Below are 72,089 nucleotides of genomic sequence, written 5' to 3' on the forward strand. Positions count from 1 at the left end.
ATATAAAGACGAAAGCCCTCAGTGACTCACTGACTCACTGACTGACTCGCCAAAAGTTCTCCAACTTCCTGATGTCGTAGAAACATGAATTTTGGCGCAAGCATAGATTATCTCCAAAATAGGACAAGTAATTGGGTCCCAACTCAATTATTCAATTCTAGCGCAAAAGAATTAGCGTAGAAATTTAAGGTACATAATCTAAATCTCTCACTTCCCAATGTCATAGAAACTTAAAATTTGGCACAAGCATTGAATATGTCATAAATAGGAAAAGCTAATGGGTCCCAACTCGATTATTCAATTCTATGCACAAAAGAATTAGCATCCAAATTTTACGTACAGAATCTAATTCTCTCACTTCCCGGTGTCATAGAAACGTGAAATTTGGCACGAGCATTGATTATGTCATAAATAGGAAAAGCTAATGGGTCCCAACTCGATTATTCAATTCTATGCGCAAAAGAATTAGCGTCCAAATTCTATGTACGGAATGTATTTCTTCACTTTCCGGTGGCATAGAAACGTGAAATTTGGCACAAGCATTGATTATGTCATAAATAGGAAAAGCTAATGGGTCCCAACTCGATTATTCAATTCTAAGGGCAAAAAAATTAGCGTCCAAATTTTACGTACGGAATGTAATTTTCTCACTTTACTGTGTCATAGAAACATGAAATTTGGCACGAGCATTGATTGTGTCATAAATAGGAAAAGCTAATGGGTCCCAACTCCATTATTTAATTCTAGCGCAAAAGAATTAGCGTCCAAATTTTACGTACAGAATCTAATTTTCTCACTTCCCAATGTCATAGAAACATGAAATTTGGCACAAGGATTGATTGTGTCATAAATAGGAAAAGTTAATGGGTCCCAACTCGATTATTCAATTCTAAGTGCAAAAGAATTAGTGTCTAAATTTTACGTACGCAATCTAATTCTCTCACTTCCTGATGTCATTTTATATAAAGGAAACGTCGCATGGTTACCTCCCCGTGGTGTTTCCTGGGTAACGCAGAGAACTATGCAAAATGGTGAACATATGTTTTTCCGGTATCTCTAAAGTAACCACGACTTCATAAGATTTTCCGTGTGAACACCAGATAAACACCAGTACCAAATTAACTCGGGCGAAGCCGGGTATATCAACTAGTATTATATACATGTTCACATCCTTTAACTTTGTACTGCTTGAAAAAGGCTTGTTGCCGAAACGCGTAGCATTGCAATAAAGGCGGGACTTATTACGTTATTCTTGTCAAGTCCTGAACTTCTTACCTCGGATCCCGTGAGCGCTAGATCCATTTTTTATGCCTATGGTCTATATATGAAGGTCCTGTTTCATTTTGATCTGCACTTCTTTGCACAGTTGACTTTGATCTTCTCCACTATATAACACGCTGTATATACACAACGTCTCAGATATCAACAGGCCCGAGCTGTGCTTATAAACTGTGCAGTCTGATGATTTAGCTGCCAAGCCGCCTCGTTACAGCTCTCGAAATGTGATCTCGGCAGTCACCTTCAGATCTGCTATTAAGAGCGCAATTCATTCAAATTAGATTTTATCAGATCAGAATAACATGAACGCTTTCTTCCACAAACAGCGCCACTCTTGACCATGGGTTGTGTCTGGTATTGCAGCCTTGTCTCATTCACTAGAAAAGATACGTTTATTTCTGCAGGATGGCGTGAATCGTTCTTACGGATGTCCATACACATTAGATGGATGTTGGCTGATGCTTGTTGGGTCAACAGCTGTTCCTTCTGATTCCTGCATTTGTGTTTTCAATGGGGAATAAGCTACTAACTCACTCCTCCACAACAGCTCATCACCCATGGGATCCAACATGCCGCTTCGTTCCGTTCCCTGGCACCTGCCATCAGCAGACAATTTGGACACCCCTATCCCTATGAACTTTACATAACTGTCAGGGCCTACCGGTTGAACTGCCTTGTATCTAATGTGCATGGGGTAAGGCGCAGGTGGACGGCGACAGACTCAGAATGCGGATTGCATTTACTAAAAAAAATGTTAGCATATAAAGTCTCATAAGAGGCCTTCTTTTATCACTTTTGCATACACCAGGTGCCCTTTTCTGTGGATGCCTGCTGTAAGGATATGACTTGCCTGTCTCTCTGAAGAGTGCTGCCATAGCCCATCTGTCCTTGAACTCCGTTATTATCCAATTCGATCAGTGGGTCCAGCATCTGGCCAGCTCTGACACTCTGTGACCACGAGGCCACATCTTCTTCTTTTGTGGTTCCGACTTTGCACACTAGTTGCTTTGGTAGCTCTTCTCTGGATCACATTACTTGTTCTGCTCACATGTGCACTGACTGCCGCTACTCCACGTTTCTCCTTCCTGTTTGGGCCAGACCTCCTTCCTTGGCCGTCCTGATTAGGACTCTAGTGGCCTTCACTGTGGGATACGGGTGCACTTGATTGAAATACTGCAACAGCGTCTCTATGTATTACATGGGCACCTATAGAGAGCATCAACAGATAGGCAGATCTAGTTGATTCTAAGTTATAAAACCAGGTCTCTACGGGCCCTTTTACGGAGGACGTGTATCGCTCAGTCAATCACAGGATTGTGCATAGCTGAATGATAATCGTTCCCTCTAAACTCTGCAAACGACTGGAGGACAAACATTAATTTGCTTATTGTCCATTGTTCTGATTATGCAGGCATAAAAACCCTCCGGCAGTTGGTCCGTGTAAACAGGCAGTCTATCATTTATGAACGACTGCCTGTTTACTCTGAATTTAGACGGGCGGCCTGAAGTGATCCCCGAGCCCCTCTGCCTGCATTCAGTGAGTGATTACCATCTTGTGTGAAAGCACAAGAGCGATTATTACTGGGACGACTGTTGGGCGCTTAAGTGCTTGATAGTCGACTCGTGTAAAAGCGCCCAAAGTTGCATCGCGATCAACATGGTTTTATAATGCCTTGCATTTATTACGTATTATTCACATGCAGTGCGGCTTTTAACGCCGGGGGAGTCCAGGGTGGCAGTACCAATGTGGGTCACTTTTTGAGGTGCATGGCAGCCCACCGAACTATTATGGCATTATTAATAGGTTGATGGTCTGCATGGTGCACTACATGTATCAGGATGGTCTGACACTTTGTATCTTCTCTGTGCAGGAGTATACACCAAGCAGCCACCCCCTTCTATATTAGGAAGCTGTGTGAGTGGCTGTCTCATCGGTGTCCTCCACAGGTGTAATTGGCTCCCTCATTTGGCAGTATGGCTGCCTGCATGCTGAGGTGGTGCACATGTTTGCCCTTCTGTGTCAGTAAGTATATGGCCGTTTTCAGTGATTGTTGGTTTTATAATGTGCAACTAAACCCAACAGCGCTGTTATAGAGTGTCCAAGAGCTCTAATGTAGAGGGATGACTCCATTGTCCTTTGTATTATATAAACTTTCTTTTGAACAGTAGTAATGGTATACTGTGCCTTTAATAGAGCCGTGCACAGAGGCAGGGAGTTACAGTTGCAGGATGAGCTCAGCCTCTTAGGCTTCTTGATTTCTGGTGAAAGAGGCCAAAGACCAGTAGAGAAAGAGATTGGAAAAGTGCAGGACACAATTCTGGACTCCCTACTTCATAAGGCCTATGCAAACTTTCTCCGCATGCAATACCTGTCTTTTTGGGTCCTGCCCTGAATCTAAAGGGGGCGTGGTTTCCTCTTCGAGGGGGGCCATTCACAAGGAGCGACACTCTGAAAGGGAACACTGCCCAAATTTCTGAGCTCTGAACGCTGGTGGAACTTCTCACGCCTTGTTTATGCTGTCCTGGCATACTCTATCGTATTCCAGGTGACGTAATCTGTAAGCTTTCTGTGACTGTTCTTCTGCTGAGCCACAAGTGAGGAAAACGTGTTGCCGTTGAGTTCAGTAAGCTGTTAGCAGGCAAGGAGCTTCGCTTCCATAATCTTATTTCTCTCTATGTTGACCCCACCAGTGCGACCTCTGACCACCTCACTACATGGCCCATATTGTGGGGATGTCTGGAGCCTGAAGGTCTTGGGGTGACAGTCACACCTGTACCCCTGTGCAGCCACCACTTGTTGCCCTCACTTCCACCCCTACCCAGCCAGCCCATCCCCAGACTTGTCTACATTTTCCATACCAGGTATGCAGAGAACGGTCTGCAATACTTGGCTCTGTATTATTTTAATCATTTTCCTCTTCTTCTGTTTTCATTCAGTTGGTGACCATTGAATCAATTGGGGTTAATGGAAAACAGTTCTACCATCGAACAAAGCGTCAACCTACACACGACACATTGTTGATGGAGGACACCAGAGGTTATGCAGAGTGCAAATGTTGGGTCAAGAGCTTCTGCACAATGACAGAAGGACTATGAGGACAATATAGGTCACCACGGGCCAATGCATTGTCTTCTCAGGACTCAACACAAAGTAAGGTGACTTATGCTAATCCAATGCAACCAATAAGATTAGACTTTTTGACACAAAATTCCTTAGAATCAATATTTGATTGGTTACTATGGGTTGACTGGAGTTGTATGTAATGATGCAATGGAATGAATTGAGGCTCAATACAAAGCAAATTTGGTTCCTCAAACCAAGAATGAATGGTGTCTTAGAGGATGTGAAAAATGGAACGGCCTTTGGCATCCATCCTCCCTTCTAGTTGGACACGCGATCTTCTTCTGCCAGATATTCTAGGATCGGATTGATGGTTTTCTACAGTAATTAAAGCATTATTCTGTTAATTGCTGAAGTTAACAATACCATAAAAACACACTGACTTTATGCCATTAGCCTGATACTGTGCAGCCAAGAGCCACAATAAAGCGTCCTGTATGATTAATTATCCCGTTAGTATCTAATTGTTTGACATTTCCTCAAAGTAACAATAAAATATCATCTGATGATAATTTAGTTTTATTGTTTCCTGTCCTCACCAGACGGGCAAAAGCCATGAAGTACTCCGAGGCCAAGTGAGCATGTTAGAAAGTTTATCTTGAAATGCAGCTTTCTCGTCTGATTACAGGAAGGAGCAATCGCTGCGATTGCTCAAGGGTGTCATTGAGAAGGTCGTCACAGAAAGGTCATCAGGAGAGGTAAACTTTTTCTTCCTTCCTCGTTAAACAATGTCACTCCTCCCTTTTGTGCTGAGTCTCTGGAAACTGTGTGGGTGGATATTTCTGCCTTGTTGTCATCAGAACTTTTTGTTTTGTTTTGTATGTTTCAAGAAAGTTCTAAAACGGAAATAATATACTGTATATCGGTCTTGTAATATGTTAGGATTCCATCATAATATGTACATGAACAGTCACTTTATTAGACCCCCATCTCGCAGCGTGTTGGACTCCTTCAGACCCGCAGCAGTTCATCACGGTGGTAAGCAGCACTTTCACTCAGGTTCGGGGATCGGATTGGTTGCTGCAGGTCCTGAGGCTCGGCTGAGGACTATGGATACCTTCCCATCCACTGTAGGCGCTTCTCCTCCACTTTTCCCGCTCTGCTCTGGGATGATGGCGGTCCCTTGTTTATTTGTTCTATGCATTTCACAGTACAGCTGAGAAATTAACCCATTAAGGACCAAGCACAGTAGATTTACTGCGCTTGGTCCTGGGCTTTAATCCCATCTGATAGCAAAACTATGGTGCAGGAATCAAGTTCCTTCTTCTGCCATTTATCAGGAGCAGGTCGCGTCTTCAGCTGTTAGTCACAGCCGAGGACCCTGAAGAGAAAGCAGAAGTAGTTTGTAACCGCTTTTGCTTTCTCTCTTGCAGGCTACATAGCTCTCAATGAGCGTTATGTAGCAAATAGAGAAAGCGGAAGTGTTACTTCCGCAATTCAACCTGAAGATCCCCAGGTGCCCCTGCCACAGCCGAGCTGCAGGTCCTTGCACACCCAGATGAGCTCTGTTAGTGACTACCGTCACTTATATGACATCATAGGGAACATACATTTTGAAAGAAAAGTTACAAAAACAAGTTTTTAAAAAATTACAGAATAAAAAAAAAATATGGACATAAAAAAAGAAAATGACCCGCCGCCGATGCCAACCCAAACCGTCTCTGTATGCCCCCTGTAATCCGAGACTATATAAATTATTTATCAGCACATCTGAAGCAAAATGAAGAACCTCTTTCTGCACTTTATTGTAGCATAAATATACTACTTTTAAAAAGAAACTATAAACTTAAAAATCTCTTTTTTTAACTTTTTTTCCCCTAATATAAAAAAAAGCCAGTGAAAAAAAGATACAAAAATAGCCCCATATGTGACGGGGGAAAATGCAACAAAAATAGGGCAGTAAGACCACGACATGGGGCAAATCCTTAAAAAGTGTCCGGTACTTTAGGACCAAAAACATCTTGGTCTTTAAGGGGTTAAACTGTGTAAATAACAATAAAAAATTAAAAAGTTGAGTTGTTCTAAAACTTTTGACAGGTAGCGTATATATAGATAACAGACTATTCACAATACATGATCGGCTGTGACTATCTACTTCATGTCCCTGCACAATGACTTCTGCACAGAACATGCCTAGAACAGTCCCCCATACAAGTCATCGGGTCCCCTCCTGTCCATTGTGTGAATGGCCCGTGAGGCTGCCATAAAGAATGCAGCTCAGGCAATTTACAGCAAGGAATTAAGGAGAGTCTACTTAGAGAGTCGGAGGAGGAGGACGTGTAGTAGGAGGTCAGCGGAGCGAGCAGCTACAACACAAGATTTTCCAGCAAGTAAGCTAGGATTCATCAGCTCCCTAGTCTGTCCGCAGTGAGGAGGAGAGAAGCTGGGCCCCGTTCCACTAAATAGTGGGTTACACAAAACCCGGTGAAGTCAAAAGATCTTCATCCCAGTAACTGCATCAACAACTTCCATCAACAACTGCATCAACAGATAACTAGGCGGGTATTATTTTACCTTGACGCCACTGGAAGCTAGGGGTTTGACAGGAGGAATACCCCCCTCACACTCCTAGCTCCCTATAGAGTAGAGGCAGGAAGGTCCTAGGAGGTGGTGGATCTATTTCTGCCTGGCGTGGAGGGTTACTATAATTCTTAGCCTTACATTATTACCTGTAAATGGTACGATATTACAGTGGGAACATGCCAGCATTTACTATAGTTTACAAGTATAGTAACCCTCAGGCTAACCCTCCACGGCACACAGAAATAGATCCACACAGTGCAGCGTTTCACCTGAGTCACGGGTGGCATTTGTGCCAGGCATCCCACCCAGCTGCCACCTCATAGCTCTGTCCCTGGCGCTGCCTCAGCCCTCTGCCTCACACGTCCATCCCTGCCGCCATCTGGGCTCCGTCCCGGCCACCGGCTGTGATCTCCGTACTGTACTGCATCTGAACTTTGTCCCGCTCAGCATTTCTGCCTTGTGTGCAACCCTGCCAGTGCCTCGGCCGTCTCTGCTACCCGGCGGCTGTTAGCTCCGTGGCAGTGGGCGCGTATGTGGTCCGTGACGGCGGCAGCACTGCCTGCGGCCGCTCCATCGCTTACTTGTCAATGTTTAGTGCCCTTCTTGGACCTGCTGCACAACAACCTGTGCAACCAATCAGGAACAAGGGGCGTCACCCCCTGTCAACCTTGCCTCCACCAGAAATTCCTGGTGGCATCAAGATACAATAATACCAACTAGGCCTGTGGGAACCGCTACTGTGTCACCTCTAGAGATAGAGAGAGTGTTGAAGAGAGAACTGTGTTTGTTCAGGATTCAACTGTATTGCATCATGTTGTCTAAGGCAAAATTCATTGCTCTGCTCAAGACTGTCATTGTTATACCCTGTTATTGATTTAAGAGCTTTAGTAAGCCGTGCACTTCCCATTTACTATTCAAAATCTACCAGGACTCGTGTCAAGTTATTTCCCGCCATTGACTCTTACAGTCCCGGATATAGTGCTGGCGTCACGTGACAGACCACCGTTCACTATAAGAATAATATTATTTTTTGTGCCACTGTGTGGTGACTGAGCGGGAAACCTTTTGCTGCACTTTGTGGGAAAGATTGCAGAGCCACTTGTGACATCCATCTTGCCATCCCCGTGGTTTCCCCTCATTTTGGCACGTCTCGCTCGGGCACTGCATATGACCACCGTCTTAAAGGTTTCAGGACATGTTGGGGATCATGTGTGCAACTACATGGGGTGCACCTGGGCCCAGGAGCCCTAGGGCGCCCATACAGTCTCTTTTCACCATTTTGCAAACCAATACTATTAATGAACTTTATAGTTGGGGGCCCAGTTCCAAATTTTGTACTGGGGCCCAGCAGCTTCAAGTTTCGCCTCTGTTGAGGATGATTGTTCTGGATTAGTGGGGGTCCCGGTGGTTGAGTCCCCACCAGCAAGCTATCCCCTGTCCTGTGGATACAGGATAACTTGTCAGGATGGGAATACCCCTTTAACTAACTGCAAAGTAGTTAAAATGACAGATGGAGTTAATTTTGGCATTAGTGTTATCCCGGATAGTGTGGTGGCTACTATACTAGTCAATCAAAATTGCATTGTGTCCCGTCGGTGCACAGCTGGATCTTCTCACTTCTAGAGGTCCATGAATTGTATAATGAAATCCAGTTCTAGGTTGAGTCTTGTGTACTTCTCCATGAACGCCTTGATCCGCCTCCTACTTTACGAGGTGTCCTCGATGTCTTTCACTCCTGACACCCACCTTACAATGACATTTCCAGCCTGCAGTCTGCCCGCTCCCAGGCGGCATTCTAGACTCTTGACGATATATCAAGAAATTCCCATTTTCTGAAGGCCCTGTGGAATTTCAGCCTGAAGGTCTTACCATTTCTTTTTGGAAGTTTGACAGGAAAAGACAAGTTATCCATTTATAATAGGAGAGCTCCCTGTCCGTAAATCAGCTCTTTGTTTCCAGCGCACCTGGCGGAGCGCGGCCAATATTATATGATTTTAATAATTTTGTTGACGCGGTTGGGAGGGATCGCTGACTATCAGCGCAGGATAATGTTGCAGAAGTTTATACATGAATGACTGCACATGAAGTTCAAAGATGGAGGAAGGCTGCAGTAAATTATCCCACCTGGGTCATAATGACCCCCATTACTTATGGAGCACGGAAAACTCATATCAGCTCATCCATACGGGGAAACCATCAGCAGAAAATGACGACTCCATTAAATCACTTTTTTATTCTTAAAGGGGTCTTACCACTATGACATTCATCTCCTATCCACAGGACCCCCCAGCGATCCTGGGATCTGTGTGCCTCGAATCCTCCCTGAGAATGGAGCGTTGGTGTGCATGTGTGACCACCGCTCCGTTCACATCTATGGGGGCCAATTAATACGGGGCCAATTTTTATCTTTGCTATGGGGCCCTCAGTCAGTAAGCGGTTGCATGGTAATGCATTGCTATGACAAATGGCGAGCATTCAGTACTCCTCTCTCCCACAGGAGTATTTCACGGCAGTTTTCTGTGCTGTCAACAAGCTGAATTCTACACCAACCAAATACCGCAGACAGAAATTTAAATTAATTTTCACACCAATGAGAGCGGCGCACAATCCAAAACACACACGAGGCGCTCGCCGAGACGACGATTCTAGGAATGACTCCCTATAAACTTCACACCATGCAGACAAATGTGCAAAGCATGTAGAAATGAATGAGTAGTGTATATATATTACCGCAGAGCCACACAACATGTCATCTGGTAAACTGAGAAAAGCGGAATCATATACAAAAGTGATACTGTGTACACTGATGGATACTATACTACCGCTGATAGGAGCAGTCACATAGGGGGCAGTGTTATAGTAGTTATATTCATGTACATAGGGGGCAGTATTATAGTGGTTATATTCTTGTACATAGGGGGCAGTATTATAGCAGTTATATTCTTGTACATAGGAGCAGTATTATAGTAGTTATATTCTTGTACATAGGGGGCAGTATTATAGTGGTTATATTCTTGTACATAGGGGGCAGTATTAGGGGCAGGAATAGGGGCGAAGGACGAGAACATCATCCTCCCACTATATAAGGCACTTGTCAGACCTCACATGGAATACTGCGTACAATTCTGGACACCGGTGCTCAGGAAAGATGTCACAGTGCTTGAGGGGGTTCAAAGAAGAGCGACTAAACTAATACATGGAATGACGGGACTGGAATACCCAGAGAGGCATCAAAACTGGGATTATTTACTCTAGAAAAAAGAAGGTTAAGAGGCGACCAAATAACCATGTATAAGTACATGAGGGGACAACACATGGATCTCTCCCGCGATCTGTTTACACCCAGGACCACGACGGTAACAAGAGGACATCCGCTACGATTAGAGGAAAGTAGGTTTCATCACCAACACAGAAAGGGGTTCTTTACTGTAAGAGCAGTTAGACTGTGGAACTCTCTACCGGAGGAAGTGGTGATGGCAAAATCCATAGAGGAGTTTAAAAGGGGACTTGATGTCTTTCTGGAGAAGAAGGATATTACAGGATATAAATATTAGGTTAAGCGTCAATCCTGGTATATAGGCAGGTAGGAACTATTAGGGGTTGATCCAGGGAACAGTCTGATTGCCATTAGGGAGTCGGGAAGGAATTTTTTCCCCAAAAGGGCTAATTGACTTCTGGCCTTGGGGTTTTTTGCCTTCCTCTGGATCAACACAGTAGGATAGACAGGCTGGACTAGATGGACAATGTCTTCATTCGGCCTTACATACTATGTTACTATGTTACTATGTTACTATGTATTATAGCAGTTATATTCTTGTACATAGGAGCAGTATTATAGCAGTTATATTCTTGTACATAGGAGCAGTATTATAGTGGTTATATTCTTGTACATAGGGGGCAGTATTATAGTGGTTATATTCTTGTACATAGGGGGCAGTACTATAGTAGTTATATTCTTGTACATAGGGGCAGTATTATAGTAGTTATATTCTTGTACATAGGAGGCAGTATTATAGTAGTTATATTCTTGTACATAGGGGCAGTATTATAGTAGTTATATTCTTGTACATAGGGGGCAGTATTATAGTAGTTATATTCTTGTACATAGGGGGCAGTATTATAGTAGTTATATTCTTGTACATAGGAGCAGTATTATAGTAGTTATATTCTTGTACATAGGAGCAGTATTATAGCAGTTATATTCTTGTACATAGGAGCAGTATTATAGTGGTTATATTCTTGTACATAGGGGGCAGTATTATAGCAGTTATATTCTTGTACATAGGAGCAGTATTATAGTAGTTATATTCTTGTACATAGGAGCAGTATTATAGTAGTTATATTCTTGTACATAGGGGCAGTATTATAGTAGTTATATTCTTGTACATAGGAGGCAGTATTATAGTAGTTATATTCTTGTACATAGGGGCAGTATTATAGTAGTTATATTCTTGTACATAGGGGGCAGTATTATAGTAGTTATATTCTTGTACATAGGGGGCAGTATTATAGTAGTTATATTCTTGTACATAGGGGGCAGTATTATAGTAGTTATATTCTTGTACATGGGAGGCAGTATTATAGTAGTTATATTCTTGTACATAGGGGCAGTATTATAGTAGTTATATTCTTGTACATAGAGGGCAGTATTATAGCAGTTATATTCTTGTACATAGGAGGCAGTATTATAGTAGTTATATTCTTGTACATAGGGGGCAGTATTATAGTAGTTATATTCTTGTACATAGGAGGCAGTATTATAGTACTTATATTCTTGTACATAGGGGGCAGTATTATAGTAGTTAAATTCTTGTACATAGGGGCAGTATTATAGTAGTTATATTCTTGTACATAGGGACAGTATTATAGTAGGTATATTCTTGTACATAGGGGGCAGTATTATAGTAGTTATATTCTTGTACATAGGGGCAGTATTATAGTAGTTATATTCTTGTACATAGGGGGCAGTATTATAGTAGTTATATTCTAGTACACAGGAGCAGTATTATAGTAGTTATAGTCTTGTACATAGGTAGCAGTATTATAGTAGTTATATTCTTGTACATACGGGGCAGTATTATAGTAGTTATATTCTTGTACATAGGGGCAGTATTATAGTAGTTATATCCTTGTACATAGGGGGCAGTATTATAGTATTTATATTCTTGTACATAGGAGGCAGTATTATAGTAGTTATATTCTTGTACATAGGGGCAGTATTATAGTAGTTATATTCTTGTACATAGGAGGCAGTATTATAGTAGTTATATTCTTGTACATAGGGGGCAGTATTATTGTAGTTATATTCTTGTACATAGGAGCAGTATTATAGTAGTTATATTATTGTACATAGGAGCAGTATTATAGTAGTTATATTCTTGTACATAGGAGGCAGTATTATAGTAGTTATATTCATGTACATAGGGGCAGTATTATAGTAGTTATATTCTTGTACACAGGGGGCAGTATTATAGTAGTTATATTCTTGTACACAGGGGGCAGTATTATAGTAGTTACCTTCTTGTACATAGGGGGCAGTATTATAGTAGTTATATTCTTGTACATAGGGGGCAGTATTATAGTAGTTATATTCTTGTACATAGGAGGCAGTATTATAGTAGTTATATTCTTGTACATAGGGGCAGTATTATAGTAGTTATATTCTTGTACATAGGGGGCAGTATTATAGTAGTTATATTCTTGTACATAGGGGGCAGTATTATAGTAGTTATATTCTTGTACATAGGAGGCAGTATTATAGTAGTTATATTCATGTACATAGGGGCAGTATTATAGTAGTTATATTCTTGTACATAGGGGGCAGTATTATAGTAGTTATATTCTTGTACACAGGGGGCAGTATTATAGTAGTTACCTTCTTGTACATAGGGGGCAGTATTATAGTAGTTATATTCTTGTACATAGGGGGCAGTATTAAAGTAGTTATATTCTTGTACATAGGAGGCAGTATTATAGTAGTTATATTCTTGTACATAGGGGGCAGTATTATAGTAGTTATATTCTTGTACTCAGAAGCAGTATTATAGTAGTTATCTTTTTGTACATAGGAGGCAGTATTATAGTAGTTATATTCTTGTACATAGGGGGCAGTATTATAGTAGTTATATTCTTGCACATAGGGGGCAGTATTATAGTAGTTATATTCTTGTACATAGGGGGAAGTATTATAGTAGTTATATTCCTGTACATAGGGGGCAGTATTATAGTAGTTATATTCTTGTACTCAGAAGCAGTATTATAGTAGTTATCTTCTTGTACATAGGAGGCAGTATTATAGTAGTTATATTCTTGTACATAGGAGCAGTATTATAGTAGTTATATTCCTGTACATAGGGGGCAGTATTATAGTAGTTATATTCTTGTACATAGGGGGTAGTATTATAGTAGTTATATTCTTGTACATAGGGGGCAGTATTATAGTAGTTATCTTCTTGTACATAGGAGGCAGTATTATAGTAGTTATATTCTTGTACATAGGGAGTAGTATTATAGCAGTTATATTCTTGTACATAGGGGGCAGTATTATAGTAGTTATCTTCTTGTACATAGGAGGCAGTATTATAATAGTTATATTCTTGTACACAGGGGGCAGTATTATAGTAGTTATATTCCTGTACATAGGAGGCAGTATTATAGTAGCTATATTCTTGTACATAGGGGGCAGTATTATAGTAGTTATCTTCTTGTACATAGGAGGCAGTATTATAGTAGTTATATTCTTGTACATAGGAGGCAGTATTATAGTAGTTATATTCATGTACATAGGGTGAAGTATTATAGTAGTTATATTCCTGTACATAGGGGGCAGTATTATAATAGTTATATTCTTGTACATAGGGGGTAGTATTATAATAGTTATATTCTTGTACACAGGGGGCAGTATTATAGTAGTTATATTCTTGTACATAAGGGGCAGTATTATAGTAGTTATATTCTTGTACATAGGGGGCAGTATTATAGTAGATATATTCTTGTACATAGGGGGTAGTATTATAGTAGTTATATTCTTGTATATAGGGGGCAGTATTATAGTAGTTATATTCTTGTACATAGGGGGCAGTATTATAGTAGTTATATTCTTGTACATAGGGGCAGTATTATAGTAGTTATATTCTGGTACATAGGGGGCAGTATTATAGTAGTTATATTCTTGTACATAGGAGGCAGTATTATAGTAGTTATATTCTTGTACATAGGGAGCAGTATTATAGTAGTTATATTCTTGTACATAGGAGCAGTATTATAGTAGTTATATTCTTGTACATAGGGGGCAGTATTATAGTAGTTATATTCTTGTACATAGGGGGCAGTATTATAGTAGTTATATTCTTGTACATAGGTGGCAGTATTATAGTAGTTATATTCTTGTACATAGGGGGCAGTATTATAGTAGTTATATTCTGGTACATAGGGGGCAGTATTATAGTAGTTATATTCTTGTACATAGGTGGCAGTATTATAGTAGTTATATTCTTGTACATAGGGGGCAGTATTATAGTAGTTATATTCTTGTACATAGGGGGCAGTATTATAGTAGTTATATTCTTGTACATAGGAACAGTATTATAGTAGTTATATACTTGTACATAGGAGGAAGTATTATAGTAGTTATATTCTTGTACATAGGGGCAGTATTATATTGGTTATATTCTTGTACATAGGAGGCAGTATTATAGTAGTTATATTCTTGGACATAGGGGGCAGTATTATAGTAGTTATATTCTTGTACATAGGGGCAGTATTATAGTAGTAATATTCTTGTACATAGGAGCAGTATTATAGTAGGTATTTTCTTGTACATAGGGGGCAGTATTTTAGTAGTTATATTCTAGTACATAGGGGGCAGTATTATAGTAGTTATATTCTTGTACATAGGGGGCAGTGTTATAGTAGTTATATTCTTGTACATAGGGGACAGTATTATAGTAGTTATATTCTTGTACTTAGGAGCAGTATTATAGTAGTTATATTCTTGTACATAGGGAGCAGTATTATAGTAGTTATATTCTTGTACATAGGGGGCAGTATTATAGTATTTATATTCTTGTACATAGGGGCAGTATTATAGTAGTTATATTCTTATACATAGGAGGCAGTATTATAGTAGTTATATTCTTGTACATAGGAGCAGTATTATAGTAGTTATATTCTTGTACATAGGAGCAGTATTATAGTAGTTATATTCTTATACATAGGGGGCAGTATTATAGTAGTTATATTCTTGTACATAGGAGGCAGTATTATAGTATTTATATTCTTGTACATAGGGGCAGTATTATAGTAGTTATATTCTTATACATAGGAGGCAGTATTATAGTAGTTATATTCTTGTACATAGGAGGCAGTATTATAGTAGTTATATTCTTGTACATAGGAGGCAGTATTATAGTAGTTATATTCTTGTACATAGGAGCAGTATTATAGTAGTTATATTCTTGTACATAGGAGGCAGTATTATAGTAGTTATATTCTTGTACATAGGGGGCAGTATTATAGTAGTTATATCAGTCTGACATTCAGACTGATATATTGACATGATATTTTGATCGCACTTACTGCATTGCTCACTTTAAGGCAGGTTAGATTGTTCTGCCTGCTAGAGGGTTCGGGTGGGCTGCTATTGTATTTCCTGCTATCTCATCACACTGTGTTACACAATGGATAATCTCAATGTCTCAAGTAAATCCAAAATCTGAAGTTGTTTTATTAATCCAGTATGTAGAGTAACTCTGATCTCCTCACTGTAAGTTAGCACTTTACCACCCGTACTACCCAGAAGGGTGAAATTGAAAACACTTGTGTTTTCCCCTCTCTCCTCTCCCCGTCAGCAGATAGCCAATCATAGTCGCTTATGTTTCAGCTTTGGAAGCCACCTCATTATTCTGGGAGATAACTTGGCTCGGCGTCACCTCACCGTGGTGCCATCTTGTCTGTAAAACACACTGCGAAGCATTCACTGAGGATTTTCTGACCTAGAGAGCAGAGGAGTCTCTATAAATTCTGATTTGGAGCCATTTCAGGCTTTTTCTGCATTTCGAAAAGCCTTTCATCCTCTGAACTGTGTTATTGTAAAAAGTTTCATTTCCAGAATTAACTAATTGTCTGATAAAATCTCACACAAAAACATGGCAAAAAAGAAAATAGTTCTGCTAAAATGTTAATAAATGTGTCATTTTTCAGGGTGGATTTTACCCCTCCGGCCAATTCCAAGTGTGTGGGATGACCTGGCCTTTACCGAAGCATTGTAATGCCGCGATAATCTTTAAGCTCTATTAATCCTGTGATACTTAATAGCGATAGAACTCCGAGCGGGGATCTAACTGAGTAATTTTCCTGTCTTCTTCACCCTTCCTTTCAGATATGTTTCATTGTTTTGGGGGTTATCATGATTTTTTTTCCCGAGGCATGTTTTATTTTATCATATTTTGAAAGGCCCACCCGGGTGTGTGGTAAAGATCCAACAACCTCCGGAGAGACGTAATTATTTGGTTTCAGAAACAGATTAATTACTCACAGCTTACATAATGTAAGATTGGGATCATTCACAGCATTCTGTGGAGAAGCGAGATACATGTGCTAGATCTTACTGTAACAGGGGTGTTCTTTTAGGTTTTGTTAAAGTTTGTACTGATATGTCTATTGTGCCTTTAAGGCGGAGGGGAGTGAGGAGGTGGAGTCTCTGCGCGGGACAGGAAGTAGTCAGCGTAAGGCTATAACAGGAAGATTAGGCTGTGTGTCTTGAGTAGTTCTTCTACTTTTGTAGCTCTCCTCACTACGATACCTGACAAGAAGACTATGACTTCGATTTTTATGCAAACTTCAATACTGACTGAGCTGAGTGCCCCCATTACTAGCTCGGTTATCCACACCTTCAAGGCAGCTATGCTTTATGCCCAGGAGCTGAGAAGACTCCCTTGAGCAGCTGAGGAGGAACAGCTAAAGCCGTACTGGCATTTTGGCTCCTGAATCGTGTTAGATAGGTTATACTTTGATTTTGGAAACATTGGAAATCCTGTACTGTCCTCATTCCTCTCCTGCTACGTAGGTGTGAGCACCTATTCCCCGGCAGACTGGGGTAGGCAGAGACAATTTATTCTATGCCCTAAGCCAAATACCAAACTCAACCGAATATACACTATATGGAAAAAAGTATTTGGACACTGCAGAAAATCAGCAAATATGCAAATACTGAGTTCTCATCATTCCCAGCCATGAGAGCCTACTGGCACCACCGTCTACCTACCTGGACCAGGAAACATTAGTCAAACTGAAAGACCTGGGCCTGGCTTTGCTTGTTCAATCCTAGGCCTCTTCCATACTTTCAGAGCCCGGGCTACTCTACTATCTGACCCCAACCACACTCCTAATATAGTATCTCAGGATTGAGTTTAGTATTCTGTTCTGCAGTGGCGGATTAAGTAGAGTACGGGCTCTGTGCTGTTTGAAGCAGAGTCGACTGGACCTTTGACTTCACTCGGGACAGGGATTGGTCCAGGTGGAGTTCTACAGGATTTGCTTACCAGTGACATTGGTGATGCAGTTTTGGCTGGTGCGTCAATAGAATGGGAATGTAGTAGGGCCAGGTATGGGCATGTACTGAGTGGGGGCCACAGAGGGCCCAGGGAGGGGGTCCCATTCTGAGTTTCGCTATGGTGCCCCATGAGTTCTCTGTACGCCCCTGCTCAGCCCCATTGACTCCAAGAATGTCTTTCTTTTGCTCATACTTCCTTCGTTCTCCCATATGAACTCTCCTTAGATTCTACTCTCAGCAGTGTGAATGTGTGTAGTGGGCGATCTCCACTGCTCACTGTCGGTCAAGTCTGATGTCACCCTGTAGCGGCGTGTTGTCTTCCTACTGATTTTACTAATGCAGTGTGTAGTATATGATGAAACATTCTTGTACCTTTAAGTGGGGTGGGGAGTTGTAGTTCTCTCTCTGGGCAGGAACTCCTAGCAATCCAGGACATCGATAGACATTATCTTCACATAAGAAAATCGGATAAATAGGAAAAAGTTATTCCAAATCAACCAGTTGGATGTATTTTATTTGTTCTGCTGTTGTTACATTTATAAAAAACTTTGTAAGCGTCAGAATGGCTTCTGGCAACAATAATGCATACAGCTGGCACCTGTGGTTGCCAATTTGCTGCAAGACCACAACCTGACCCGGTGTGGCCTGATCCCCGCCACAAAGGCCTGCTGGCTCCCTCCAGCTATATGGATCGTGAGACTTTGGTCACCCTAAGGGACTTGGGCCTGGCTTTCCCAACTCCTGTCCAAGCCTCTACTCCATCCCCAGATCCCGGGACCGCTAGCATCAGCCACATCCCTTCAACCCAGTGACAGTGAGCTTTGGGGACAACCCACTTGACACATTCACAGCACCAAGAGTCAAATCTAAGAAGATCCCATACAGGGAATGGGGGTTATATGTCACCTGTCCTGTCCAGCTATGAAGAGGAGACTGAATGCAACGATGGTCACACAAGCGCTCTATTCACTCTCAATGGGACTGCAGGCATTTCCATCAGCTGAATTGAAATGAATGGAGAGTCGGCTGCGCATGCTCAGCCAGCACTCCATTCCTTCTGACGTCACTGCGGGGCAAGAAGCGACCTCGCAGTGACAGGTAGAGGGGGACGGTGTTTAGCATGCCATTGTAAAGGGGTATGACAAAGGAATGTATACTGTTTGTGCACAGGTGTTGATGATGACACTGTTCTCTATTGCATTCAGTAACAGGCATGTGAGGCTGAGCAAACTAGAGTTTTCACTGTTTTGTAATGTTTTGCACTGTTCAAGCTATTTGCCCTGGGAGTCTGGGGGAGAGGCCGCTGCCTTGCGCTCTGCGTTGGTCCCTGTTTTCCTAGAAACCAGAGTAGATAACTAGAGGTGGTTCCACCCTGCTGCAAGAGCAGAGCAGTAGAGAAAGCTCAAGACTCGGCAGAGAAGCTGTGAAATTAGGAGAGGAGGTAAGAGTGGACTACTGGAGGACGAGTATGCTCAAGTGAGGCTCTGCCTGCAATTTGATTAATTCCTCAATGTAGTTCCTTTCTCTCTTCCACCTCCTGGCTGCAATTGCAGTTCTGCTGCAATTTTCTAATTACCTAATGAATACTATGCACTGGTTTCTAATTTGACAGCTCTGATCACAAGAGCAGCATTGACCAATCAAAGAACAGGTGTAGTGCATCGATAGTGCAGCGTGAGGTAGGGTGACCCCAGACACATGGCATACACTGAGGAGCTGGGAGGGCAAGATGCTGGCTTGTTATGGCAGCACTTACCACGCTTCCTCCCGGAGGGATGCCCACGGCCAAGGCCAGGGCAGCGCTGGGCCTCTTCCGGACACCCCCGGCAAGGGGATGCCCAATAAACATTAGGACAGGTGAAGGGGTTGTCACGGGTGACGCCACCGTTCCAGCATGAATATCGGTGGGGAAATAACTGAGCCACAGACAGTGGTAGAGTACCTCAGGTTCCTGGGAATGATCATGGCCTGGAAATAAGTTTACTTGATAACTTCAGCAATACAAAAGGCAAAAATGACAGATTTGGAAAGTGCAGGCAATAGACAGGCTAGAGTACCTTCACACGGTGACCCAGACTTCAGGGCACCTGTGTGTGATGAATTGAAGATGCGTACCTTCACCTGGCAGTCACAGACTTCAGTACGCTTGGGTGTGAAAGACAATGATGTCAGATGAGTACCTCTGCACTAGGCCTTGGGTTGAAACACTCACTTGTTGCTTACTCACTCTCTTTTGGGGGCTCACTCCTTCTTCATAGATCCAGACACTCGGGAAATCTCTCCTCCTCCTCTTCCATGAGGTGCTCCCATATAGCAGGACCTCCTGACTCTGATGCCAGAAGACATGGAACTCCTTTCCCGCTCTTAATCACTCACATTTATAGCCTCTATCATACAACGTGACAGGATAGAAATTGTTACTTTTGCTGTCAGCTCATACATTGCAGACATTAACCCATCACATGATGCAGCTGTGCAATATACATAACAGAATGACAAGACAGTTTTGCACAGAGCATCTACATAAGACATGCATGTATGACATTTATGGAGGGGGCCAGGAAAGCATGTACTAGGCCACTACAGTTTTCCCTTACTTAAAAATAAGCCGACCCCGGCGCCACTAAAACAGAGTGTATGAATCTGGAGTCGCTCTATCTTCAGTATGTTACTTCCAATGCACCTGAGAAGCCTCTGCACAGTCACGGAGTATGCAAGGCAAAACCTCTAAACACATCTCCTACCCCTGGTTACCTATGTGAAAGCTTAACCCACCCCAAGTGTACTGTGACTATAAGAAGTGTCATTTCTGAGTGTGGCTTTTTATTTATGACAGCATGTAAGGAATATTGCAAGTACATTTAGAAATTCTACTAGGCTGAACAGAATTCATGGACACTAGTATTGCTATGGAGCACATTCATAACTCTTCTCTCCAAAGACTAAAAGAACTGAGATAAGTGGAATGACCATCACTTTTTCTTTTGAGGATAAATCACGCTGTGACCAAACCAAAAATTATAAAGGGCGACTGTCAGGAAAAAGAACCAGAAACGAGTAGAATGACCATCACTCTCCCTGGAAAAAGTAGAAAATCAATGGCACAGTCAGTAGCTTAAGTCAATACCGCTATCCGTGATTAAAGAAAAAGGTGAAAGGAAGGCCCTGCCCACTGGGGCAGACTAGATGAACTGCAAACACTGAGACGAGACATCGGGAGCGCAAGAAACCTCCAGTCATACACATAAATCATACATAATATACACGTGGCTTCATGCACACGGGGGCATTTCTACTCTAAACATATTTAAATTAGCATATCCAAATTAGCATATTACATTCATGGGAAAATATATTACTTTCAATTAGACGTGAGCAAGTGAAGTACACAATAACCACTGTATTGAACATCATCCTGCACATGACTTAAACATAACATTGCATAACTTGATGAACTTTTCAAAATGAAAAACAGTAAGAGAAGACTATGCAAGGGCAATAAAACTTTTGAGTCCTTTTGGGGTATCAAGGGGCTCAACTGGGGTCAGAAACAATTGTCTCTTACGTAAAGAGTCTTTTTGCTTAAGGGAAAAGATGAGGCTGGATTGTGGTGCTCACTAGTATCTCCCCTTTTTACTCTGAGCCGGTGGTCCGTCCAGTAGGGAAAGGAGTGCTGTCCCATGAATGGATCCCCAGAGAAGTGAGTGATGAGGGACTCTACGGGTCTCGTACACACTAAGTCACAGCCCTAGGGGGAGTAGCAGCGGGGTAAAGTTCCTCAGCAGTTGCCGGACTTGAGGGTGAAGGGCACAACTCCCTCCATAGGTGCAGGTGCTCCCAGGCACTAAAATACACCTGTACCCTGGGGTCCTCAAAGTCCCAGACAAAGGGACGCAATCCCGGGGGTATAATGGCCCGGGCCACCCTGTTGGCCCGGTGGATAACAATCCAGGGGAGAAGTGGCTGCTCTCCCCATAAGGCAGCAACTGTGGCATCGGTCTTGGCCTCAGGATGTCTGTGGACGGGATCACAGGGAGAATTACTGATGAGTCTATCCATGGGGCCATTTTCTTGGGGCCTAGCCAGTTGGAAGGGTCTTAGGTATAGCCACTGCTTCTTTTCTATTACGGCCTCCTGTTCCACCGACAGCTCTGATTCCTGGAGATCCTTTGGTTCGCTCCAGAAGAATTGAGGCCATGGTGCTGGGTAGCCAGCAGCCACACCCAATATCACCTGGCTGGTGCGAGTCATGGGAGAGAACATCTTCACCCTGCAAAGTTTATTGAAGGTCTGAGGTAAGGAGTCTGCAGCCACAGGTAACTCCTCCCCTTTTGGGTTACTGAAGGTCACTTTAGTGGGGGGTCCTCCCCCTACTTTGCACCTGGCCAGGGCGCGGTCCTTTTCATGCTAAATTCTTGGTGGGAGTGAGTAAGCCAGAGAGGAGCGCTGGTGGTTGAGCACCATTTTGAATAGTCTCTGTCAGAACGTATAGCGCAAACACTTGTAAATCATTTAAACATTTTCTCTTTTTGGATAGTACCTCTGCATTACTGCAGGCATGCCTCTGTGGCACACAAGATTCAATCCTGCTCATGACGCCAAAAGCCGGGGAGCGCTGATTGAGGGAAGCCTTTGGAGGAGGTAAAGTGGAGCGCCACACAGTATGAAATCAGCTGTGGATATGCAGCTGATTTCCAATTAAAATCTGTACCAATGCTACAGCTTTTGACTGTTTTTTAGATGCGAAAATGCTGCAGACATTCTTCAGCATTACTGCGATGTGTTAACATACCATAAATCGGCTTGAGGTAGGCTGCCACATGCAGAGTGGCCACAGTAGTAATAGTGTCCGCTATATCGGTCCCAGTAGTAAAAGTGAGCCCTACAGTGGCCTCAGTAGTAATAGTGTCCCTTATATTGGCACCAGTAGTAATAGTGACCCCCACAGTGGCTTCAGTAGTAATAATGTCCCTTATATTGGCACCAGTAGTAATAGTAACCCCCACAGTGGCCTCAGTAACAATAGTGATTTCCACAGTGGCCTAAGTAGTAATAGTGTCCCCTATATCAGTCCCAGTAGTAAAAGCGATCCCCACAGTGGTCTCAGTAGTAATAGTGTCACTTATATTGGCACCAGTAGTAATAGTGACCCCCACAGTGGCCTCAGTAGTAATAGTGACCCCCACAGTGGCCTCAGTAGTAATAGTGTTTCCTATATAGACCCCAATAGTAATAGTGACCCCCACAGTGGCCTCAGTAGTAATAGTGACCCCTGTATCGGCCTCAGTAGTAATAGTAACACCCACAGTGGCCTCAGTAGTAATAGTGACCCCCCCCCCCCCACAGTGACCTCAGTAGTAATATAGCCCCCCCCCCCTGAAACCGATATACTTACCTCCTTTTGGTCTTCAGAGTGCTGCTGCTCCTTTGCTCGATGCTGCTATGGGTGGAAGTGTGTGCGCCCTAACTCCTCCTCCCTTCTCCTCTCCTCCTGCGGAACTAAGTAGGATAGGTCAGGAGAGGAGGATCCCGGGTGCACACACTGCCATTAGTGTGTGCATCCCGCAGCAGCACCACTGAGTGGTTACCAGTTGGGGAGCTGCGGCACCCCGGCTGATATTTAACTTCATGGTCGCCCTGTGTCCAAAAGTGAGACAAAAGGCTGTCCTGCTTAGGTAACCTGGGAAAAGCTGGCCTGTCCCGCCTAAATCCGGATGTCTGGTCACTTTACCTAAGGCCATTTTACACGGAGCGATCATCATTCAAAACTTTGTTAAAGCAAGCGAAAATGAATGAATCATTCAGTGTAAACGCGGCCAATGATCAAACAACGAATGATAAATCGTTTCGTGTTTCGTTCATGTTATACATAAAAGTCATGGTCGGCTCACTAATTGGTCAGTCTATATGCCGATCGTTCAGTCGCTCTCACTTATACACAATGTGATCGACTGAGCGATTTCTCCTTTGAACGAGCCAACGATATAACGTTTGGTGTAAACGGTCTCTCAGGGCGCCTCTACATGAGAGTATGTGCAATTGTGCTACCCACATACACTCCTATGGGGACCTTTGGTGCACAAATGCGCAAAAAAGTAGGACATGCAATGTTTTCTTTCACATGCGTGAAATCTGCATGCAAAAAAAAGAAATGAGAATGAACCCACGGAAATTAATGGGTTCTATTCTCTGCATATTGTGCACGCTAATACGTACACAAAAACTCTCGTTTGAAGGAACCCCTACAGATCACAGCCGATGGCTGGAGGTCTCAGCGGGGGGGGGGGGGGGGGGGGGGACACTTTGTAATCATCTTATGACCAAGGGGCCCTTCAAACAACTCAAAAAAATCTTTTATCATCAGCCCCAAAATTCATCAATTCAAAAACGTGCATTCTGAGCGGCCGTTAATGAGTTCCGCTTCTTTAAAAAGAAAAAAAAGTTAAAAAAAAAGAAGGGTTTTTCCTGTTTCACGTTCTCGAGCCAAAAGTTCAGAAGTCAAATAAATAACTTCAGAGAATTAATTTCAACTCTGACATGGTCATTAAAATATCACATCTGACACTTACCTTGGGAACGGGATATATATTTTTTTCTCTGTTACCAAAAATGTGTTTGCTAAACAATGTTTAATTGAGAACAGTGCGTGTCGCCGGCCCGCGGGTGCAGCGTGCCAATTCTGAGCTCATGGACCGGGGGCCAAGAGAGTCTTTTTGTTTCTTCTGACAATACTTCATCATTGTGCTGTAACTGTTATGAAGACATAATCTCCGAGGAATACACAATCACCCATCTGGAACACGAGATACAGGAAATTGGGACTGTCAATAGCGATATCCCAACATATACTTTGCATCTTGTAGCCATTTTAACACCCTGACCCCGTAAATACAACCATATGGCGGTGAATTGAATGCAGGCTCCACAGAGCCGCCTGCATAAAACAGCGCAGAATTACATTTACATGCTATTAATAATCGGCCGGAACATAAAATCTGCTGCATTTCAATGACTCTTTTTATGTTGCTCATTATACGACAAATAATGTTGGCGATTCGGCGGAACTTTAATACGTTTGACCGGGAATATATTTATTTTAATTAATTACATTATTTTTATAGCCACATAAAGCATTTTTATGCAGGAATTGTAACTATAGAAAGGACAAAGGGGAAAACGAACAGATATTAGATCCATAGCTGGGAGCACTGAAGACCGGACTGCTATGGCGGCCGGCGGTGCCTCTGCCCGCCAGTCTGGGCCATCGCTATTCTCTGTCCTTTCTGTGCAGCAGACACTACTCTGTTCCTCCAGCTCCCAGTTCTGTCCGTAGGGTCTGTATGATCAACCCAACCCAGTTTTTACATCACCATCCAGTTTGAATACCTCCAGGGTGTCTGAGCAATGGCTTCCACTTGGTCCAGTGAAGGCGTTCTTGTTTTATGTTTGATTCTCATTTTTGGTTAACAAGGTTTTTATTCGTTTTTTGGAAAGGTCAAAACATATTAAACATGACTTTCAACATTACATTCATTTAAATAGTCAGGGGGTTACAAAGTTGGGCAAAATGCCCAAAATTACATCTCAGGTGTTATTTCTTACAGAATAGAATAAAGTAAAAAAGTTTTATTCCTTTATTAGATAAACCCCTACTGAAACAAAATACAATCGGGCTGAAGAGAGCTGAACCAAGAGTGACATTAAGGGAGAAACAAGTATAAAGACAGTAGGGCAAACACGTAAGGAGAGGATCAAGGGGTGGGGGGTTCTGCTTGTAGCTTGTCATATCGGTGCACTTGAGTTGAAAGGGTACAAAAAACTCTTCTGTTGATTTAGCTCCGTAAATATATACCTCATATATTTATTGGGGGAGTAGAGGATATACTTGAAGGTGAGCTAGAGACCCCTGGGAGGGCTAGAGACCCCTAGAGACCTTGAGCTAGAGACCCCTGGGAGGGCTAGAGACCCCTAGAGACCTTGAGCTAGAGACCCCTGGGAGGGCTAGAGACCCCTAGAGACCTTGAGCTAGAGACCCCTGGGAGGGCTAGAGACCCCTAGAGACCTTGAGCTAGAGACCCCTGGTAGGGTCACAGATGTAACTGTTGGGTTCCATAGATGCATAGTGAGCGAGTATTGGTACCAAGGTGACCAGATTCTTTCATATACCGCTTCACGGTCCGCAAGGATAGCCGCCAGTTTCTCATTAACCGTAATCCATGACAGTTCTATTTTAACTAAATCAACACTAACTGATGTTTTTCTCCAGGAGCTGATTCTCACTTTTGATCCTTGCCTGCATACCCAGCTCTTACAAATTTTGCCTGCCCCGACTTTAACCTATACCCTGACACTAATTTTGCCTGATTGTTACCTGCCCCGACCCTCTACCTGTCTTATATCATATTGCACGAATTCTGCAAATTCCTCCTGGGCCAACTGTCACCATACTGTGCTACTTCTGGGGAAGCGACCTGGAAGAAAGGGTGGAGAATGAAGACTAAAGGAGGTCTTAGTGCGGCCCTCAGGAGTAGCTCAGTCAAACCAGTCAGTGGCAGAACCCACAGTGTTACAGTGAATCTGTAGTTGAGCGTGTAAGAGGGTCCCTGCTGAAGGTCAACTTTACTGACCAATTTACTGACAAATTAAACTGACCAGTATACTAGATATTGATGAGGAAGGCGCTTTCCTGTGGAATGACTGAGATGTTTTCGGGTTGTGCCAGTCACTAAGAAGGGATATTATCTGGCGTTACTCATAGCCTTTATGCTGATACCTTCACCAACTGACCAATAGACTCCAATATGTATGTTGCAAAATGCTCTGCACACAGAGATGTAGGGTCCCAAGCCACCAGGTGGCCAACAGAGTTGAAGTCCAACTTGTTGATATATGAGGTTCTGACTCTCTAAGGGCCACTCAATTAATTTGTCGCAGTATCAATAGCAGCAGTATAACTGCAACCACACACAGGTCAACTTGCAATTTACGGTGCAATACATTTGAGGAAGGAAGACTCTCTCGACTTATCTTCCAAAAACCCATTGGTCTTGATACTGTCCCTCTTAAAGGGGTTGTTCAGTTCTAAACTATTGATGGTCTATCCTTAGGACAGGCCATCAATAGTAGGTCAATGAAGGTCAGTCACACAGGGCTCCCACTGATCAGCTGTTCACCATGCCAGTGCGCTCATGAACTAAGCTGGTTTCTGCAGGAATCAGACAAGTATTTTCTTACTGCAGTGGCCAGGCTGGGCATTACAGTCACAGTTCCCATTGAAATAAATGGAAACTTGGCCTGCAATATCAAGCCTGGCCATTACAGTAAGAATGGAGCTGTCTGCTTGCTGGGGAAATGAGCTCAGTGCACAAGCTTCCTGGCTTTGATGAACAGCTGTTCAGTGGGGGTCCTGGCAATGGAGCCCTGCCAATCTACTATTGATAACCTATTCTGAGGCCATTAATAGTTTACAACTAGCCAACTCCTTTAACACAGTCTTTCCACTCACTCTGCTGGACTTGCATGAACAGGGAATTGCTAGGTCTCAGGACAGCTAGTCTCCCCTAGCCACCCGCCAGTCCCTTTCTTTCTAAGTCCCTCCAGCAGTAACACCACACACAGCACAGCGCATTCTCTAATGCCCTCGCATCACCCGCTTACAACAGCAGGGGGCAGAGTGTGGGAGGAGTGAAGATGTGCTGTGTGCAGTCTTGGGTCATGTCAGTCTAATCACATGACTGCCTTTACTACTGATGAAAGGAGTTACTGGGGGGTCATTTTAACCAAGAGTGGTCACTATAACTAAGTGCGGCCACAGAGTGGGGTCGGTATAACCAAAAAGCGCTGTTGGGTCACTATAACTAAGTGCGGCCACTATAAGTAAGAGGAGCCATGGGGTGGTCACTATTTACTTTAGGGGGATTACTGAGAGGGGCATTGGGGCTAGTGGAAGGATGACAGGAGTGCTGAAATGAACTGTAGCTGAAAATAGTCTGCATGGCATTCTGGGCCCAGAGAGAAGAAAAACAAAACTGGACATCACCAATTAGAGAAGACGCCACCAATGATCATTGGAGGTAACTGCGCTGCAATCACTAGAGGTAACCATTTTGAATGGCACACTTTAGACATGGGAATAGACAAGAGAAAAAGAGCTCCTGCATGTCTGAAGATTGGATTTGAAAAGTTGTTTTGAACCAAAAGCATCACTGCCTGGGGAGGCAGAGCCAAGAGAGAATTCGGGGGCTGAAGATTGGAATAAAGGCCAAGACTTCTCGCTGCTTGCCACCATGGTTGTACATATTTGGTTTTTAATAAAAGTTCTGCATCAAGAAGTGGAGTCACAAAAAGTATTTGTTAATGTCAGGCCACTTAAATCAAGAGGGCATATCCCCCGCTAAAACTATATCCCCCATACGACAAACTGATGGTAAAAATGTGAGTGCAGACTCTGTCAACTGACTCCAGCTGAAGCGTTCTGAGCCCTGTAACTTCCAGTTACGCATCTGGCTCCCGGCACCAACCGACTCCTCTCCCTCTGTCAGCTGACTCCAGCCGGAGTGCTCTGGGCACCAGCCAACTCCTTTCCCTCTATCATGTTGACGCCCACATGAGCGCTCAGGGTACCAGCCGACTCCTCTCCCTCTGTCACGCTGATGCCCACATGAGCGCTGCGGGCACCAGCCGACTCCTCTCCCTCTGTCAGCTGACTTCAGCCTGAGAGCTGTGGGCACCAGCCGACTCCTCTCCCTCTGTCATCTAACTCCAGCTGGAGCTCTGCGGGCACCAGCGAACTCCTCTCCCTCTAACATGCTGATGCCCATATGAGCACTCCAGGTACCAGCCAACTTCTCTCCCTCTGTTAGCTGACTACAGCCGGAGCGTTTTGGGCACCAACCGACTCCTCTCCCTCTGTCACACTGAAGCCCACATTGACACTCCGGGCACCAGCCGATTCCTCTCCTTCTATCACGCTTATTCCCATATAAGGGCTCTGGGCACCAGCCGACTCCTCTCCCTCTGTCAGGCTGATGCCCACATGAGCACTCTGGTCACCAGCTGACTCCTCTCCCTCTATCACACTGACGCCCACATGAGCTCTCTGGGTACCAGCCAACTCCTCTCCCTCTGTCAGCTAACTCCAGCCAGAGCTCTGCGGGCACCAGCCGACTCCTCTCCCTCTGTCACGCTGATGCCCACATGAGCGTTTCGGGCACCAGCCGACTCCTCTCCCTCTGTCATGCTGATGCCCACATGAGCACCCCGGGCACCAGCCGACTCCTCTTCCTCTATCATGCTGATGCCTACATAAGTGCTCCGGGCACCAGCCGACTCCTCTCCCTCTGTCAGCTGACTCCAGCCGGAGTGCTCTGGGCACCAGCCAACTCCTTCCCCTCTACCATACTGATGCCCACATGAGCGCTTTGGGCACCAGCCGACTCCTCTGCCTCTGTAAGCTGACTCCAGCCGGAGTGTTCTGGGCACCAGCTGACTCCTCTCCCTCTGTCATACTGATGCCCACATGAGCGCTTTTGGCAGCAGTCGACTCCTCTCCCTCTGTCAGCTGACTCCAGCCGGAGCACTTTCGGCACCAGCCGACTCCTGTCCCTCTATCATGCTGATGCCCCCTTGAGTGCTCCAGGCACCAGTGAACTCCTCTCCCTCTGTCAGCTGACTCCAGCCGGAGTGCTCTGGGCACCAGCCAACTCCTTCCCCTCTGCCATACTGATGCCCACATGAGCGCTTTGGGCAGCAGCCGACTCCTCTCCCTCTGTCAGCTGACTCCAGCCAGAGCACTTTGGGCACCAGCTGACTCCTCTCCCTCTATCATACTGATGCCCACATGAGCACTTTGAGCAACAGCCGACTCCCATGCCTCTGTCAGCTGACTCCAGCCGGAGTGCTTAGGGCACTAGCCGACTCCTCTCCCTCTGTCACGCTGACGCCCACATGAGCACTGCGGGCACCAGCCGACTCCTCTCCCTTTATCACGCTGATGCCCATATGAGCACTCCAGGCACCAGCCGACTCCTCTCCCTCAGTCAGCTGACTCCAGCCAGATCGCTTTGGGCACCAGCTGACTCCTCTCCCTCTATCATACTGATGCCCACATGAGCGCTCCGGGCACCAGCTGACTCCTCTCCCTCTGTCAGCTGACTCCAGCCAGATTGCTCCGGGCACCAGCTGACTCCTCACCCTCTATCATACTGATGCCCACATGAGCACTCTGGGCACCAGCCGACTCCTCTCCCTCTGTTACTCTGATGCCCACATGAGCGCTCCGGGCACCAGCCGACTCCTCTCCTCCCTTCCCTGCTGTCATGTGCAGGAAAGAGAAGAAAGTAGTCGACTGGTGCAGCGAGCGCTCTGGCGACATTTGCAGGCCCCATAGCAGTTGCGTGGTCTGCCTCTATTGGCAACATGCTACTGGGGCCGTGGCTGCAAAGCTATGCAGCTGACCCCTCCGACATGATGACGGGACAGGTCCCCTTTAAAAGCTCTAAAAACTGCCTAATCTCAATCTAACGTCTTGCCTGACTAAGAAGGTCAGTTTGACACAACAAATAGTTAAATCATATCTGGCAAACACTCCGACTTGGAACCTGTTCCTTGACGAGAAATCCAGAGTACAGTATCATTTGTAATGTGAGTGCCCCACACTTAATCTAGAGCTGTTTGTTTTTATAGTGAATAACAACGCCTTAAAAAAAAAAAGCCCAGGAATGTCAGTTTCCTCTCAGCGTTCGACATGGCGAATGAACGCTGTTTCTATTTACGCATATTTAAAAAAAAAAAATGCTTTTAATAAACAAACAATTGCAAAGTTTTCCTCCCATGTTTTATAGGATGTTGCTGTATTGAACTTTTTTAATTGGCTCAGAAAATCCGTGCCAAGAAACTCGGAGTGCGTGCCAAAGGAAATCTTTTGTTGGAAATAAATCCACCAATTCGGCTTTTTCCTTCCATTCTTCTAATACCTTGGAATTCAGATCAATAAATATTTTTTCGCTTTGAACAGAGTAAACTCCAGTTTGTGGAATCACTTTGAACAAGGAGAAATATGACTTCCAAGGAGAGCCTTCGCCTGCGCGCTCCGTTCCCTGCAGCTGTTAGGAAAGTAATCTGTTTTCCTGCTTATTCTCCGGTGGGTTTCCGTGTAAGAAAAACATGAAAATTCAATATGAAAGCGGCCTGTATGGGAATCGCACCTTTTGTCTGTATTGGCTCATTGTTCGTGTATTTATTGCATGTGCTTAGATTCGTGCAAGCGGAAAATGTTCTCCTACGTCATCCACTGGTACCCATCTGGGATGGTAAAAATTGGAAATGTTCTAAAAGGTTCTCAGAAATTCATTGGTGCTTGATATGATCCTCTTCACCCATTGTGCTCTTCCTTCCAGGACTGGGGCTGTCTTGTGTCAGGCTTCTATGTAGAAGACTGCAAAGGGATAGAAACCAGTATGGAATTGGGATAGAAGCATAGGGTTCAATATGGGGAACCATGTGACAGAGATGACAGGGTTTTTTGGTAGATAGAAAACCGCTGTAGGGACTCAAATCCGGGACCTTCTGTGCTCTGGGCAATGGCTCTCCCCAGTGAGCTGTCTAGCCAGTTGGACAACTCCCCTGATGAATTGTGTCCCAGTTCCTTGTTCCCGCAACCCAGTTCCTGATTGGCTCCACCCTGTTCCCTAATTGGGTTTCCTATTTAAACCTGGTCCTGTACCTCCCTTCGTTGCATGATTATTGTGCTTCAGCCCTTAGTCAAGCTCTGTTACCAACTGCTGCTCCTTTGGCTACCATTGCTGCTCCTGTGTACCAACCTCTGCCTCCACCTGACACCGCTACTGCTTGCTCCCTTAGCTGCTTGTGTGTACCGACCTCTGCCTTCACCTGATTACTTTACTGTCTGCTTCTTTGGCTTCAATCGCTGCTCCTGTGTACTGACCTCAGCCTCAACCCGACTCTGTTACCGCCTGCTCCTTTGGCTACCATCGCTACTCCTATGTACAAACCTCTGCCTCCACCTGACTCCATTACTGCCTGCTCCTTTGGCTACCATTGTTGCTCCTGCGCACCGACCTCTGCCTTCACATGACTACAATACCACTTGCCCCTACGGCTGCCATTGCTGCTCCAGTGTGCCAACCTCTGCCTTCACTTGGCTCCACTACCACTTGCTCCTTGGGCTACCATCACTGTTCCCATGTACCGACCTCTGCCTTCACCTGACTACAATACCACTTGCTCCCTTGGCTACCATCGCTGCTCCAGTGTATCGACCTCTGATTTTACCTGCCTCCGCTACCACTTGCTCCTTTGGCCACTATCGCTGCTGTGTACTGACCTCTGCTTTCACCTGACTATGTTACCGCCTGCTCCTTTGGCTACAATCGATGCTCCTGTGTACTGACCTCTGCCTCCACCTGACTATGCTACCTGTTTGCACCGGTTGCAACAAGAGACTCCGAAATGGCACTGGATTGTTACAAGTTCAGCACTTTTCTATCCAGTTTTAAAGGAAACCTGTCATCTCCCTACATCACCATAAAATAAGTTATAGTGCTACTAGGGAAGGTGACAGGGAGGCGGGTGATGTATTTTTTTCTACTCACCTGCTCTCTAGTTTCTGTGCTGTCATCTTCTGCAGATCATGCAGCAAATGAAAATTGGTCTCTTTTCTGATTGCCATGCATGCGCTCTCCCATACAAGCCTATGTGACCATCCCAAACTCCTGGCATCATGAGACCCAGTATATTAAGTGCTGATGCTAGGAGTTTGGGATGGTGATGCCTCAGCCTCTGATTGGATCAGTGGTCACCTGACTTCTGCTGGCCATATAACTGGAACCTGGCACCAGGGACATGGAAGCCACTCCCAGGGGGCTATAGAGAGGTTAGTCTGTTTTTTTATTTTTTACGCTGGGGTCAGCTCCTTAAAAGTTTTCTCTAGTAGTAATAAAACCCATTTAAGCAAGAATGAAATCAGCAGGAGATAAGTGTGCGCATCTTGTGTCACCTGTCCACTCATGTGATAATGATGGCAAAGAAAGTAAAATAGTCGTATGTGAGGCTGAAAAAAGACATATGTCCCCTAGTTCAGCCTATTGCCCACCCATGTTGAAAGTGCTGTATGATCTCATGAAGTGAGCAGGCTACAATACTTTGCAGCCAATCGCATCTTGTAAACAATGACAGCAGCAGGAGAAGATGATGTTTTTCTTGTGGGAGGAAGTGACCTGTCCACTCATGATTACACTCATACAGATATGACTTTGTCTTATGAGAGCAGATAGAACGCTTTGCAGTAAACCACATCACAAATATACAGACCACAGCAGGGCAAGAGGATGGGTTTATTATAGGAAGGGACCTGTTCAGTGATTATGAAGGATAGTAAGGGCAGAGCTGCATAAAGTAAGGAGGATAGAACATCTGTCTGTATATTATGTGGATCACCATAACAGCAGGAGAAGAGGAGGTTTTATCATGCAGTAGAAAGTGACCTGTTTTCCCATGTGATAATGAGAGTAAGGACAGGACTACATCATTTCATCATGAGAGCAGAATATGACTCTATGTAGCCAATCACATCATAAATATAGACACAGAGAAGAGTATGCTTTACTTATGATAGAAAGTTACCCGTCCACTCTTGTGATTATGACAGTAAGGGCAGATCTACATAATGTCATGAACTGAACAGGGTAGAATATTTAGTAGCAAAGCACATTATATTAATCAGAAATTAAGGCCCATTTACACGCAACGTTTATCGCTCAAAATTCATCCAAACAGTGGCTTCTGAGCGATAGCCGTTGCATGTAAATGCGTGCCCATCACGCACTTACTGTGCACTGTTCGTTCATCGCTGACTTCAGGTCAGCATGAAATCCCTTGTCCGTGATAGCAGGGACTGCATGCTGAGTTTTCCGCGGGGAGTTCTGATAACATTGTATGCAGCTGGCAGAACAATAGCAATGTATTTAGAGAACAGACTACCCGCTGTTCTCTAAATACATGCAAATGATGCTAGTAAGCTACTAATTGACTGATTAGCCGATTAGTAGCTAATGCGAAATAGTTGCTCAAAACTGTCAGAAAATAACGAACTTTCAGCGACCATCTTTGCGTGTCAATAGGGCTTAAAAAAAGCCTTCTGCGCTCATAAGAGGAATGGATAACAATGGTGTAGTTCCACTTGAAAGGAGAGGGTATGTAAAACATGTATCCCCACCTAAGGCTGCATGCCCACGAACGTATATCGGCTCGGTTTTCACGCCGAACCGATATATGTCGTCCTCGTGCAGGGGGGGGGGGGGATGGAAGAGCCAGGAGCAGGAACTGAGCTCCCGCCCCCTTTCTGCCTCCTCTCCGCCCCTCTGCACTATTTGCAATGAAAGGAGGCGGGACGGTGGCGGGGCTAAAGTCTCAAATTAGCCCCACCCCCGTTCCGCCTCTCCCAATTGCAAATAGTGCAGAGGGGCGGAGAGGAGGCAGAGAGGGAGCAAGAGCTCAGTTCCTGCTCCTGGCTCTTCCATCCCCCCCCCCCCTGCACATGAGGATGACGTATATCGGCTCAGCGTGAAAACCGAGCCGATATACGTTTGTGTAAATGCAGCCTTAGGGTGACGTCCAGCAGGTCAGGATGGAGAACTAGATTCAAAAGGCTGTTTATTAGACTCAAATATGAAATACAGGAACAAAACAAAGGCAACGCGTTTCTGTGTTCTGTTGACACCTTTTTCAAGCCCAGGTACGGCATTAACAGAGAGCGGTGTTTATAAAGAACTTAACCCACTCTAAAGTTGCCTAATGTGTGGCTTATTGGGCTTTCAGGGGTGGGTGATCCTCCCTGCATATGGGCCAGGAACGCAGGCTTGCGTTCCAGTAACCCTAGATCTGAGCGAGGGGGCGCACGCCGCAATTTCCGAAAGGACGTCAAACTGAGGCGTAATGTAATTGATGAGAGCAGTAGAAGAAGACTAAGTTTTTTCATGTGAGGGAAGTGACCCGTCCACTCACATGATTACTTTTGGGGAGTTGGGGATATGAGACAGAGTCATCACAAGTTGGGGCTTGAGGAACGTAGAAGGCTACAGACTGAGATGTTGAGGCCTTCTAGTGTCAAACCTACCCCGATGTGAAATTAAAATCACAGCATGCAACTTTCTTCAGGTCTGCTTTTGGGGATACTGTCTTTACCGATCATAAATGCCAAAAATTCTCACAACAGTTTTTGCTGAAGAGAAAAATGTGAACTTTTGCACTCCCTCTTTTAACGTTTGGTTTGGAGTTGAGTCTGTGGGGAGGCCACTTTCTGTGACCCTCTACAGATGGCTGATCTCCTGCCAGGTATTCTGTGATGTGAACAGTTTCATTGAACAAACAAATACTGTATAAGTTCCCTACATAACCCTGGAAAATGAGTGCGTTGACACTCAGCCATGAGAATATCGGCATGCCACATCCATCAGGGGTGAGACAATATGAATCACAGGACAGAGGTGCCTCCAATACCAGGTCAGATGAGTCATAAAGGAATATCTGGACCAAGTACAAACTGTTGATGCCACCAGGTTAATAGTAACGGGGGAGAGCTGGCGGTTTTGTGGTGCAAACACTTTATTTGCTTACATTTTTGAAAATAAATGACAGCATGATGGAGGTAAGTGAGGTTGCATACTCCAAAGCCTAAGCCTTACATGTATCACTCATTCAATTGGCACAACGTTTTCTCGGATTCCCAGCCAGCAAAAACACCCTGATTCCGAAGAGTAATTTTCCAGATCATGTGGCCGGTCTACAAAACTACAATTTTGTGAACAGAAGGGAAATGGAGTGTAACTGCAACATGCAACATATAAACACTGAAGTGTCACATTAAATAACTTGGAGATAAGTGCCTACGTTTATGGGGCTCTTTAAGAACTGCTCTGTACTTGCAACTCTAACAGTTTTGCCCATAAAAGTAAACATTTTAGGAAGGGTTCCCAAATATCCAGCTGCTCGGCTTTTTTCCCCCTCTGGTCTTATAGGGAAACTAATGCCAGAACTGATCTAATAGTTCTCTATAGGATTGTTCGTGGCATCTGGCACATTACCTCCCTCTGCTCTCTGCCTCCTAGCCTTTTTCTGCCTGGCTTTAGACCAGTGCACCAAAATGTCATCAGTTGTGTACAAAAGCACTACCCATATAGATCTGAAATACGGTGGGGTTTTTACGTTATGTTGTGGTCTTGTGCCTCTACACAATCCTGTCTCTGTGCTCTGAGCTCTACAGGCAATTCTTTCCCCATGGCTTGGTTTTGGCTCTGATATGGATTGTGAGCTGTGAGGCTTTATATAGACAGGGGTGTGTCTTTTAAAATGATCTCCAATACACTGAATTTACCACAAGTGACTCCAATCAAGGTGTAGGAGCATCGCAGAGTTGATTAAGAAAAATGGGAGCCCCCAAAGATTTCTACCATTCTATTGTCACTTTTACATTATGGGGTATATTGAGTGATTGGGGATGATGGGAAAACCCAAGACCACAACATTACAAAATGTAAAAAATGTCAAAGTGTCTGAAGACATTCCGGACTCACTCTATATGAAGCCGGCCTTAGTCAATGTTCTGTTAAATGGATGGGTCAATGGATTTGGATAATTGTTTTTGGACATTTTTGAGACAGAGGCGGAGCTTTAAGCCCCCTCCAGCAACTGCTATCTCTGCACCCCTATAGCTACATTAGGTGAATAATAAGTTCCAGAGAGTGTGAGGTGCGAGATTGAAGGATCTAAGGCTGCACTGAGGCTGCACTTAGATATCCCTGGTCTTCACTCTTTCACCCATTTTTTTATTTTTAAGAAGGATCTGGCCTTCGCTGCAGGGAACCTCTTGGTTGCTTCCCCAGGAGTAGTCTCAGTTCAGTGGTATTTGACCCAGGTGGGCTAGAAGGTACCAAAGGGGGCAGGCAAGCATGTAGTCGGTAAACAGGATTATGTCAGGACCAGTGGAATTCTTGCAATACGGGAAGCAGGCAAAAGGTAAAGGGCACGAGAAAGTCAGGCAAGTCATAGTCAACAAGCAGACCCACCAGCATTTGGATCTCTAGGAACCTTATTGATCAAAGCACCTCCCAGTGGGGATTGCTGCCTTAAATAACCCAGGAAGTAGGTTGGGGATGGAAAAGTTGGATGCTGGGTGCACTCTGACCCTCTAGGAAGTAGGCCAAGTACAAATACTCCTTGTGGGACAAGGAGGCATCTGGGAGTACAGTGGGGCTTTTCCTGGACAGGACATTTTTAAGGACCATGACCTGTGAAGGGAGAAGGTAAAGAGAGGCACCACGATCCTCGGCCAGTGGCCATAGCAACCTGATTGTTTGTCCCGATCTCTGCCTGGATTTCTGACTTTGTCTCCAGCTCATAATTTTGATACTACAATGTATACTTCTACTCCGCCTTCGGTTTGGTAGTGCTTATGAGTATTGTTGGGTGAACTGAACCAGAAGAACCTTGTTTGGGGTAGCACTTTGTAAGAGTTCAGTTCAGCACGAACCCTAACCAACCTTTTAGCGAACTGGTTCAGTTTGAGCGACACTAGTCCTGAACACTGATGTACAACACTGTCTAAGAGATATAAAAGCCCTGTATAACACTCTCAGAAATTTAAGGGGTTTGGTTTGAACTCATTTCGACCGAACCGAACATTTATTGAAACCGCGCTCATCACTGCCTATGACTATCATCGATGAGTGAATGTCAACTGAACCCAGTCCAGAGGAACTGAATGGCCGATAGGGTTTGATTCCTAGAGATTAAAGAACTTGGCTGTCATGAGCTGAATACCAGCCAGTTTCTACTTCTAAGGGGGTTTTCTTTTTAAGACCAACCCCTTAAACATACAGAATACTATAAAAACTTTCCATACTGCTGAACATTCATTTCGATGGGCTTCACTATTGATCTGTCCTTCTGGAAACTCTACTTTGTACCATCATGCACTCCGAATCCCAAATCCTGGACACATGGCAAAGTCGCCCTGTTAAATGGATTATGACTGATTTCTAGGGGCAGGGCGAAATACATGACTAATTCCTGGACACATTTGGAAGTTTCTAAACTGTATTATTTTCAGGAGATGGAGCGTTTTCATAGACGTCTTTCTGGCTTAACACCTCCAGCGCCATGCATTCCGAATTGTGTCACTTTTTTTGTTCTTGTAAATCACATTTGATATTGCCAATATTAACAATATTCATGGATTTCACCGTCTGGGGACCTTTCCCCCCTTTTTAGCATTTCTCACATAACTTAATACTGTTGCTAAAGATATAGGAAATTCAAAGACTTAACAATACTTGCTAGACGTTGGGATAAGTGTGTGAGGACTTTTGGAAGGGAACCTTGTCTAGGAAGGTCTGGATGAGAATGAAGTTGGAAAAGAAAGTAGTCGGCCATAGATTACAAGAAGCTATGAAAAGCGCTGGAGTTGTAATATTATGTAGCCGAAGGCCAGAACAGCTATTGGCTTCATGCGGTTGACTGGTAGTAAAATGACCACAATGAATACCGGCACACACAGCTATCTAATATCAGCGATTAATTACTCCGGAGCAGGAGGCTGATTTTTCGATGGGCTCCTTTAATGGACTATGTGTTTGCTGATTCACTTTGGCGCTCGTTTCATTCGGCCGCAGGAGTTTTCTTTCATTGTTACTTTATATTGTTTTGGCTATTAAATGCAAAGAAATACTGAGAATTCAAGGAACACTAAACATAGAAAATGCATAAAATATGAACGTATGTCTTCGCACTTCCTCCCTTAATCTCTTCTTTGATCCTATTTTGTTTCATATTACAATTTAAAGGGCAGACTAACTTTTTAAAATCTAATGAACGACATCACAATAAGTCATTCTGTAATGGGTTCGCCATACCTGGTCCAACCACTTTCTTCATTTTTTATCTGTCATGTGACCCTCCGCTTCCTCTGACATCTTGTCTGCATTTGCTACTTCCTCCACCATCCATAGCCTCCAACATCCTGTGAGCAGTGCATGATGGGAGGATGGGTTGGAAGCACTGCGCTGTATCGCTCATGAGTAATTCAGAGTGCTGGAAGGTCCAGTCTGTCTGCTTCAGCAGTCTTTCTCTGGGTGAGAGGGAGGTAGGTGCTGGTAAGTTGTAGGACCTGTAAGTGTGGGCGGAGCTACAGCGCTGGCAGGTAAACGAGCTCTATGCATGCTGGGAGTTGTAGGTAACAGTCTGCTGTTGTGTTTACTGTAGAAGTGATGAATGTAAACACAGCGGCAGATCAATGGCTGCACCGGATGAAGAAGAGGGTCCAGAGCGGTAGCTATAAGGTACAGGGGCACGTTTATCCGCAGTCTAAGGGGTTATCCAGGACTAGGATATTGATGGCCTATCCTCAGGCTAGGTCATCCATATCTGATTCGTGGGGTCCGCCGGTCAAGAAGCCTGCCGGTTAGCTGTGTGAAGTGGCTGGGCCTAGCACATATTGTATACCAGGCACAGCGCCATACATTGTATGTTTTACAGCGGTTGTATCTGGTTTAGCATTTCAATCTTATTCACTTAAATGGGACCGAGCTGCACTCAGGCCATGGGCGTACATATAGGAGGTGCAGAGGGTGCGGTCGCACCTAAGCCCAGGGGCCCTATGGAGCCCATAAAGTCTCGCTTCCCCATATTGCAAACCAATACTATTAATGAAGCTTTATGGTTGGGCGCCCAGTTCCAGATTTTGCACTGGGGCCCCGCAGCTTCAAGTTACATCTGTTACTCAGGCCACAAGATGAACGAACGTGAAGACACTTGTCTGAGAAGAGGCTGCAATGCTCACCTGAGCACCATGGATTCTTCAAACAGCTGATTGGCAGGGGTCCTGAGTGGCACACCCCCATTGATTTGATGCTGATGACCTATCCTGAGGACGGGTCATCAACATCTCAGTCTGGGAGAACTCCATTAAAAATCATTGGGAATTTGCTTATAACCATTGCTATTACCAGGGGACTAAGGCTGGGGTGCAGAGGCTGCAGTCCCATCCGTGGCTTGGTGGGTGTCCATGGGTCTCTCTGTTATGGTACATAGAAACCTGCTAATACTCTGAATGCACTGTTACAGATTTTGCATTTGGATCTAAAAATTTAAACTTACAGGTCAAAACCTTACGATGGCGTTATGGGAGCGCCACTGGAGACAAGGCCCAAAGGCAGAAAAAATGGCCTAGTCTGAGAAAATATATCAAGGTCCAGAACTCCAAAAGGCTCTAATAAAATCTTGCAACTTTATAAAATGATACAGCAAATGAAAGCATCTCCAGTAACCAATGGCTCCCATGACTTCTCGCTGTCGATCATAGCTATAGTCATGCTATGACTCAGAATCGTAGTATGAAAAGCCTAAGTGGTTTCTTTTCCAGCCCAAAATACTAGACAGTTTTTGGATGTATTTGCTCTTCGTGGCACCAAATCCTCGCAAAAAAACGCTAAATGCGCCCAAAATTAGTAAAAAGTGGGTGTGGTTTTGTGTGATTTAACATTAAGTATAATTTACCATCGATCTCAGAAAGTCAGTAACTCCCTGTAAGTCATTCTCCTCCTCTAATGTTCACTCTTAAGTGCAATTTCCTGGCAGTACCAATCCTGTACTTGATCTGGTACTGATACGCCGACCCTCCTAGGTCCCTGTGGGCAAAAGAGGGGGATCCAGAAAATAACCTGACTGCGTACACACCGATTATGCAAAATTACCTAGAATTACCAGCACTTACTATTCACGGTAATTACTTTTTACTGGCGCCGGTCTCCTGGTATGAATATCCCCTGGTGGCGACTCTATGCAGGTTGGAATCAGAACGCTGTAAAACATTTGCCACAAAGGGATTTTCCAGGGTACATTTCCTAATTAGTGGTCTGGCTAGATCTATACTTCCAGTAGGTAAAAAAGTGTCATTTGTGTGTAGCTGGTAACCGACCGTTGCTATATCTGAGATGTTGGGATCCAAAGAACAATTTCTGATGACTGTGTCTCATTTATTGATGACTATGCTTCTTTGTCTTGCCATTTTATGGTTATGACTACGTTTGCTGCTCATCCCGGTTTGGTTATGAGTCAACTTGGCTCAGTCTCAATCTTTTTTTGGTTATGCTTGGTCATCTACTTCCTTGATCTTGGTCCGGCTCCACGATGTCTTTCTGACTAAGTAACAGCCACAATTCTATCTTTTTGTGATAAAAACCCTTAGCTTCTGTCCATATCTGCTCCATAGTGTCAGTTTATAACAAAAACCACATTATAATGTAGAATGTATCTACAACAAATACTACAGACTATAATGACACCATCTGGACATAAGACAGCAGAACTGGACTTCACCTATGGCAGTCACCTTTCCTGGAGGCTAATGGTGTCTCCCAGTACTCAGATACATAGCCCCAGAACCTATAGTAGGGCCAAATGCCCAATAATATGAAGCAGGTATCAACACTAGTAGATAACATAGAAGGAAGAAGAGGGACTTGCCAATAGTTGATTAGAACGGAATGGTGATCCTAATCAGATGATGGCACAAACAGATGATGGTGATAGTGAACTGATAACTAACAATAACTGACCCTAATTCTAGTTCTCCCTTAAGGCCCATTTAGACCCAACAATTATCGCTCAAAATTTACTCAAAAGCCGTCTTTTGAGCGATAATCTTTGCATCTAAACGCGCTGCCATCATGCAATGTTCATACACTATTCATTCATCGGTGATTTCTAGCAAGTTTATGAATATTCCTAATAGAAAACCTCTCTAAAAACTGACCCATACCTCAGGAATAAGAGTACATTGACAAAAAGCATACTAGAATAGGAACAAGACACTAGAAGCATACAAAGAATACTAAATTTAAATGCACATAGCTGAAACTATAACCAGCAACACACTACAGAAACCAGGAGTAATTAAGAGGTTAACCAATTAGGAACTCCACTCCAAATAAGCCTGAGCTGCACACAGTGTGATCAGCAGACTCACTCTAATGGATCAACCATGGAACAGTTGAGTAACAAATGCCCCAACAGCAAACTAGAGGATAGGAGATGATGATACAGCAGAAGTGTGCCTGCTGATTGTAACACCGACATCCAATAGAACACATTAAATTATAATAGGATCAGTTTGGTTATATTGTGGAATTGGGTTATAATCTGGAACTGATGAAAATTGCAACGGACCTCGAAGCTTCCAATGCAATTGTGAACATAGCCTTAGTGCTGATCAGTCTCTGATAACTGAAGATGATTGAAGCTGATCTGATACTGTCTGTTCAAAACTACTATAGGGGGTCCTCATTATCACCAAAAGTCATTACCACTAGAGTAACAGTCATTGCACCTCTATGGTGCCCAGCAGCTAAGAGGGCCACATGCAGAATGGGGGGAGAAGTGTAAGAGCCATAAATAATTGAGCGCAGACAAGTGGGAGATCAAGAAAGGTTGGAAGTGATGCAATCTACATGTGAAAGACCAAAGTTATCTAAAACTTTTTACATTCTCAACAAACTTGCTCCGGGATGCAGTCAAGGTACTGTAGATTGTAGTGTAATGCTGTTTTGCTATAGGTACCCATAGTTTCCTGTTCTGCCCCAAGTGTCGAAGGTTAAAGTGTTAATCTTATTTTTAAATGTTGGTATCTTCAAAAAAAAAAAAAATAGCAAGAGAAGCTGACGGCTCTGACAGGAAGGAACTGGAACTCAGGGAGTGCCATGTCTTTCAGTTAGTTGGAGAGAGCATAGAAAGAGGGAGTTGCTGGGCATAGGTAGACCTAGGCCTGATGATTCAACAGTGAAACTTCACCACCTGCCCGGATCGTTCCCCAAGCATAATGCAGTATTTTTACCATCTCCTTAAACATCCGTCGTCCTATAATATTCTCCTTTGGTCATATAATATCTGTAGCACCTACAGGATGCAGGAGGAAGGAGAGCGGGACTCCTTCCACCCTCTTGTTTTTCAGTTGTTGTCCTCGCCATCCAGCCAACTACGCCAAAGTTGTAAGATGCAGGTGGAAGAACCAAGGAACTTTCCCTTACAACCTATGAATTACTTAGCCAACTGACAATGGTAGAGTCTAACTTAGACTTTACTCTGACCTATGAAGGACCTCTCATGTGATCATAGGACTTCAGGGGTTTTCATTCTCCCATAAAGACCCATCATAACAAATTATCCCAGGCTCAGTTTTACTTCCCACATGGAATGTTGAAGAATATTCTGAAATATATCCTAAAATACATTTACACATTATACACAGTTCTAAGTGTGTTTAATACTTGGGGAGGTTGAGGAGCTGAGCTTGACATGTAACGTTCTTTCTATTCTAAGGACCAGCAGAGATGTCTTTTGCCTATCCTACTATATATTCTTATGTTTACACAAGAAGGTCCTTAAATTAGCTCTCTTAAATAATTTATGACTTCCACAAACGAAGCAGTAATGTTATTATAAATAGCCCGATCCTCATTGACCGGCCTGGAAAGCTGATAAAAATGAAATGTTTTCCTTATTGCATTATATTAAAAGAAACAAATTAGAAAAAAAAAATGCCAAGATGATGCAGAGGACAAGGAATGCAAACCATGCAAGCAAGTGGCAAATTGTATGGAAATATGCCTTTCATCTTAATTATAGACTGGACAGCGAGAATGTAATATATTCGCTTGTACATACAGACGGAGGAAACTTTCCCATGGTATTTTTTCTTTTTTCCTTCTTTTGGACTTAAGTTGAAAACTTGCCCATGTGATTTTGTCATGTCTACTTTCCATAATAAGCAGAAATGTAATATATGCCTTACTTAGCCCTAGCGAGAAATGTCTTGTGTGTAAAGGGGTATTAAGTGAATGTCCTTGTATGGTTCATTCTCACAATCAACATTCCTTCCCGCGTAATCTGATATGTGATAACGTTGAAAACATAAATCTGAGTTCCATATTTACTCCTTGGAGTTGGGTAGAAGTAGAGTCAGACATAGAAGGTCTTATGCACATGGCCGTATTAGATCTAAGTTGTTGACAAAAGAATTGGGACACATGGAAAGTGATGAAAATTGATTTTTGTATTCCCATTTTTCCATCCAGTGTTCGGCCACCTTTGGCCTCAATGACTGCAGTCCCCCTCCACGGCCGCTTTGTACCCATAGTTGTGTGGATCGATTTGCCTCCATTTCTGGAGAAGCTTCAGATAGCTATGCGGGGGATGATGGGCATGTTGGGCGTGCACGCATATGGTGTTCTAGTTCATCCCAAAGGTACTCTATGGGATTGAGATCCAGACTTTGGCATGGCCAATGATGTTTGCAGATGTTCTGTTCATCAAACCAAGACTCAACACTGCGTGCCATATGACATGGTGCTCGGTAATTTGGGTTGAGACATGGAGCTGCACCAAAGTATTGCCACAAGGTAGGTGATGCCACATTGTCCGGAAAGGCTCTGTATCCATTGGCGTTGAGGGTGGACCTCACTATAACAAAGGCCCTAGGCCTTCCCAGCAGAAATCCCCCCACACCATAACAGAACCTCCTCCAAAGTTCACTGTAGTCATGTAGAAACCTCTCTGTAGGCAACCATGGACGTGCAACCATCCAACAGGAAGATGCTATACTGTGATTGAGCTGTCCACAATACTTGCTTCATTTACAGTCCAAGTCCAACGCTCGAAGCACCACTGCAGGTGCCGCTGTGCATTCACTGCTGTAATGTTGTGTGCAGCCGCTCGTCCATGGTAACTCTTCACATGCCGTTTCCTATGGATGGTTCTAGTACTAATGGATGTTCCACTAGCCTGGGACACCCCCTGAGCGATGGCAGACGATGTGTGTGATGTCTTCACAGCTCGTACAAGGCTTCATTATCCACATTCTGTCAGTTTACGAGGTCTCCCTGAATGTGGCGGCACCGCACACACCGGATGGTCTCCATTTCCCAATAACATGGCCAACAATGGACTCTGGAAGGTCGAAAAGCACTGCAATTGGATAGCAGGCAATCGGTCAGCTGATTGGACGGGGTCCTGAGTGGCTGTGTTCCCGCCAATCAACTCTTAATCAGGATAGGTCATCAATAGTATTTGCCTGGAAAGCCCCTTCAAGCTGTGCCACTCAGTGCAATATGGAAATAGTGATATATCAATATGTTTCTCTGCACATAGGAGGATGATAGTTGCTCCCCCTATCATAGAGCCTAAGATGAGTAACTGTATATTCCCTGCATGCAATGGAGTGACCTGTTTATGCTACTCTGCTAATAGCCTGGTTGTTGCTATAGGAATCAGGCACCATTTATAAGTCCAGGGAACATATGTAAAGGGTATACGTTAATATTTGTATCATAGCTTGCAGAACTTCATGAGTCTCCATTGTGCAGTAACTTCTACGTGATTCCGCTGTGCAACAAATAATATGGAGCAGAACAATTATCACCTCAGCAGCAAGATGAATATTTGAAAATGTTGCAGCGGAAGAAATGGTAAACGGCGAAACGGTCCAGCGCTAATAGAAAACAGTTCTGAGCTTCGTGAAATCCCGCAATGACAGACATCAGTAAGAACAAATACTCAACCCTAAACACTGTCGTACTTTACACTTAAGGGCTCGGGCAGACCGGCGTGCGTTTTGCGCATGGATAATGCACGCTTCAAAAAGAACCAATTGGTTCCTATAAAAGCATTCACATGCGCGAAATTTGAAGCGCAAAACGACGCGCACCAAACAAAGCTAGGACATACACTATCCTTGGTGCGCGTTTTGCCGAAGTTTCCATTGACTCCTATGGGAGCAGGAGTTAATGGAAACTCCTGCGCTGCCAATAGGTTCCCCGCTGCTGGACAGAAGCACCTTTTAAATGTCCCACTGTTAACCCCATAAATCCCCACGGGGAGCTCCCTCATTACTGAACACTGTGACAGCGCTGTCACAGTGTTCAGTGATGATGGGACTGCAGCGGGAATGAAAGAATTCCCTGCCACAGCTGCCGCCCCATTGAAAGCAATGGGATGAAGGAAATCCCCACAGGGATTTTCGAGGAAGGGCTTGAAATATAAGCACTACCCTGAAAATAACCCCTAGCTGCATGAAAAAATAATAAAAAAAAATACATCACCTAAAAACACTGTCTGGCAACTCCGGCACTTGTTCTCGCCCAGGCACTTGTTCTCTCTCCGTCACTGTTCTTCATTTCCTCTGATCGGAGATTGAAAAATCCCCGCCTCCTGGAAGCTTTGCCTCTGATTGGCTGAGTGCAGGGACCAATTCCAGCCATTCAATCATTGAAGAAATAAAGAACAGTGATGGAGAGAGAACAAGCAGCGGAGCCACCGGACGGTGCTTTTAGCTGATGTATTTTTTATTATTTATTCATGCAGTTAGGGGTTATTTTGGTATTGTCAGCATACAAAATATGTTCAATTTTTAAAGAAGTCATTATGGATGCGACAATACCAAACATTTCTGTCCCTGTAAGAGGCTTTAATGTGCAATCCTATGATCGCTCTGATAATACATTGCAGTACTTCCGTAAAGTACTAATTATAGCGATCACAGGCTATGGCAACCCAACGGCCCTCCGCGGTTACATGGCGGTGAGCCAATGACATCCCAGAGGAAGTGTCAACATAGATTGCAGCATGTAAAGGGTTAACAGCAGGGGTCAGTGTTCTCATCGATCTCTGCTTCTGCAGTGGGAGGCCAGCTTCTGATTCCGCACTACCCATGGGGCAAATGTGAACACCCATTCATGGGAACTGCTTCCAACCCAGGACATACATTTAAGGTTAAAAGGCTTTCCTGGGTCTGTAATACTGATGGTCTGTCCTCAGAGTAGGTCATCAATATCTGATAGGTTGAGATCTTGTGCTCAGGACCCTATGACCCCCACAATCAGCTGAGTGTCAGGCCTGTGACATCATGTTCATCAGTCCCATTCATTTTGATAAAAACATGGAGGCCGCCGCATCCAGACGAACCTTAGTGGATGGGATCCTAACTCTAAAGTCACCTCTCTTTGGGCCAAAGGCCTCCAAATGAACTCAAGGAAAGTAGGATACCTAGTTGTATCCCCTTAATGAAGCACCTAGGGCAGATGGGTAAATGGCGTGCATGACAAAAGCTTAGGCAGCTGGGAGCATAAAAAAATAAGTAGTTATCGGATCCATCCCTGTGTATCCATCTTATAGTGCATACTGTAAGAAAATGTGTCTGTGTGAACATATTCAAGAATGGCGGTGGTAGCTTACAAGGTACAGGCTTGGGGGTCCTTTGCATAAACTTGTACTTGGCCTCGATAGCAACTTGAGACGTTAAGGAAATGAATCGGACCTTTGATTTATTGTGCATTAAGTGAAGACATTCGGATAATACAGTTATAAATGGAGGGTGACGTCCACGGGTCGATCCACATGACCTCCGTATAATGTAGAATGTGGGCCATTCGTCAATGAATACGAGTAGATGGGAAAGTCTTCTGCAGGCTGCGTCTGTGTCAATGGCTCACTTCTGAGTGATACATGGTAGGCATTGTTCAAGAGAAATTAACTTTAGTGCGGTAGTAAACGTTCAAGTCAACCCGTTGACCTTCATTCACACATGCACCTCCAGCATTTTCCATGATCATGAAACTTGAAGCCCTCACGAGTTGTGTGAGGACAAAATCTATTCAGAACTTGGCCTTCAACACTTCTATGTCAACCTTGGGGTCCAAACAAATTGCCTTGGTGTTTGGTTTCCTAGTTTTCAATCTATACATTTGTCTCATCGAGCAACCACTTTGTGTAGATTGAAGCCGGTCCCATGATCAGCAGATGAAGAAGGGTCCAGCTCCAGAAACCATACATAAGGGTTTTTAGTTATTATTAATATACAGGGAGAGACACAATACTGGACACCCCTATTTAACTGGTGTAATAATGACAAAATTAAACTTCCAATGCATGAAAATATCAACGGGGAGGGAGGCTGCCTTTTTTGGTGGAGATGTTTTCGGAAGAAATTTTGAACTCTGCCCTACTGAATTCCATTTAAACGGATGTGTCCAGGCTTTTGCCTCACCAATATGGGGTTCCTAATGGGACATTCATCTGACCTGATAGATGAGACCACTCCCTTAAGCAGGAATGTTGCTAGTCACCCAATGAGACCACAGGTAAAACTTTTAATTGGGCTTCACTGCAGCAATAAGGGGATTAAAAACCTATCACCTCTAAGATGAGGTGGGTTCTCATATAGTACTGGGGAAAATAGCAATTACTATGCCTGATACCATGGTAGCTACATGGGGGACTCATCAGGCTAGTAGATAACGAGCAGGGACATACATTGTGGGAAACAATGCATGTATATACTGGTCCATTATTTACGTCTTAGTCTGAAGTATTTGCGATGTCCGTGAGGAACGCCATACTTATGGCCTCACGAACATAACACTTGCATCATGACTAAGGATATAAGCCATATCAGATTCTTCTCCATCTGACACCGGTGACCCTAGAGGTCCCTTCCAACTCTACCATTCTATGATCTGTACACAACTGTTTTGGGGTCTTTGCCCCTCATCAGTACAGAGGTTGGACGTTGAACTAATAGGGAAGTCACCTTCTAACAGCTGGCACTGCGGAGATAATTTCCATCCCCTACTCGCATTCCTGGAGAAATGATAGACAAATTTGTCTAGATGCACCTATAGAATGTCTCCCTATAGAGCTAGAAACGGCTGGGATTTTGGAAGAATCAACCAATGAGCTGAGCTGCAATACAATAAATAATATTTGAACAGATGTGGCGCTGTTTTTCTTTAAAAAAAACCCCAAGCGGCCATGTTTTTTGCAGTAAAATAAGATGTTCTTTGGCCCAGGTTGGAGAATGAGATGAGTAAATTAGAAGTAGCTGAAACTTTAATTTGTCAACTCTCGAAGCATATGGCTATCTCTAACCACGATGATTACAGTATATGGCAACACCTACCTCATTTGTACAAATGTGTTCATTTTTACGGCCTACACATGAAAATTATTTCAGCCAATAACTATATACACGGAAATAAAACTAAACATGTGTGCCTTTGAAACAAGTGCTTTAGAAGTTTATTTTTCTCCCATTGGAATTCCACTTGCATGGCAAAAAGATTCTTAGCAGCTGTGTTTATCGCTCGTATAGTAGCAGGTTCGCCGTCTCCATGGCGACGGCCTTAGTCCGCTGAAAATAATAATCCACATTGTCATAAACACAAACAATGTTAAGTGGAATACATTTTTTGGAATCTCAGCCCAACAAACAAACCATTAACCTTTGTTTACGGGATCTTTCTAATAGACATGTCAACAGACGTGAAGGCGCATTACCAAGTCAAGTCAGATGGCGAAGAAGCAAATCTGGAGAGATCTAACAGGCCTCGTCATTTCTGGACTTTTTCGAGTACACGCTTTGTAAAAAAAAAAAAAATCAACCCCATCAAAAACAATCCAGCTCCTAGAAGAAGTTATTGCTTTGCTGCTAAATTCGGCATCAGTTGTTACATCTGTGACTGATATACAAATCATGGGAGTTGTGGTGATTAGATGGACGGTCGTGTCACCGGAGGCCCTTAAAGTGGTTCCCCCCTTGGCCTATAAAAGCCTCTTGGAGGCTCCTTGTGTGTAGTGACCTCTTCTTCCACTTGTGTAGAGCTTGTTGACCACTAGACGCCTGTACAACGCAGAGAAGAGATTTCACCCCGTTACCAGAGGGGGGCGCATTATTGGGGTGTGAGAAGCTGGATGGTCGTATCAATGAATTGTCCCCCACCCAGGCTGTTCTGGCCAGACTGTTAGGGGGTGTTGGGACCAGTGGATGTGTGAGGGCACACAAGGTGACCGGGCTCAGGACGCCCCCTACAGACCACCTGTAGAGAGGAGCGTCTGACCAGACTGTTAGGAGGTGTTGGGAGCAGTGGATGTGTGAGGGCACACAAGGTGACCGGGGTCAGGACCTCCCGACACACCACCAGTAGAGAGGAGCATCTGACCAGACTGTTAGGGCACACAAGGTGACCAGGCTCAGGACCCCCTACAGACCACCAGTAGAGAGGAGCATCTGACCAGATTGTTAGGAGGTGTTGGGACCAGTGGATGGGGGCACACAAGGTGACCAGGCTCAGGACCCCCTACAGACCACCAGTAGAGAGGAGCATCTGGCCAGACTGTTAGGGGGTGTTGGGACCAGTGGATGGGGGCACACAAGGTGACCGGGCTCAGGACCCCCTACAGACCACCAGTAGAGAGGAGCATCTGACCAGACTGTTAGGGGGTGTTGGGACCAGTGGATGTGTGAGGGCACATAAGGTGACTGAGCTCAGGATGCCCTCAACAGACTCGCAGTAGATAGGATCCTCTGATTGTCTGATGAGCACAAGCAGCTCCAACTGTTTCATTGTCTGCTATATAGAAACAGGTGGCGCCATCATTACAGCCCTGTGTCTGTTGAAACCATTTCCAGGCACTTAACTGGAGGACATTTGGTCTCACAGTGCCCATTACGTGTACTGCCTTTGACACCTTCCCACCATGACCTCCGCTTGCAGGGGTGTCGTGAACAACAAAATTGTACTGCTACGTTATTTTCAGTAGCAAATCAAGCAAATTTAGTTTGGACATTGACGGACATCTTCATGTCTGGGGACTTAGGGATAAGCACCTCAATCCTGCCTTTGCTGTGGAGCGGCACACTACTAGAGATGAGCGAGCATGCTCGGATAAGTCAGTTACTGGAGCGAGCCTCGCTCTTCTCGAGTAACTGCATTCTTGTCCGAGCGTGCTCGGGGGGGGAGGGAGGGGGTTGCAGGGGAGAGAATGAGAGCGATCTCTCTCTCCCTCCCGCTACCCCGCCACCCCCTCGAGCATGCCTGGACAAGAATGCAATTACTCGAGAAGAGCGAGGCTCGCTCGAGTAACTGACTTATCCGAGCATGCTCGCTCATCTCTACACACTACCCCACTGCTGGTGTGATGGTCTGGGGGGCCACCGCATACGACAATCGGTCCTCCCTAGTTGTGGTACGAGGGACAATGACAGCTCAGCGATATGTTCAGGACATCCTGCAGCCACGTGTGTTCTTCTCATGGCGGCTTCCAAGAGACAGCAGGATAATGCTTGGCCGCACACACAAGGGGGTCACAGGAAGCCCCCACAACATTATCACACTTCTGTGGCTGCCCAGTCACCAGATTTATCGCCAATAGAAAATTTATGGGACCACCTGGGATGCCAACTTCGACAACCTACAAGTTTGCATGATCTAGAGACTCATTTACAGAAAATGTGGAGCGATATGCTGCAGGATACTATATAGAACCTATATGCAGCAATGCCTATACATATCAATGCCCAACAGGGTACAAGAGCCTACATTCCTGCCTATCATGAATCCAAGCAAGAGGCAGTGCAAAAGGGTACTAGAGCCTCCATGGCCGCCATATCACAACTTGTATCCAAGCTAGAGGCGGTACAACAGGGTACTAGAGCCTCCATGCCTGCCCGTATCACATCTTGTATCCAAGCTAAGGGGGGTACAACAGGGTACCAGAGCCTCCATGCCGGCCCGTATCACATCTTGTATCCAAGCTAGAGGTGGCCCGACAGGGTACTAGGTTTTGACAATGAGTGTATTTTGCGCTGTACATTGAACAGTCCGATTATATTTTAACCTTTTTTAAAAACTGAAAAGTGGAGAGAAATGTAAAAAAAATGCAACTGTACAGTTTTTTTGGCGAGCTTTTGCTTTTACAGTGTTTAAGAAACAGTAAAATTGACTTGTTATTCTCTGGGTTAGTACGATTACGGCGATGCCAAATTTTTATAGTTTTTTTTTAGTGTAGAAAGACAAAAAAATGGCTTTAAAAAAAAAAAATCACAATTTGCTTTATGTCACCATCTTTTGACCCCCTGAGGGTGACTACCCACTACAGGTTTTTTTCACAGCGAAATTCACAGCGTTTCCTTTCTCTGCAGGGTCTATGGGACTTGTAATATTAAAATCGTGATTGCGCAAAATCGCAATTTACCGCAAAATCGCCATTTTGCGTGCTCGTGATTTTAACATTCCAAGTCCCATAGACCCCTGCAGAGGAAGAGAACGCTGTGAATTTCGCTGTGAAAAAAACCTGTAGTGGGCGGTCACCTTCACTGTGTAATATTCCTGTCGATCGGCGCGGTGGGGGGGGGGGGGGGGTATGAAGGATGACCTGTTGTTTCTTATTAATATCATTTTTCAGTAAATACAACTTTTGGATTTTTTTAAATTCCATTTTTTTCTTGGACACAGGGTGACCTAAAACATGCATCCTGGCATTGTGTGCACTTTGTATGTTGGTGTTCGCCATGCTGGATTAATAATGATATATTTTAATAATCTGGACTTTTGCGAACGCAGAGATATCACATTTTTAAGTTTATTATTTATATGTTCATTTATTTTTATCAGACAACTGGGAAAAACTTTTGTTAAAAAAACTGTTACTACTTTTAATTTTTTCTAATACTTTATAAATCTTTATTTGACTCATTTTCACATTTGTCTTTTAGCTCTCTTAGGGAACTTGCGATTGTCCGATTGCATATACAGTATAATGCAATACCATAGTGTTGCATTACACTGTGATCTGGCAGGCCCCAAGCTGCAATGACAACTTTATTACACCCCACCCCCCGATCGCACTGTAGACACCTGAACATCGATCGGGGCGTTAAAAAAGTCGCTGTCAAAATTAACAACGGTATTTAAAGAGTTCCCAACTACGATCGGCATGAACCCTGGTGGCAGCTGTTGCCAATGGTTGTCAGCTGTCACAGACGGCACTGTACATGTATGGAGCACGTTGGGAGGGGAAGGGACCATAGACCATAGACGTGTGTTTAGTTTATTATACAACATTTACTTTAGTTTTTGTGCCTCCAGGTACCGTGTAGGTTGGCAAGATAATGCAAAGGGGTGGGTTCTCTGTTGTTGCCTAGCTACGGCCAAGCTAATAAAGGTCTGCGGAGCATGTAAGGAAGTGAGTGACTTAGCAGAGTTAAAACTGGGAAGAAGGGAAAGCCAAATTCCCATGGCCTGCTGTATTTCTCTTGAATGCAGCGAGCGAACGTCCTGCACCCAGCTGAGTAATTGGGGTTAATACCTAGGACTTGCCGAAGAAGAGCCAAATGCTGAGGACTAGAGATGAGCGAGTATACTCACTAAGGCACATTACTCGAGCGAGTAGTGCTTTAGCCAAGTATCTCCCCGCTTGTCTCTAAAGATTCGGGGGCCGACGGCGGCCGGGGAGTGGCGGGGATGAGCGGGGAGAAATGGAGGGGAGATCTCTCTCTCCCTCTCTCCCCCCGCTCCCCGCCGCAACTCACCTGTCAGCCGCGCCGGCCCCAGAATTTTTAGAGACGAGCGGGGAGATACTTGGCTAAAGCACTACTCACTCATCTCTACTGAGGACCATTAGTTGTTGACTATAATTTGGTGCGCTGCCCAGACTACCGCTTGGCATTAACCACCAATGTTGCCCCACACTAGAAGGACATCCATGGAAAGACTGTTACCGACTCTGCTGACACAAACTCCTTTCAATTAATTTCACCAGTGAGCAAGAAACTGAACAATGTGGTCCAGCGGACCTGAGGTGTCAAGATGTTTCCAGATCCCGGGATGGGCCTGTGACAGCCTTGGCCTTTGCCCAGTGCTCCCCAGTGGTGGTCCAGAACCAAGAGAGAGAGTTACCTTACCCTGTATTCTACCCCATGACTAGTGTGTCGAAGTATCTGCCAGAAGAACCCCTCTGCCAGGTAGTCCTTTTACAAATGGGCAATGGGACTTGTCTATTGTTCTAGTTGATACAATGGTTAAAGTTGGTGATAATGACTGACGATAATTGTTTTGAAACTATTTTATTCAATTTTGTATTAGGGTATCTGGAGAGTCAATAGTCTTGGTGATATTTTCGACAATTGAAAGTTGGCTGGGTTTAGCTGCAGGCACAGTAATGTTGGGGGAAGGGCTTTGTAACACCTATTGGAGATAATATATTGTAGACCCAGTGGGTCGCTAACAGATTTGGCATAGGCCTAAACCAGGGAGTGGAGTCTAAGGGATTGTGAGTTCTTCTCCCTTAATGGGGTAGGAAATAAATGTCTGATCACTAGGAGTGTTTTGACCCACAGTGATTCTAAGAACTGGGCACTCCGAATGCCCTACATAAATTTAGTAGTGATGTGGTTGGTTGACAACCACTCTGTTCACTACTATGGGATGGAAAGAGAGCCATGTGGTCAGTAATCTTTTGCCATCGTATACAAGTGAAGCTATGGTCATGCATGCGCACCACCTTTCCATTCACACGGTGTGCAGATCTTGGGATCGCTGGGCGTCCCAGTGACTGGATCTCCACCAACCTGACACTTATCCTCTATCCTTACAAAACCCCTGCAACCACTACAGGGAAACCCCAGGTCACTACTTCTGGATTGGTCTCTGTTAGCAATAGCTGGTACACTTATGAACAGAAGACATCAATTTGCAGTACCAAGGTAGTAGACGGGAATTGTAGTTGGGCAGAATTGTAGTTGGACTGTGTTAAGAGGATGTTTGGCCATAATTAGTAGGTAAGTAGAGGTCTGGATGGGCAGTAGACAAGTGCGCATGGTCAAATATACAAACCAGGTCAATATCAAATGAGAAAAGAATAACACACCTTTGTAGACTTCAGGAACCAAATCAGCATATTGCTGTTGCACTTGGCGATGGAGGAAGCAACCTAAAGAAGTCTGGGGTGCCTGGGCATTGGTTGAAGCCAGGGTATGTTGGTGTACACTATTCATTTAAGAAACCAGGAGCCAGTACACAACCCATGGCCCATAGTGGCAAGGGGCAGTGGAAGAGCAGAGGTGGAGATCATGATGAGAGTACCAGTACCAGGAAAGCTGTATCATGTGTTTACATAGCCACCAAAGAGCTAATAGACCAAAAGGTGACTATATATCACATAAAACTCATCCAAATCCCGTTATCTTTGGCTGGATTGGCCGAAAATTTAATGTGCATTAGATCATCAAGGGGTATTCCAGTTTTAGGCAATTATAGCTAAAGTGGGAATACCAGTCTGTATGCCACAGACAGAGATGTCCAAAATTACGGAAACAGACAAGCTGGCTGTGCTACACGTTTTCCATAACTTCCATGGAAGTGAATCGGAATTACAGACACAGTATAGTTCTGAGAACTATGCAGTTCCGTAAGTCTTGAGTTGCAGAAACAGAGTAACTCCATCCAGTTTTCAGCCTGAGCTTGTATTATCTAAACTCACCATGCAGGGTGTATCAAGCAGAACTGAGTTTGAGTTGGAAGGTAACATTCTTCAGGAACCCATCAAATCTCAAGAGAGTTGAAAAGTGCATGCATGGTGTGGGACCAATTACACCTTCTGTTACTCCACCTAATGCAGATTCTTTAGTGTTATGCCGATTATTCATCAAGATTACAGGGTGAAACTGATACTTATAAACGATCATAATTGAAAGTGTTTGAAGGTAATCAACTTTTTTTCTTTTTTTCTTTTGATTGGTTGGTTAAGTTGTGTGGTGATTTTCGGGAGGGAGATAGTTTTCAGGAGGTCTAGTGGGACAGATGGAGATTTTTGAGGTTTATATAAAGTGCTGTAAAAATCATAAAATGTTTGGGCTGTTTTATATGGATTTGAAGTGGAAGAACCATTTTCAGATCTAATGGAGTGCACTGTATTGATTCCATCTTTTGTCCCAAATTTTGTGGCTAAGCGTTTGCCAGGCTTATTGGCTAGTTTGAAATAGATAGCTTGAGTCCAGTGGAGGACTTTTTCTGCCATGGAGGTGTAGGAGAGGTTGAGTTTTAATTTTGTATCCCTAGTGTCTTTTATTAATGATATACTGGGTCTTTGTTGATTGGCCAGCTTTAACAGGGCGAGACGTCTCTCCAGAGCAGGTTGGGTCTGAGATTTTTCTCTCTTTTTATGGGAGGCAATTCCAGAGATTCGTCCCCTCATCAAGGCCTTATGGGCTAACCATATCCAAATAGGTTGCAATTCGCCATTATCATTCGTTGCAAAATATGTCATGAGTTGTTCTGATATCTTTGGGAGGGTTATGGGATCCTCTAGAAGAGTTTCATTGAGTCTCCATCTCTTGGGGAAGAATGGGGCAGCTTGATTCAGAAACTGGGACATGACAATGTCAGGGTCTGTCCGTGCACATGGAATATGTCCCACTTGTGCAAGGGATGGTAGGAGGTGGGTAGAGGCAAGTGTCCAGTCAATGCATGAATAAGATTTGTATGGGGCTGAAAAAAAGGTATAACTTCTTTTTATACCATCTGCCTCTCTCCATACATCTGCCAGAGCCAAGTCCCCCAAAATGGAGCTCAATGGTGATCTTTGTGTTGCACTACATTTGTCTGAGCTGAAATAGGAGCGATCCAGAGCAGGGAAAAGTACCATATTGAAGTCGCCCATCCAATAAATGGAGATATTATGTAACATTTTAAGCTTGTTAGCGACAAGGGAGAATAGTTTGTAGAGGTTGTCAACAGATGCATAAGAGTTGACAATAGCTACCTCGTGGCTCAACAGGGTGCCTTGCAGAATGATAAATCTGCCATGTGGATCTATCTTGGTTTTATTTATCAAGAGGGAGAGTGAATTGTGTAGGATGATAGATACACCCTGATGACTCTTAGAGCCTACTGACAAGTAGACCTGCAAATACTGAGAGTGGAGGTATTGAGGGGCAGAGCAGGTGGAGAAATTGGTCTCCTGGAGGCAGATGATGTCCGGCTTATGTTTGAGGTCTTGAATGAGACCCTTTAACATTATAGGAGAGTATTATGGCCATTATGGTGATCAGATGGGAGCTGAGCAAACCTAATTTTTATAGAGGGAAAATGAAGACTGCCTGAAGTCTGAGCTATATTATCGCCTTGTCTGGGAAGAACGTCAAATATAACTAAATCAACGTTATATAATGTAAGAGCAAACAGAATGAAGAACAGTACTGGGTCAGCAGACCCAAGGTAGCCCAGACTGAGCACGCCTCCAAATAAATATGTGAGGCGCATCTTTCGTCTGGATCGGAGAGAGCATTAAATCTGTGCCCCATCCTAGCGTGTTATAAAAATATATAGTGTGTAGACTAGATAACCAGTTGACCGGAAAAGCTGGTCAATGAAACATTTTAGTGTGTCAAAAAACGAATAAACCTGGAGTAAGATAACTGAATATCTTAATTATTCCATCAGAGTCTAGTGATACTATGATACTATGATCCATATCTAGTCCCAGAGGCATTGTTTGTGTTGTAGAGGAGCTGGTTCGTTTATACGCAGGTTTCCAACTGATGTCCAAGCTCAAGTCAGTCATTGAGGTCTAGAAGGTGGATTACTCCCAGAGTCGTAGGAAATCCTCTCCTTTTTTGGCATACATTTCCTGTCTTCCATGGATTTAATGGAGAAGGATCTTTGGTTGATGCGGACAGGTAGCGTGAACGGAAAGTTCCACCTGTTTTTGATATTCACCCATTCTAGTGCTTAGGTGATGGGTCTCAGATTCCTTCTTTTTGCAGGTATGGAGGGAGCAAGTTGGTGTCTCATTTCGGAGTAGTAGAGTTTCAGGATGATGTCTCTTGGGAGGTCAGGGTTGGCAGATTTAGCAAGGGCATGGTGGATGCTATCAATGCAGAAGGAATCCTCAGCAGCTTGTGGGATGAATGCCAAGAAACGGTTGGTAGCAGCTTCTTTTAAGTTAGTAATGGTCTTGGGGAGGCCTCGGATTTGTATATTTGCCCTTCGCCTCCTGTTTATGAGATCCTCGCATTTTAGCTCAAGGGCGTCATCCCTTGCCGAGTAGTCATTCGATTTATCTCGCTCTTTATCCAGTGACTTGATTATCTCATTCTGTTTTGGTTCAAGGCTGTTTGTACGCTGACCTACGTCTTAGATGTGCCTGGAGATGCCGTGTACTGCTGATTGTAGCTCATCCTGAAACATTTTGATATGGTTAAAGAATGTTGTGTCGGAGGTAGAAAGATCTGTACTTTAAATGGGTTTTGTTGATTCGCTTCCTGGCCAGCTGATCTCTCAAGTCATTGGAGTCAGGGTTTTGTGGAGAGGGAGCCATTTGTGAGGGAATGGTGGATTGAGATCCTGAGAAGAGCTTTGGAAGGGTTCTCTAAAACAATGTTGAAAGTGATTTTCTCTGTCTGCCGCCCTTTCTTGTCATTTTAAATCCATAAGCTGGAGGGAAAAGGTTGAGGAATGTTAGTTGAAATTTCCAGTCAGCTGTCTAGGACGGAGTCAGAGCACGGCTCAAAGGAAGATGGTGGTCATCCCGGTGACTGTTTATGAGTACATCATGCAGGGGGGACTCAAATCATTTACAGCGTAATCTCTCTAGTTAGGCACGCATTTTTTGGCTTGGTGCTTTGATAAACTATAAGCTATCAACTGTGCTGGATAAGGAGAGTTCCATTGGGACCTGACATTCCTGGGATTTCCTGACAATTGAGGCCACGGCTTTGCAGGCTTTGCTAGGCCGTGCAGGCCTTACCCAACCGCATGATGTTCCAGGCCTCCAGCTCCTCTGTTATGGCAGTGAGCGGTCTCTAACTCCTCAGCCTGATGGAGAGGATGAAGCAACACAGGGAGCAGGTATGAGGTAGGCTTTAGAGCACCCAATGGCTTAGGTTGCCCTTGCTGTACCTGAAGTTAATCAGCTTTTCAAGTTTTCACTTAAAGGGGTTGTCCCGTGCCGAAACTGTTTTTTTTTTTTTGCATAGGCCCCCCGTTCAGCGCAGGACAAACCCAAGGGATGTGTGGAAATTAAAAAAAAAAATTTTACTTACCCGAATCCCCTCTCTGCAACTTCTTCCTTCTTTTCCTCCAAGATGGCCACCGGGATCTTCACCCACGATGCACCACAGGTCTTCTCCCATGGTGCACCGTGGGCTCTGTGCGGTCCATTGCCGATTCCAGCCTCCTGATTGGCTGGAATCGGCACACGTGGCGGGCGGAGCTACGCGATGATGCGTAGAAGGGGGCGGAGCCAGAACGCTACTCGTGCCCGGACCGACCAGAAGGGAGAAGACCCTTCTGCGCAAGCGCGTCTAATCAGGCGATTAGACGCTGAAATTAGACGGCACCATGGAGACGGGGACGCCAGCGCAGGGAAGGTGAGTATATAACTTCTGTATGGCTCATATTTCATGCACGATGTATATTACAAAGTGCATGTATATGGCCATACAGAAGTGTTTAACTTAACTTGTCATCGCGGGACAATCCCTTTAAGCTAGGGCTACTTAGCGACACACCCAAAGATCACAATGTGGGTCATCTTGCTGCGCGCAAGTAATGTGCTCACCCTAAAGTTAGACCTACCCCTAAAATAAGCCCTACTCTGATTTTTGTGATGGGGACTTAAAATATAAGTTCTACCCTAAAAATAAGCCCTAGCTACACTACGTGAAAAAAAAGCAATACTTACTTAGCAGGCACTGTCCGGGTCCCTCCCGCTGGTCTCCGCAGTTCAAGATGGCTAGATAAGTAAGACCTTGTGTCTCTTTTGGGGCAAAAAATATTATAAGACAGGGTCTTATTTTCAGGGAAACACGGTAGCTGTGACCAAAACCTACAAATAGTAAAAATCCAACTTGTCTGGACTTCATCCTGCAGCTCACGACTACCTTGAGAGTACGAGGTCGCAAAGCAACACAGTGATCTTTGGTTGTGCAACCAATGTAAAAGTAACTAATGACCATGTAAAAAAAATTTGCAAAAATACATGCAAGCATACAAGAAGCCAGAAGACATAAGATTTTTAGAAAACAAGTCCGAAATATTTTCTCCTTATCACAATCTTGCCTCCCCATCTCCATGACGTTTCCAACGTGAACCCTAAAAACCTGAATTCTCTTGATACTTTTTATTGCTGGTCAAGAAACTACAAACCTGTAAAATGTTCCTCGTTCCGAAGCGCTGATGGGAGACGCAGAATCAGTGGAGCCTTATAAAAAGTCATCTGTATTGATGTGAACTTTGCAAGAAACTCCTGAGCTTTCCAAGAACGTTTGCTAACGTTTGCCTTGGCCGCGGCACACGAGCTGCACAACTCTGTCAAGTTGAGTGATAAACTTTTTGTTAATATGCAACATTTTCCCCAAACATGCAAAGACATTCCCAGCCCGCCGCCCGAGGCCATACTGTAAATGACTTGAGGCTGGAGTTTGTAGTACGGAGAACTCAACAAGGAGGGGCATTCAGGATGCCGTGAGTATACAAGTATAACTGTGGCTATTGATCGTCACATTCTTAAAGGGGGATTCGGGAATTCACATCATTTCTTAAAGCAATCTCGTCCCTGGATTGGACTTGGGGTACAAGACCTGCTGATGTTTTTCTCTGCTTATGTCTCTCCAATCTGCTGGTTCAGGATTCTGTTTTCATCCGTCCAAGATGACGACTGCAATTTTCTAGCAACTTAATGCACATTGCGCACTGCTCTCTGATTGGCCAGCACTAATCATGTGAATGGTGCTGGCCAATCAGAGAGCAGCTGTAGTGCACTGCTAGTCTAACACTACCAATGCATTGTGGTGGATTAGGTTGTGTGAAGGTTGTGTCGGCCATCCTAGACAACTGAAAACGAGACCAGAAACCAGCAGATCAGCATCAGCACAGGAGAACAACGGTGGGTAATATAACTGCCCCCTCTGATCCCTGTGTAAGAGGAAAGTGCTGCACCCTTATACAGTGCAGTGAGTGGTCCTGGAACCTACTAGGCACTGCAGAGGGAGACCCCTTCCCCAGCAAAGTCCTGCAAACTTACTAGGCATTGTAGGAGAGCTCAACAGGCAGAGGGGCTGCTGAACCAGAGCTGCTGTGTGAGAGAAGAGGCAGCGTAGAGGCTGTGTGTCCCGGGTCCCGCTGGTTCCTTCGGAGTCTACTGAGAACATGAGGCAGCAAAAGTGCTTCTTCGTGAGTTGCTGCTGGACACAGAATGCACTGTTGGGAGCGAAAGTCTGCAGGATGCCACATTGCAAACTCAAAGGGCTACCATCAAAAAAAGGCTACAGTGCAGCAGTTGGAGCTGCTGGAGAGACCATTATAGAGACTGCTAGAGGGACCAATGCCCCAAGAGAGAGCAAGTCAGAGCCAACCTACAGTTCTTCGGATTAGGAGTTAACAGTGGACATTTGAGAGTCCCTCAGCTGTGTATCGTAAGTGTGGACAGCCTCCAAAAAATCCAAATGTTTGCACACATATAGTGACTCTTAGGGACTATGCAAGCCTGCTAGTCACATAACACTGATATATGAGACATTAATAACTTCACGGCTCAAGTGTAAGGGCTGAGACTTTATCGGAAACAAGCCTAAGACTTTCAACGTACTGCCTTAAGAATTTAGAACAAATCTTCAGTTGCGACCAGTTCTTTGGTTATGTGTGCAGTAATCCACAATTCCTAGTTCACCGGTTGCTGCTGGAGTGCTTCCTGTTCTTTTGCTGATGTGTATTGCTGATTTTGCCATTTTACAAAATGCATACAAGAGTGGTCATCATTGCTAGCCGGGTTTGCATAACAATAACATAAACCTTCATGTGATTTCTCTATTGTTTTCTGAAATTGCACAACCATTCTCTTTAGCTTTTTTTCAGTTGTAATGCAAGGTTTCATCTTTTGTAACGCCATGTTCAGCATTGTATCCCAACCTGCATGAAGCACCACCACCTGCAACACTGGGACAAAATTTTGGCCCAAAAGTTAAGGGTTACTTTAATAACATTTTTTAAAATACTTGCTTGACTGATTATTTTCTTCTCTTTTCAGCTGCTGCCTGTTTCCTTCGATGCATGATGACACTTCATCCATAGTGACCTCATGAATTGCTGAGGAAAAATATGGTCTGAAAACCAAGCCTTCAGTCCAGCCTCACTGACGGATCTCCTATTGAGGCTTAGACTGCATGTTCTATACACAGTGGTATGTAGAAACCATAGGAGACGAACGGGGCAAAATTTGCAATCAAATCTTATTGCAAAAGGGATTGTCATCCCAAAACACATGTATTTAAGTGAAAAAAAATTGTCCCCATAGATGTCCAAAGTCTTGTTTGTTGAGCCAAGAGTAAATCCAGCAGGAAGGAGAAGTAGAACTCCTTCATGAAATTGCCTTATTTCACATTTTTACACCAATAAACGCTTTTTTCTCCTGCAAAATAACCCCTTTAACAACCCCTGAGAGGACGTAAGTTGCAGGTATGATGGCGGTAGGGGGTCCGATGCTAATTTGTATGGTTGCTCTCAGTGGACGGTGACACCCAACCTTCAGTCATTGATGGGAAGCAGCATTGGCTTGTGACCTTTTTGCTCTTGAGCTCCCATCATGAATCACGAGCAGTGATGAATATATTCTATTCCGGTAGGAAGATGCGGTGAGTCGTGTTTTCTGGTTATTGCTGGGCTATTAGTAAGGTGGAACATTACAGGATGCTGATACACTCACCTCCCTAGAAGCTACTGTGTAGATTACTCACTCTGATGGTCACTTGGATTATTGGGTTTCCTTCTATTATAGCCAAAGAAATGGGATAGATAGATAGATAGATAGATAGATAGATATGAGATAGATAGATAGATAGATAGATAGATAGATAGATATGAGATATGCCTTTTCTTCAGGCACTGCCTCTGCCGACGTGTCTCCTCCTGGCTATCGTCCACTTGCCGCAGCCGCCATTGCCTTTCCTCCTGGCCCCGCCGCCGCTGCTGCCGCCTCTCCTCCCAATCTTGACACTGTTCTCTCCGATGGACAACCGCCCTTGGGGGATGAAACATGCCCCCAGCCAATCACAAGCTGGGGGCGTTACTCCATATGAAAACTGCTGTATTATGTCCCCACCCCTAACTTCCGGTGGCGACATAATACACCAGTACCCTTGCATTTTATCAGTAGCAGCAGATGCATAGAAGACTGCAGGAAGTAGTCTTGGATATTCATGGGTTGCAGGCTAGCTCCACCCACCCCACCCTTCAGCCAATGATTGACTGCTCTCTGCCTATTACTGTGTAAAGAGTGAAAGATGTCAATCATTGGCTGGAGGTTAGGGTGGGTGTGGCTAGCCTGCAGCTCATGAATATGTTGGACCAGAAGCTTCTGGGCCTCAACTATAATGCGTTATTCATAGTACTGGGCTCCCTAGGTGGAGAGGAGAGCCATTATGGGCCCCCTAAGGCTCCTGGGCCCGGGTGCAATTGCATCCCCTGTAGTTACACCAACGTGTAGGAGTAGTTCTGTGTCTGGCTGCTGCTAATAAAATGCAAGTTTCTCCAAAACTCCTGCACAGATCCCCACAGCAGACATATCACTGTGATCAGTGGGACAGACACTACCATATGGTGCTCTCAGTGAGGGCTGCAACAAGATGGCGACAGAGTCTCTATACGTTATCATGTATTGTCGATTTAATGCTTGCTGCATCTGTACGAACTGGTCATCCACCATTGTTTTTTAATCCCCGGACGGTGAGTCGCTTCTCTCTTCTGGCTACGGGCGGCACTTTAAATTGCCAAACCAAATTCAAACGCTGGCAGAAGTAGTCCTGAGTGCCGCAGCCAGAAGACACAACAGTCTCAACGCCTACAGCAACAACCAGAGCGCCAGCAGAGGATAAAGAAGTAGTATGGAGGAAGAGCGCAAGAAGACGGCCGGAGGTGTCCGTCAGTCCCATCACCTCCATGGGTTCATACGTGCAAAGCACAGGACGGTTCGCAGGCTTCGCGGTCCGTGGATGACGAAACCAGATCTCGCTATATGTCCGCGCCCCTGGATCATCATCATGATGAACGGTAATGCAGCAGTTTGCATCAGGTCTTAACCCTTTAGTGACGCGGCCCTTTGGACCTAAGGACGCAATGATTTTTGGGGGGTTTTGATCTGCACTTTCAAAAGCCATAACATTTTTATTTTCCATTGGCACGGCATACGAGGGTTGGTTTTTGCGCGGCGAGCTGCAGTTTTCATTGGCGCTATTTTTTGTGTACATACAATCTATTGTAAAACTTTATTGATTTTTTTGAAAGGCAGAGAGAAAAAACATCAGTTCTGCCGTTGCATTTTTTCAGCGGATCGGTACAATTGCAATGATACAATAATTCAATTTTTTTAGGGTTTTCTACTTTTTCCAAAATAAAAAATATATTATTTTTTCACATTGCAGCATTCAAAGTCCCATAACTTTTTTATTTTTCCACGGGCGGCGATCTGTAGGGCTTGTTTTTTGTGTGACAAGCTGTAGTTTATATTGGTACCATTTTGGTGTACATGGGGATCTTTTGATCACTTTTAGGGCTTATTCACACGAGCGTATATCGGCGGGCGTTTCCACGGCCGGCTGATATACGCTACCATCTGATGCATTGGATTCCAATGCATCAGATCACATAGCGTTTTCTCGCAGTGTAAAAGCTCCAGGCCGGACGCTTTTATGCCAGGCAGGAAGGATAGTCCTGGAACTATCTTCTTGGCCTAACTACGGCCACTGCCATAGACTTCTATGGGAGCCATTGACAGCGGCTGGAGAAGGGAGGTGGCAGGGAGTTTAGCAGCCCCTTACCGCTGTTTGCAACATGATTATGGGCATAGGCCAAACCAGAGCCTTCCGCATAAGAGACCTCTAGTCAAGCCAACTACAACACTGGTCAACACCAAAGAGGGGCAAGAACCCCAAAATCTCTGCCTGTGGATGGATGTATTTTCCTTATGGTACTTTAGAAGTGTTTTTCTTTTCTCATTTGCATACTGATTTCCCAGGGAGCATTGCATGGCCTATAGGATTCCCTAGGATTTTTCTGATGTGGATCTGACAGTTTCATCAATAGCAGAACAAAGAGACCGAGCACTGCAGCTCTGCTACTGATTTACATAGTAACATGGTGTGTACGGCCGAAAAAAGGACTTATGTCCATTCATTGCAGCCGATTACTGCCCAAGGTTGATCGGGAGGAAGGCAAAAAAAAACCAATGAAGTAGAAGTTAATTTTTCCCATTTAAAGGAAAAAAATCCTGCCTGACACTAGTCTTGCAATCAGAATTAGAGCGCCCCCTTGTTGCAGTCATGAGTATGATAGATGATGGGAGAGATCTCTGTACCGACCCCTGATATATTATACATAGTTATTACAGTGCCCCCTTGTTGCAGTCATGAGTATGATAGATGATGGGAGAGATCTCTGTATCGACCCCTGATATATTATACATAGTTATTAGAGCGCCCCCTTGTTACAGTCCTGGGTATAATAGATGATGGGAGAGATCTCTGTACTGACCCCTAATATATCTATACATAGTTATTAGAGCGCCCCCTTGTTACAGTCCTGGGTATAATAGATGATGGGAAAGATCTCTGTACTGACCCCTGATATATCTATACATAGTTATTAGAGCGCCCCCTTGTTACAGTCCTGGGTATAATAGATGATCGGAGAGATCTCTGTACTGGCCCCTGATATACATGGTTATTAGAGCGCCCCCTTGTTACAGTCCTGGGTATAATAGATGATGGGAGAGATCTCTGTACTGACCCCTGTTATATTATACATAGTTATTAGATCGTCCCCTTGTTATAGTCCTCCGTATAATAGATGATGGGAGAGATCTCTGTATTGACCCCTGGTATATTATACATAGTTATTAGAGTGCCCCCTTGTTACAGTCCTGGGTATAATAGATGATGGAAGAGATCTCTGTACTGACCCTGATATATCTATACATAGTTATTAGAGCGCCCCCTTGTTACAGTCCTGGGTATAATAGATGATGGAGACATCTCTGTACTGACCCCTGATATATTATACATAGTTATTAGAGCGCCCCCTTGTTACAGTCCTGGGTATAATAGATGATGGAAGAGATCTCTGTACTGACCCCTAATATATATTACACATAGTTATTAGAGTGCCCCCTTGTTACAGTCCTGGGTATAATAGATGATAGGAGAGATCTCTGTACTGACCCCTGATATATTATACATAGTTATTAGCACACCCCCTTGTTACAGTCCTGGGTATAATAGATGATGGAAGAGATCTCTGTACTGACTCCTGATATATCTATACATAGTTATTAGAGCGCCCCCTTGTTACAGTCCTGGGTATAATAGATGATGGAGACATCTCTGTACTGACCCCTGATATATTATACATAGTTATTAGAGCGCCCCCTTGTTACAGTCCTGGGTATAATAGATGATGGAAGAGATCTCTGTACTGACCCCTAATATATATTACACATAGTTATTAGAGTGCCCCCTTGTTACAGTCCTGGGTATAATAGATGATGGAGACATCTCTGTACTGACCCCTAATATATTATACATAGTTATTAGAGCGCCCTGTTGTTACAGTCCTGGGTATAATAGATGATGGGAGAGATCTCTGTACTGACCCCTAATATATTATACATAGTTATTAGAGCGCCCCCTTGTTACAGTCCTGGGTATAATAGATGATAGGAGAGATCTCTGTACTGACCCCATATATATTATACATAGTTATAAGAGCATCCCCTTGTTACAGTCCTGGGTATAAAAGATGATGGAAGAGATCTCTGTACTGACCCCTGATATATCTATACATAGTTATTAGCACACCCCCTTGTTACAGTCCTGGGTATAATAGATGATGGAAGAGATCTCTGTACTGACCCCTGATATATCTATAATTAGTTATCAGAGCGCCCCCTTGTTACAGTCCTGGGTATAATAGATGATGGGAGAGATCTCTGTACTGACTCCTGATATATCTATACATAGTTATTAGAGCGCCCCCTTGTTACAGTCCTGGGTATAATAGATGATGGTAGAGATCTCTGTACTGACCTCTGATATAGCTATACATAGTTATAAGAGCACCCCCTTGTTACAGTCCTGAGTATAATAGATGATGGGAGAGATCTCTGTACTGACCCCTGATATATTATACATAGTTATTAGAGCGCCCCGTTCTTACAGTCCTGGGTATAATAGATGATGGTAGAGATCTTTGTATTGACCCCTGGTATATTATACATAGTTATTAGCGCGCCCCCTTGTTTCAGTCCTGGTATAATAGATGATGGGAGAGATCTCTGTACTGACCCCTGATATATCTATACATAGTTATTAGAGCATCCCCTTGTTACAGTCCTGGGTATAATAGATGATGGGAGAGATCTCTGTACTGACCTCTGATATATCTATACATAGTTATTAAAGCGCCCCCTTGTTACAGTCCTGGGTATAATAGATGATGGGAGAGATCTCTGTACTGACCCGGATATATTCTACATAGTTATTAGAGCGCCCCCTTATTACAGTCCTGGGTATAATAGATGATAGAAGAGATCTCTGTACTGACCCCTCATATATTCTACATAGTTATTAGAGCGCCCCCTTATTACAGTCCTGGGTATAATAGATGATAGAAGAGATCTCTGTACTGACCCCTCATATATCCTACATAGTTTTAAGAGCGCCCCCTTGTTACAGTCCTGAGTATAATAGATGATGGGAGAGATCTCTGTACTGACCCCTGATATATTATACATAGTTATTGGAGCGCCCCCTTATTACAGTCCTGAGTATAATAGATGATGGGAGAGATCTCTGTACTGACCCCTGATATATTATACATAGTTATTAGAGCGCCCCGTTCTTACAGTCCTGGGTATAATAGATGATGGTAGAGATCTTTGTATTGACCCCTGGTATATTATACATAGTTATTAGCGCGCCCCCTTGTTTCAGTCCTGGTATAATAGATGATGGGAGAGATCTCTGTACTGACCCCTGATATATCTATACATAGTTATTAGAGCATCCCCTTGTTACAGTCCTGGGTATAATAGATGATGGGAGAGATCTCTGTACTGACCTCTGATATATCTATACATAGTTATTAAAGCGCCCCCTTGTTACAGTCCTGGGTATAATAGATGATGGGAGAGATCTCTGTACTGACCCGGATATATTCTACATAGTTATTAGAGCGCCCCCTTATTACAGTCCTGGGTATAATAGATGATAGAAGAGATCTCTGTACTGACCCCTCATATATTCTACATAGTTATTAGAGCGCCCCCTTATTACAGTCCTGGGTATAATAGATGATAGAAGAGATCTCTGTACTGACCCCTCATATATCCTACATAGTTTTAAGAGCGCCCCCTTGTTACAGTCCTGAGTATAATAGATGATGGGAGAGATCTCTGTACTGACCCCTGATATATTATACATAGTTATTGGAGCGCCCCCTTATTACAGTCCTGAGTATAATAGATGATGGGAGAGATCTCTGTACTGACCCCTGATATATTATACATAGTTATTGGAGCGCCCCCTAATTACAGTCCTGGGTATAATAGATGATGGGAGAGATCTCTGTACTGACCCCTGATATATCTATACATAGTTATTAGAGCGCCTCCTTGTTATAGTCCTGGGTATAATAGATGATGGGAGAGATCTCTATACTCACCCCTGATATATCTATACATAGTTATAAGAGCAACCCCTTGTTACAGTCCTGAGTATAATAGATGATGGGAGAGATCTCTGTACTGACCCCTGATATATCTATACATACTTATTAGAGCGCCCCCTTGTTACAGTCATGGGTATAATAGATGATGAGAGATCTCTGTACTGACCTCTGATATATCTATACATAGTTATTAGAGCGCCCCCTTGTTACAGTCCTGGGTATAATAGATGATGGGAGAGATCTCTGTACTGACCCCTGATATATTATACATAGTTATTGGAGCGCCCCCTTATTACAGTCCTGGGTATAATAGATGATGGGAGAGATCTCTGTACTGACCCCTGATATATTATACATAGTTATAAGAGCACCCCCTTGTTACAGGCCTGGATATAAGAGATGATGGGAGAGATCTCTGTACTGACCCCTGATATATTATACATAGTTATTGGAGTGCCCCCTTATTACAGTCCTGGGTATAATAGATGATGGGAGAGATCTCTGTACTGACCCCTGATATATCTATACATAGTTATTAGAGCGCCCCCTTGTTACAGTCCTGGGTATAATAGATGATGGGAGAGATCTCTGTACTGACCCCTCATATATTATACATAGTTATTGGAGCGCCCCCTTATTACAGTCCTGGGTATAATAGATGATGGGAGAGATCTCTGTACTGACCCCTGATATATTATACATAGTTATTAGAGTGCCCCCTTGTTACAGTCCTGAGTATAATAGATGATGGGAGAGATCTCTGTACTGACCCCTGATATATTATACATAGTTATTGGAGCGCCCCCTTATTACAGTCCTGGGTATAATAGATGATGGGAGAGATGTCTGTCTCACATGGATTTTGTGTGGAAACTGCGCCAAGAATTGACCTACCAATTTTTTGTTGCAATGTGGGTTTCAAAATCTGCACCGTATGAAGTTGAGTATGGATTCTCATAGCATTCAGTATAATGCTACAAGGGTGCGAAGTCCATGACCAAGACTGCCTCAGAATTCCACCATGCAAATGAGGCCTATGACCCCCAAAATTTAAAGGGAACCTGTCATCAATTTTTTACAATGCAATTCACGATAAACTTGTAACAGCGCTGCTAATGAGATTTCCTTACTGCTAATTAGTTCAGTATTCCGCTCCGGTACCTTTACAATCTGCTTTTGAAGTTTTCTCACGCTATCTTGTAAAGGAATGAACAGAATCATTTTTTTCCTCAGCGCTGCTCCAGTCCGCCCCTGTTTATGATTGACATGCAATTTCCCTTCATTGCTGTAATCCCGCGCACTTGCCATCGCAAACCTACCGCGCCTGCGAACCTCAGATCTCTTTACTGGCTGTGGTTATATATGTATAACTAGCTGATATACCCGGCTTCGCCCGAGTTAATTTGGTACTGGAGTTTATCTGGTGTTCACACGGAAAATCTTATGAAGTCGTGGTTACTTTAGAGATACCGAGGAAAAACATATGTTCACCATTTTGCATAGTTCTCTGCGTTACCCAGGAAACACCACGTGGAGGTAACCATGCGACGTTTCCTTTATATAAAATGACTTTGGAAAGTGAGAGAATTAGATTCCGTACATAAAATTTGGACGCTAATTCTTTTGTGCTAGAATTGAATAATTGAGTTGGGACCCATTAACTTTTCCTATTTATGACATAATCAATGCCCGTGCCAAATTTCAAGTTTCTATGACATCAGGAAGTGAGAGATTTAGATTCTGTACATAAAAATTTGGACGCTAATTCTTTTGCGCTAGAATTGAATAATCGAGTTGAGACCCATTAGCTTTTCCTATTTATGACATATTCAATGCTCGTACCAAATTTCATGTTTCTACGACATCGGGAAGTGAGAGAATTAGATTAGGTATGTAAATTTTGGACGCTAATTCTTTTGTGCTTAGAATTGAATAATCGAGTTGGGACCCCTTTACTTTTCCTATTTTGGACATAATCTATGCTTGTGCCAAATTTCATGTTTCTACGACATCGGGAAGTTGGGGAATTAGTGGCAAGTCAGTCAGTCAGTGAGTCAGTCAGTCAGTGAGTTAGTGATGGCTTTCGTCTTTATATATATAGATTGCTGCGGATTATTCACCAGTGATGAATCTAAGTCTCTGCACTGTGAGAATTCACCTTTATGCCTTGTACCCACACAGAGGATGGCACCCCGTCCCCCGTCCGCTGATTGACAGGCTTCTCTGTATTCTGTGCATAAGCAGGGACCTGTCAATCATGGTCTGAAGGGCGAGGTGAGCGTAAATACATGACTATGAGTATGACCAACCGCCTCTACAGCCGCGCACTGCACTTCTTCAAATATAAGTTTTAAAACACCGCTGCACGGAGAGGTATAAGTGACAGAGTGCTGGAATCAGAGCGCCTGTCACTAATCTGTGCCTGTTAGAGAGGGACAGCGGCACAAGAAAGGAGGCAGCCGGGGTTTGAGAGGCGCAGCTCCATAATGTGCCAGAACCGACGTCGCTGGGAGAACAAAGCTGCAGGAACTACAGCTAGAGAGACTGCTACAAAGTGTCCATATCGTCCTGCAGCTCTGCTAATCAGGGTACCCCAACAGATGTCTCAAGACACGTCACCTACATTACAGTACAGAACACTCTGGAGATATGTAAGTGAGGTAGGCCCTCAGGAAAAGGTCCGACGTGTGTAAGTGAGGTAGGCCCTCAGGAAAAGGTTGGACGTGTGTAAGTGAGGTAGGCCCTCAGGAAAAGGCTGGACGTGTGTAAGTGAGGTAGGCCCTCAGGAAAAGGCTGGACGTGTGTAAGTGAGGTAGGCCCTCAGGAAAAGGCTGGACGTGTGTAAGTGAGGTACACCCTCAGGAAAATGTCCAACGTGTGCACACGGGTAGTAAATTAAAGGCAGGCCTGCCAGTTAAAATACACGAACTCGAGCCGACACCAGAGGAACACACATTCATCCGCCAGTTGTAGACAAGTTATGGGACAACACTTACGGGCGACAGCCGTTGCTGGGTTGAAGCGTTGGGTGGTACTAGCCATGTGCTCCACAGTTGAAGTGTGCTGCCGATCTCTGATTTATAACAGACTAGCGTACCCGTCGCGCGTTGCTGCGAAGACAGACATACAGACATACATTCGTTTTTATATATCTAGATGACGGCAGCAGCGACCACTGAGATTTTGTAGGCCGCTGCTTCCCCCTTGCAGGCTGAATAAAATAGCCGTTGTGTGGAACATCCAATTTATCCGGCTGCTGCGGCTTCTTGGGAAGATAGCCTAGTACATGTTTGCCCACTTCCAACTCCAATGGAGACTGACTGTAAATGGCTGGCGTGCTCTAGTATTTATGGTTCCAAGCTGTACGTGTCATTGCATACAGTCTATCTATCTATCTATCTATCTATCTATCTATCTATCTATCTATCTATCTATCTATCTATCTATCTGGGTTATTGCATACAGTCTATCTATCTATCTATCTATCTATCTATCTATCTATCTATCTAGGTTATTGCATACAGTCTATCTATCTATCTATCTGGGTTATTGCATACAGTCTATCTATCTATCTATCTATCTATCTATCTATCTATGACATCAGGAAATGAGAGAATTAGATTCCATACGTAAAATTTGAACGCTAATTCTTTGGCGCTTTGAATTGAATAATCGAGTTGGGACCCATTAACTTTTCCTATTTATGACATAATCAATGCTCGTGCCAAATTTCAAGTTTCTATGACATTGGGAAGTGAGAGAATTAAATTCCGTACATAAAATTTGGACGCTAATTCTTTTGCGCTTAGAATTGAATAATCGAGTTGGGATGAGACATAAGGCCTTGCCCATAAGCATTCCCCAACCTCCAAGAACTGAACCTACCTACCTGAATGAGATTTTGTAGGCCGCTGCTTCCCCCTTGCGGGCTGAATAAAATAGCCGTTGGGTGGAACATACAATTTATCCGGCTGCTGTGGCTTCTTAGGAAGATATCCTA

General features: G+C 44.1%; 1 long non-coding RNA gene across 1 annotated transcript; it reads left to right on the forward strand.

The window, feature by feature from the left end:
* The first annotated feature begins 4,219 nt into the window (after positions 1-4,219).
* On the forward strand, positions 4,220-53,331 carry LOC136619693 (uncharacterized). The gene is made up of 3 exons (XR_010790996.1): positions 4,220-4,429; positions 4,942-5,097; positions 53,136-53,331. It is a non-coding gene; the product is annotated as an uncharacterized lncRNA (long non-coding RNA).
* Positions 53,332-72,089: the final 18,758 nt, after the last annotated feature.

The sequence above is a fragment of the Eleutherodactylus coqui genome, chromosome 3 (assembly GCF_035609145.1).
Source record: "Eleutherodactylus coqui strain aEleCoq1 chromosome 3, aEleCoq1.hap1, whole genome shotgun sequence".
Classification (NCBI taxonomy): Eukaryota; Metazoa; Chordata; class Amphibia; order Anura; family Eleutherodactylidae; genus Eleutherodactylus; species Eleutherodactylus coqui.